At 45.2% G+C, this 69,608-nt stretch overlaps 3 protein-coding genes and 2 long non-coding RNA genes across 14 annotated transcripts; 2 read left to right on the forward strand and 3 right to left on the reverse strand.

Moving 5' to 3' along the window:
• Window positions 1-2,435: 2,435 nt before the first annotated feature.
• Window positions 2,436-16,568, reverse strand: LOC115529271 (H-2 class I histocompatibility antigen, Q9 alpha chain-like). Its single transcript, XM_030337874.1, has 8 exons — window positions 16,412-16,568; window positions 14,960-15,229; window positions 6,536-6,814; window positions 5,825-6,124; window positions 4,464-4,574; window positions 4,186-4,212; window positions 3,171-3,238; window positions 2,436-2,960 (listed from the first exon to the last, which is right to left on the reverse strand). The coding sequence occupies exons 1-8, from the start codon at window positions 16,464-16,466 to the stop codon at window positions 2,949-2,951; spliced, it is 1,122 nt and encodes a 373-aa protein (XP_030193734.1). The 5' UTR covers window positions 16,467-16,568; the 3' UTR covers window positions 2,436-2,948.
• A 1,346-nt stretch (window positions 16,569-17,914) lies between these two features.
• LOC115529279 (uncharacterized) lies at window positions 17,915-19,057 on the forward strand. Its single transcript, XR_003973504.1, has 2 exons — window positions 17,915-18,079; window positions 18,263-19,057. It is a non-coding gene; the product is annotated as an uncharacterized LOC115529279 (long non-coding RNA).
• On the reverse strand, window positions 18,789-19,914 carry LOC115529276 (BRD4-interacting chromatin-remodeling complex-associated protein-like). Its single transcript, XM_030337886.1, has 2 exons — window positions 19,592-19,914; window positions 18,789-19,504 (listed from the first exon to the last, which is right to left on the reverse strand). The coding sequence occupies exons 1-2, from the start codon at window positions 19,677-19,679 to the stop codon at window positions 19,092-19,094; spliced, it is 501 nt and encodes a 166-aa protein (XP_030193746.1). The 5' UTR covers window positions 19,680-19,914; the 3' UTR covers window positions 18,789-19,091.
• Window positions 19,915-24,148: 4,234 nt separating this feature from the next.
• LOC115529275 (major histocompatibility complex class I-related gene protein) lies at window positions 24,149-60,202 on the reverse strand. 10 transcript variants are annotated; one of them, XM_030337882.1, is made up of 8 exons: window positions 60,022-60,195; window positions 35,525-35,794; window positions 27,644-27,922; window positions 26,981-27,280; window positions 25,667-25,765; window positions 25,389-25,405; window positions 24,791-24,858; window positions 24,149-24,552 (listed from the first exon to the last, which is right to left on the reverse strand). In XM_030337882.1, exons 1-7 carry the CDS (start codon window positions 60,074-60,076, stop codon window positions 24,796-24,798), a joined length of 1,083 nt encoding a protein of 360 aa, XP_030193742.1. In that variant the 5' UTR covers window positions 60,077-60,195; the 3' UTR covers window positions 24,149-24,552; window positions 24,791-24,795. The 10 variants fall into 10 exon arrangements, 7 of the variants coding, with proteins under 7 accessions (XP_030193742.1, XP_030193741.1, XP_030193738.1 ...); XM_030337881.1 differs by having other exon boundaries at window positions 25,389-25,409; XM_030337878.1 differs by having other exon boundaries at window positions 25,389-25,415.
• Window positions 41,463-42,538, forward strand: LOC115529280 (uncharacterized). The gene is made up of 2 exons (XR_003973505.1): window positions 41,463-41,559; window positions 41,744-42,538. It is a non-coding gene; the product is annotated as an uncharacterized LOC115529280 (long non-coding RNA).
• Window positions 60,203-69,608: the final 9,406 nt, after the last annotated feature.

The following is a 69,608-nucleotide window of genomic DNA, read 5'->3' on the forward strand; positions in this document are numbered from 1 at the left end:
TCATAGATTCAAAAAGGAACACATATCAGCTCAATCATAGAAAACACATCAAATAATTGTTACTATGTGTGACACAAAGTGTTACACTTTCAGCATGCATTGAAAGGAAACACCACAAAAATAAGTGACATAAGAATACATTTTAGATTAAAAAAGTCCCTTCAGATATGCATAGATTTTGAATGATTCAGGTGATCTTCATGTATTGGTGCGCTGTATGTATGTTTGGGGTTTTGGACATTGTTGGAGTCGTTGCTCCTGTTTGCTGTCATCAGGTCCTGTAGTTTATGAATTCAATGTTCGTCCCTTTCTTGTCAAGGGCGTGGCTCACATGTAGAGGTTACTAGCACGACCACATGTGAGCCTCCTCCTGGCGTCCAATCGTCAACTCGCCCGTACCAGAAGTTAGGAACATGTTCCCAACCGTCCAACCGGATCAGCTCGGGGCCCCTCTGGTGGATCCTCGTCTGTGTTCACGGGTTCACACTTGATCTCCATGTAAGCTTGGATGGCACCTGGTGCTCCTGGAGCGCTCACCACAAACAGGTCCTGAAAGCGTCATTATTCCCGAGTTCTCTGCCATCTCTAATCTGAGGGACTGTAACCCTGCCAGCGCCCTGGCCACCAACCCATCCGAAGCTGTGTTGTTGGGGATAAAAGTACCACATGTCGTCCCTATCATCCACACACCCCTCCTCGCTCTGCCAATAACATGTCCACGGCTCATCTAATTGTTCTGATAGTCCTTTTACTGCGCCCGTGGTAAAATTCACAATCCGTTGTTGATTATAGTATCTATAATTGATCCAATCAACATTTCTGTTAATGGTGGACCTTCAGAACAGAACCGATTCAAACCCTGCCACTATTTGATTGCATGGTGTGGCTGTTGCTCCTGGCGCGGCCGGGTCTGGTCCTGGGTAGTTAGTGGCTCCGGGCGTGTCTGCATCTGGCTCCTCTGGCTCTGGAACTTTGTGTTTCTCTTGTTGGAATATAAACTCATGGATAGCAGTTTCTTAATTCTGTTTCTAATTGCTCTAATGGAAGTCCCTTATGGGGCCCTGAAATGTAGGTGAAGGCATGGGTCGACCTGTAAGCCTTTCATGCGGGGTTAGATGAGTCCTTCTGTTAGCTTGCATGTGATAACTCATTAGTGCGACTGGTAGTGCATCTACACAAGTCAATTGAGTCAAAAGTTTGATTTATTTTCACTACTTCCCTCCTTGCGCATAGCCAATGCAATGCACATTAAATGATAAGCTTAGTTTGATTAAATAAAGAATAATTATATAATTTCATTGGTTATGATCTTCATTTGATCATACTGCATATCACTTATTTTAGTTTACTGTATACGAAGTTGTTGTGGTTGGAATTTAAATATTATGTTTGTTTTTTGAGGCTTGTGGTGGCGTATATAGTTTTGGTTTGGTTCCTTTAATCAATGAATACATTTATGATGTCATCAAAAAGGACTTCAGCCTGCATGCGCACACGCACGCACACATTCAGAAGAAGATTAATCTGTGTTGCTTGTCAAATATGGAAACTGGAGCTAATCTCAATTGTAAAAATAAACATGTTTACCAATTCTGCTTCTTTCTCATTACCACACATATTAAAACAATAGGCCTAGCCTACCTACAGGACTAGACCAACACTCATGTCACTCAGCACATTTATGGCACAAATCCAAAGTAACCGCCACGCTACCACCACTTTACAGAGAGGCTGGCCCTCTAGTCACCACACACTGAGCAGACGGCGCTGCCATAGTGAAAACAAATATATATATTGGTTCTTCTAAATAATCTTTTTCTTTTGTAACATCCTGAAAAAAGGATGTTACACCCCTGCTATGCAGTGACCATAGCCGCCATTCTGCTGTTCTTTTGACTTCAGGAGACAAGATGGGGGACGGTGTGGTGGCAGTTTGTGCAGTTGGTGTTGTGGTGCTCTTGGTCTCTGGCGGGAAGCCAGGCCTCAGCTACCAGGCTTTCCAGAGCCAAAGATTCATTATACCATGTGACCCAGGCAGCCAATCAGGTCGCCCAGGCAGACTGTCTCCAAACCAGTCAGATCAGCCCTGGGCCTGAATCACCCGGCAGCCATCTTGGTTCTACACGCTAGCTGGGTGGGGAACTGAATAAGGATTTATACATTCTATTATTTGATCTGCAGAAAGAATTTATCTGTTTGCATGATGTTAAAGCTATTTACATTTGTATAATTGTGTTCATATTGTATATCATATTATCAAATACTGAATAAATGAAAGGCTAAAAATACCTATCTAAATAACCTAAAATCATAAATGCCGTTTAATGTTTTTGTGAATGTATATCTATCACATCGCTTCTCAGTTTTTTATAACTTAATCTAATAATTGTTAGGTAAGGTTTACATACAACAATAAGCATATTAAATAGGCAAAACGGTTTTTATGTATTTTATTGACAGAATAACCCAAGTATATACCATCCAATTCCCCAAATAACGCAGAAAATACAGCAAAGAGAATCAAGGCTAAAGCAGGCTAGCACGATTGTGGTAGACTATGCAGCAATGCAATTCTCTAGCTAGCAGAACTCTCAAATAATATATTTTGAGGAAACACATTAAATTAATCGATTATTGTATTGAAACTCGACCGAATCTCACCGTCCAAAATCTTGATTCAGAATCTTTTAACATTATTTGAAACTCAAATATTACTAAACATTACAATATAAGATAATTAAAAGGTTATAACGTTGAGAGATAATCAAATCCTTCACAAATAGAGATATGGAATTGATTTACACTTCTTACAGATCGATGATTGTTATCAAAATAGAGTTAAGTATGCAGTTAGCTGATGTCCAAAGCCTGATTGTAAGGATTATAAATGAACCGCGATCCACTCCATCGTGGTTTAGGAAGCTGAACGTGAGAAGCCTCTTCATGATTTAACTTTGAACCTAAACAGCAAGGCAGCACAAGTCAGGATTAAACATCAAACACACTATCACTTTGATGATGTACTGTTAACATATTACTGTGATGAAGTATTGTTAAACTATTACTGTGATGAAGTAGTGTTAAAATATTACTATCACTATTGCTGTGATAAATAAATATAACTGTAAATATATTACAGAATAAGTATTGTAAAGTGATGAAATACTGACTGTGGTCAGAGGTTGGTACTCAGGAGCCAGCTTCTGCCCCTCAGTGTTCTCAGAGCTGGTGTCAGAATCTGGGAAGTAGCAGAATGGGAGAAGGTGAAGTCATGACTGAGCTAGATGTACCTAGATCTATAGAGCTGTATAGTCCAGTGAGCTAGATTTATCTAGATCTATAGAGCTGTATAGTCCAGTGAGCTAGATGTATCTAGATCTACAGAGCTGTATAGTCCAGTGAGCTAGATGTATCTAGATCTATAGAGCTGTATAGTCCAGTGAGCTAGATGTATCTAGATCTACAGAGCTGTATAGTCCAGTGAGCTATTCTAGATCTACAGAGCTGTATAGTCCAGTGACCTAGATGTATCTAGATCTATAGAGCTGTATAGTCAAGTGAGCTAGATGTATCTAGATCTATAGAGCTGTATAGTCCAGTGAGATTGATGTATCTAGATCTACAGAGCTGTATAGTCCACTGAGCTAGATGCATCTAGATCTACAGATCTGTATAGTCCACTGAGCTAGATGTTTCTAGATCTATAGAGCTGTATTGTCCAGTGAGCAAGATGAATAGATGTAACTAAACATACAGAGCTGAATAGTCCAGTGAGCTAGATGTATCTAGATCTACAGAGTTCTATAGTCCAGTGAGCTAGATGTATCTAGATCTATAGAGCTGTATGGACCAATGAGCTAGATGTATCTAGATCTATAGAGCTGTATAGTCCAGTGAGCTAGATGTATCTAGATCTACAGAGCTGTATAGTCCAGTGAGCTAGATGTATCTAGATCTATAGAGCTGTATAGTCCAGTGAGCTAGATGTATCTAGATCTATAGAGCTGTATAGTCCAGTGAGCTAGATGTATCTAGATCTATAGAGCTGTATAGTCCAGTGAGCTAGATGTATCTAGATCTATAGAGCTGTATAGTCCAGTGAGCTAGACAAGTCACCAAGATCTCTATGTTGGTGGTGGCGTTAATCATAAGAGAAGAACTGCAGTAAAAATACATTTTACTCACCAACTGGTTTGTGACGCTTGTCTGAATCTAAGGATCAAGAGAAATGATTAGTGTTGTAACGGTGGTGAATATCCTCATGTTATTAGACTTTCATATTCTTAATGCCACAACATCTCTATGGACACGACATTGGAGGAGGTTTATCATTCAGAGGTGGAGGTTTATACAACCAGACCTCCAGTGTGTGAAGACAACCAATCAGAGTCTAGGAAGGGGACAGGAAGTAGAAACAGGTGGAAATCAGGTGTCAGTCCTCCTGGAGAGTTTGATTCACTCACCGTTCCTCTTCCGGTAATAATAATGCAGAAAGACTCCAACAACAACAGCAGCAACAACAACTGCAAGAACAGCAACTCCAGTGCGGATAAAAGCAAGGGTGTGACTGTCCTCTGAAAGAAAATCAAGAAAATAAAATCAGGTGTGTAATAATAGATGATCAATCCATCATTGAACCACATGTCTATGGTCACGTGATGCTACAATCAAAACTAACACAGCCTCAGTGTAACTATTCCTCTAGAACCTGTTCTGGAGCTCAGGGTCACTCAGGGACTGGTCTGAGCTTTAGCCCCATTCATAGAACTAATTTACCCACAATCCACCGTGTTCTGCTGCACTGAGCTAATCCGGAGTGCTGTGTGTTTACCCAGTAGTTTCAGCAGTGTCCAGGTAGAACCAGGCACTCTAGGAATACTCAAATCTACTAACTTTAATGCCTACGTTGACAGTTTGTGAGTGTTGCGTGTGTTGAGGGAGTGAGAGGTTGCAGTTGCACAGCTCAGGCTCAAGGAACTTTTATAAACGCAATATTGATATCCCGCAGTAATCAGCCCGGCGGCTCCGGAACGTGTGTGTGTGTGTGTGTGTGTGTGTGTGTGTGTGTGTGTGTGTGTGTGTGTGTGTGTGTGTGTGTGTGTGTGTGTGTGTGTGTGTGTGTGTGTGTGTGTGTGTGTGTGTGTGTGTGTGTGTTATTCGATTGCCTGGTCAACATGTACGGTAATATTCATACTGGTTTCAATAATACATTTGATAGTATTTCCCATCTTTGCAGTGCAAGAGTTTTGTCCGAAAGTTCAGTGATTGAAACTAATAAATCCCGGGCTGTTGAAGTTTTACGGTACCACTGTCATGCACCTACCCGATGTCAAGTGGACCGGGTTGAATTCACTGCGGGTCTCTCTTCTTATATCCATCTAAGCAAAGATGTTTTATAAATGTCCTTCTCAACACTCTCTGATCTCAATAAAAGGCTAGCAGCACGAAACAGCAATATCGACGATATGCGCTGTACAGAGAAGAAAGAATCCTGACGTTGAATTTGCAACATTTTGCAACAAATAATTCTAAATCTGCCCATAGATGGACGCGTCAGAAATTTCCGGTTTTCACTGGCTACAATGTTGCATCTGCGTCTGCTGGTAATGCAACCACAAAGAAGTAAACTCTACGGGGGTATTTTCATCATTATTATGTTTTTTTATTTTACATTTGACGGCACAGCGATCCGGGGCTATAGCCTTGAATGCCCCGGCCTACCAACGCGCCTGGGTAGAGGCCCCTGGCAGTGGTTGGGATGAGGTCAGGTGGAGGTGGTGAGACATGTGTTCCCAACCTCCATCCCGTCCAACACCAGTCTTACCCCGGTTGGTCATGATGTCGGCGGGGTCCAGGGTTGTGGAGATGTCCTCGATGCCTTTCAGCTGGACCACACACTCGTACCTCCCCCAGTCCTCCTGTGGGACGGCCGTGAGGTCCAGGTCCACGCTGACCTGGAAGGTCCCGTCGTGGTTGGGGAGGACCTCCCCGGGGTCCACCTGCTCATGGAGCTCCTGTCCGTCTCTCCTCCAGAACACCACCACCCTGTTAGGGTAGAAGCCTGTAGCATGGCACACCACTGGGGAGGAGGGGCTCCTCTGGAGCAGAGACACCCGCGGACGCTCTGGAGAGAGAGAGGGAGGGGGGGGGGAGAGAGAGAGGGGGGGAGAGAGAGAGATAGAGAGGGGGGGGGGGGGAGAGAGAGAGAGAGAGCGAGAATTTTATAATGTAAAGCACGTGTTCTTGTCATCTTAGTCTCGTTTGTTTATTATATATCAGATGTCTTATGCTGACGGAGAGGGGATGGGAGGGGGGGAGAGGGATAGAGGGGTTGGGAGAGGGGGGGAGGGAGGGAGAGGGGATGGGAGGGGGGGAGAGGGATAGAGGGGTTGGGAGAGGGGGGGAGGGAGGGAGAGGGGATGGGAGGGGGGGGGAGAGGGATAGAGGGGTTGGGAGAGGGGGGGAGGGAGGGAGAGAGAGAACAGGGACTCAGAGACATGAGTCTGTCAACGCCCACCAGGTCATGTGACTCTACCTGTTCTCTGCAGAGTGCTCCTCCCATAGGCCAGGTACTTCTTCAGCCAATCAACACACTCCTTGGTGTAGAAGTACTTCTTCTGTTCCATTAAAGCTCTATTCTGTTCCCATTTGTGTTTGGTGGTGAGAGCCTGATGCACTGGAGCGACCCAGGTCAGGGTCTTCAGGTCCAACGATATGAAGTCCTCTCCATCATAACCATACTGGTTATAACCCTCAGTAGTACCATCCTCATCATCCCACTCACAACCATACATCCTCTGAATAATGTGGGCACCTGAGAGAGAGAGAGAGAGAGAGAGAGAGAGAGAGAGAGAGAGAGAGAGAGAGAGAGAGAGAGAGAGAGAGAGAGAGAGAGAGAGAGAGAGAGAGAGAGAGAGAGAGAGAGAGAGAGAGAGAGAGAGAGAGAGAGAGAGAGGTTAACAGGATAATAATTAGTTTAAAATTATACTGAACTAATTAATGAGTCTCAAACTGCACCGCCCTCCACTGCACTACACCACCCTACAGCCCCTATACCACCCTACAGCCCCTACACCACCCTACACCGCCCTAGAGGCCCTACACCACCCTACACCCCCTACACCACCCTACAGCCCCTACACCACCCTACAGCCCCTACACCACCCTCCACCACTCTACACCCCCTACACCACCCTACACCCCCTACACCACCCTACAGCCCCTACACCACCCTACAGCCCCTACACCACCCTACACCCCCCTACACCACCCTACACCCCCTACACCACCCTACAGCCCCTACACCCCCTACACCACCCTACACCACCCTACAGCCCCTACACCCCCCTACACCACCCTACAGCCCCTACACCCCCTACACCACCCTACAGCCCCTACTCCACCCTACAGCCCCCTACACCACCCTACACCCCCTACACCACCCTACAGCCCCTACACCACCCTACAGCCCCTACACCACCCTACACCCCCTACGCCACCCTACACCCCCCTACACCACCCTACACCCCCTACACCACCCTACTCCACCCTACACCCCCCTACAGCCCCTACACCGCCCTACACCACCCTACTCCACCCTACACCCCCTACCCGTGGATATATAGAGGAGGCTTCCCTCAGCAGTTCAGAGGTTATCTTTAACGGATCACCAGACAGTCCCAATCACCTCCAGGGTTAAAGACATGTCTGCTGAACTGTAGGAAGACGCGTTACTGATCTGGGGGAAAACGTACGGCACCAGGAAACTGCTGCACTGAAAGGAGCATCGCTGTTCAGAGGAGCTGAGGGCAGAGACAGGGACCCCGCTGAATCAGGAAGACTGAAGACGGGCTACTGTGCCCTGGGGTCTCATTTATAAAACTGTGCGTGGGATCGTTACTAAAAATGTGCGTACGCCCAGAAGCCAAGTTTTGCGTGCGCCAAAAAATATTCGGATTTATAAAACACTGCGTACGCACACCTGTACGCAATCTTTGCTTTATAAATCACATACTGACTACAATTGTGCGCAGCTGAATCAGCTTCACGTTCCGCCCTCTAAACGCCCCTTTTTAACCATAAATGGTCAATGCAAATGACCTCATGAATGCGATCTGCATATAAAACAGACTCAGATGCTTGAAGTGGAGACACTTGTGGGTGAGATGGAGGCCCGAAAGGTAGTTTTGTTCGGCGGTCACGGGATTGGGATCGCCAACAACAAAAAGCAGAGTGAGTGGCAACATGTTGCTGCAGCAGTGAACTCTGTCAGTAGCACGGAGCGCACTGTCCCATAATTAAAAAAAGAAGTGGTCTGACATAGAGTTACATATTTTTATCTAGCCTAGCAATAAATCGTTATGGTCCCTAAATACCCTCTCCCTCCGATTCCTGCCATTTGCATGGTCCGCCAGAAGTGCCATATGGTGCAGCATTACCACGGCGCTCACCTCTGTATTTATAGGGTTACGGTAATAAGACTGACGAGAACGCCTAGGATAATCAGTTTGTAATCACCCACGTAAAATGTTCTTGAACATAACCCCTTTTTAATGGCTGATTTGTCATGAAAAGCATCAAGAGTAACGGACAACGATTGTGATGAGGAGTGTGGCTTGGTTTTTCACACTTGGGATTTAATTGACATTTGATTATGTGTTTACAGTCTCATCTCATCTCATTTTCGTCCGCTTATCCGGGGTCGGGTCGCGGGGGGGGCAGCTCAAGCAGGGGGCCCCAGACTTCCCCTTCCCGGGCCACATTGACAAGCTCTGACGGGGGGATCCCGAGGCGTTCCCAAGCCAGTGTTGAGATACTCTCCACCTAGTCCTCTTCCCCGAGGTCTCCTCCCCACTGGACGTGCCTGAAACACCTCCCAAGGAAGGCGCCCAGTGGGCATCCTTACCAGATGCCCGAACCACCTCAGCTGACTCCTTTCTAAGTAAAGGAGCAGCGGCTCTAATCCGAGTTCCTCACGGATGGCTGAGCTTCTCACCCTATCCCTAAGGGAGACGCCAGCCACCCTTCTGAGAGAACTCATCTCGGCCGCTTGTACCCGCGATCTCGTCCTTTCGGTCATCACCCAGCCCTCATGAGTCATGACCATAGGTGAGGATAGGAACGAAGATCGACCGGTAGATCGAGAGCTTTGCCTTGCGGCTCAGCTCTCTTTTCGTTACAACGGTGCGGTAAAGCGAACGCAATACCGCCCCGGCTGCTCCGATTCTCCGGCCCATCTCACGCTCCATACCCTCACTCCCGAACAAGACCCCGAGGTAGCCTACTTGAACTCCTTCACTTGGGCTAAGGATTACAGGTGTTTACAGTGTCACATAAAAATATTATGTTATTGACACATGTTGGACAGATGCTTTATTCCATGCAGTCGCGCCGTTAGTGGACAGTATGGAGTGACGGGATTAAATATAGAGAATTTCTTTTTATTTCTATTCTAAGGAGATACTTCTGGAGTTATAACTGAGAAATAACGCAGTGGATTTAAATTATTCAGATTAGGATTTAACGCATTATACGGGTTGAAATTAAATTTATGAAGGGCGATGATAAAACATAAGCGTTCTTCTCACTCTGCAATTCTTCGGTCTGACTTCAGTTCACCACCACACCGTCTGTGTCGCCAATTCTCCTTTTCCTCCAAACCATGCGTACGCATGGGTCAGAGTTTGCTTAGGGCTGCGCACATTTTCCCGTCAAGTTGGTTTTTTATAGATCACAACCTTGGCGTGAAAAGTCACGTACGCAACTTTCAGCCCCGTTTTGTGCGTACGCAACGGTTATAAATGAGACCCCTGGGGCCTCATGTACTAAGACTTGCGTGGATTTCATACTGAAACTTGGCGTACGCCAAAACCCAGAAACTGTCTTACGCACAAATAAATTCAGATGTATCAAAGTGTGCGAACGCATGGATCCAAGCACGTTTCTTTCGTACATCTCGATCAACGTGGAATTGAGCGCACATGCCGAGGTGCCAAACTCCTCCCTGTCCACGCCCTCATTTAAATATGCAATTTCATTTAAATAGGCCTCTGGACCTGAGATTCACCTCTTAATCCGATCACCTGGCACCATGAACAGACGCAAAAAACGAAACATCACGGAGTCTGAGCTCGAGATTTTGCTCCACGAGGTAGAAATGCGCAAGCATATGCTATTGGAACCCTGTCAACAGGGATAAATGCAAAACAAAAGAGAAGTGAGTGGGAGTGTGTTTGCGAGGCCGTCAATGCAGTGGGGTCTCAGCAGCGCACACACTCTGAAATTAAAAAAAAGTGGTCAGACCTCAAGGTGGAGGTGAAGCGGAGGGTTTCTGCCCACCGCCGAAGCGTGACCGCAACAGGTGGGGGGACGGGAGTGGGGGAACTCTCCCCCTTCGATTTGAGAGTGGCCGCTTTGATCGGTGACACAGCTCTCACCGGAGTGGTGGGAGCCCATGAAGGGGACGCCGATCATCCCCAAGGTAAATATGCTGAAGTCATAAATGCTGTAATTATACTGGTCATACAATTGGCTGCTTGCAATACACATAAGTCGCGCGTAAAGATGCCAGGATATTAAAGACTTTGACTCGTGTTTATTAACTTAATTTTTTTATTTTTGAATAGACAAGCAAGGAGAGGGCACGGATTCGGATTTGACCATTTGCGATGTCCTCTAACAACGCTAACGCAGCCATTTTTAAAACAATTTTCTTCATCCATTGCGCATGCTTTTATAGCCACCCATATAATTGCAAGGTGTGTTAATTGTTCATTAGTGTGTCTCTGATGTGCAAATCACTCTGAGTCATTGTTTTCACCTTTTTTCCCAGTTTCCCAGCGTCACCTCTAAGTGTCGCCAAAGGAACAATAGCTGTAGAAACGTGCGTACGACAGCTCTGGAGCTGGCGTGGGGACCGCACATTTTTACGTTCATTTCACGTTTTGTACATCTGAACGTGAGCCTGGAAAAGGACGTACGCCACGTTTTTGTGCGTACGCAACCTTAGTACATGAGGCCCCTGGTCATTCAATACATTTGAACACAGATGAGATGCTTGTGTGTGCGTGCTTGTGTGTGTATGTGTATATATAAACTGCTCAAAAAAATAAAGGGAACACTTAAACAACACAATGTAACTCCAAGTCAATCACACTTCTGTGAAATCTAACTGTCCACTTAGGAAGCTACACTGATTGACAATCAATTCAACATGCTGTTGTGCAACTGGAATAGACAACAGGTGGAAATGATAGGCAATTAGCAAGACACCCCCAATAAAGGAGTGGTTCTGCAGGTGGTGACCACAGACCACCTCTCAGTTCCTATGCTTTCTGGCTGATGTTTTGGTCACTTTTGAATGCTGGCGGTGCTTTCACTCTAGTGGTAGCATGAGACGGAGTCTACAACCCACACAAGTGGCTCAGATAGTGCAGCTCATCCAGGATGGCACATCAATACGAGCTGTGGCAAGAAGGTTTGCTGTGTCTGTCAGCGTAGTGTCCAGAGCATGGAGGCGCTACCAGGAGACAGGCCAGTACATCAGGAGACGTGGAGGAGGCCGTAGGAGGGCAACAACCCAGCAGCAGGACCGCTACCTCCACCTTTGTGCAAGGAGGAACAGGAGGAGCACTGCCAGAGCCCTGCAAAATGACCTCCAGCAGGCCACAAATGTGCATGTGTCTGCTCAAACGGTCAGAAACAGACTCCATGAGGGTGGTATGAGGGCCCGACGTCCACAGGTTGGGGTTGTGCTTACAGCCCAACACCGTGCAGGACGTTTGGCATTTGCCAGAGAACACCAAGATTGGCAAATTCGCCACTGGCGCCCTGTGCTCTTCACAGATGAAAGCAGGTTCACACTGAGCACATGTGACAGACGCGACAGAGTCTGGAGACGCCGTGGAGAACGTTCTAGTGCCTGCAACATCCTCCAGCATGACCGGTTTGGCGGTGGGTCAGTAATGGTGTGGGGTGGCATTTCTTAGTGTTCCCTTTATTTTTTTGAGCAGAGTATATATATACAGGTGCTGGTCATATTATTAGAATATCATGAAAAAGTTGATTTATTTCATTAATTCCATTTAGAAAGTCAAACCTGTAGAATGTATACATTCATTCCAAACAGACTGATACATTATAAGTGTTTTTTGCCAAAAAGAAGATGATTATAGCTGACAACCAATGAAAACCCTAAATTCAACATCTCAGAAAATTAGAATATGGTGAAAAGGTCAGATATTGAAGACACCTGGTGCCACACTCTAAATAGCTAACTAACTCAAAACACCTGGAAAAGCCTTTAAATGGTCTCTCGTTTTGATTCTGTATGACACACAATCATGGGGAAGACTGCTGACTTGACAACTGTCCAAAAGATGACCATTGATACTTTAAAGAAGGAGGGCAAGACACAAAAGGTCATTGCCAAAGAGGTTGGATGTTCCCAGAGCTCTGTGTCCAAGCACATTAATAGAGAGGCGAAGGGAAGAAAAAGATGTGGTAGAAAAGAGTGTACAAGCAAGAGGGATAAACGCGCCCTGGAGTGGATTGTCAAACAAAACCGATTCAAAAATGTGGGGGAGATCCACAAAGAGTGGACTGTAGCTGGAGTCAGTGCTTCAAGAAGCACCACACACCGACGTATGCAAGATATGGGCTTCAGCTGTCGCATTCCTCGTGTAAAGCCACTCTTGAATAAGAGACAACGTCAAAAGCGTCTCGCCTGGGCTCAAGACAAAAAGGACTGGACTGCTGCTGAGTGGTCCAAAGTTATGTTTTCAGATGAAAGTAAATTTTGTATCTCCTTTGGAAATCAAGGTCCCAGAGTCTGGAGGAAGACAGGAGAGGCACAGAATCCACGTTGCCTGAAGTCCAGTGTAAAATTTCCACAGTCAGTAATGGTCTGGGTTTCCATGTCATCTGCTGCTGTTGGTCCACTGTGTTTCCTGAGGTCCAGGGTCAATGCAGCAGTCTACCAGGAAGTTTTAGAACACTTTATGCTGCCTGCCGCGGACCAACTTTATGGAGGTGACGATTTCATTTTCCAACATGACTTGGCACCTGCACACAGTGCCAAATCTACCAGTACCTGGTTTAAGGACCATGGTATCCCTCTTCTTGATTGGCCTGCAAACTCACCTGACCTTAACCCCATAGAAAACCTATTGGGTATTGTGAAGCGGAAGATGCGAGATGCCAGACCCAACAATGCTGCAGAGCTGAAGGCCACTATTAAAGCAACCTGGGCTCTCATAACACCTGAGGAGTGCAACAGACTGGTCGACTCCATGCCACGCCGTATTGCTGCAGCAATTCAGGCAAAAGGAGCTGCAACTAAGTATTGATTGCCATACATGCTGAAACTTTCCATGTTCATACTTTTCAGTTGGCCCACATTTCTAAAAAATCATTTTTTGTACTAGTCGTAACTAATATTCTAATTTTCTGAGATACTGAATTTGGGATTTTCAGTAATTGTCAGTACTAATCATCCAAATTAAAAGAAATAAACATTTCAAATATATCACTCTGTGTGTAATGAATTGATTCACGTTCTGAATATAATTACTGAAATAAATCAACTTTTTCATGATATTCTAATAATTTGACCAGCACCTGTATATGTGTGTGTGTGTGTGTGTGTGTGTGTGTGTGTGTGTGTGTGTGTGTGTGTGTGTGTGTGTGTGTGTGTGTGTGTGTGTGTGTGTGTGTGTGTGTGTGTGTTTTGTGTGTGTGTGTGTGTGTGTGTATATATATATATATATATATATATATATATATATATATATATACGTACTTCTGGACATGTGTGTGTGTGTGTGTGTTCGTATTGGGGAATGAAGAACCAACGGAGTGCAACAAATATTCTGTTTAGAAACACGGCAGCACAGCAGCACCACCTGCTGGTTACATGCCGGTATTTGCAGCCGGTAGACCCGCGAAACGTGTCCTTGATTAAAGAAGATGTGACTTTATTAATCACTCCGGGGGCATTTTATAATATTAGTAGACGTTCACTGCTTTAACTAAATGTCATGTGACATTTTTTGTGCATTTAATTTTATTTGTATTTTGGAGTTGGCCATTTTGTCCTTTTGAATGTAATATTTTAGAATAATTTTCATTAATTTAGATGAGACATATCTAGCAGTAGATTATACTGTGATTATATAGTATTAATTAATATCGGGATTTTGGACACTCACTCAAGATCACACATAGCAGGCCTTGGTCTCGTCAATTAATAAACACATAATTCTACACAGAGTACTTCTACACTGAGTAGGCTACTACCAGACTGCACTTCTACACTGAGTACTACTACGCTGAGTGCTGCTACTCTGAGTACTGCTACACTGCTTAGACCAGGGGTCACCAACCTTTTTGAACCTGAGAGCTACTTCATGGGCACTGAGTCATACGAAGGGGACCCAGTTCTATATACTCTTCTGAAATAACAAATTTGCTCAGTTTGCCTTTAGTTATATATTACTTGTAATGATTATTGATTAATGATACTCATCTATGTGAAGACATTTTGATTCAATCAAGACTTAAAAAAGGTGGGAAAGAATTGTTCAGGAATGAGTAGTGCTGTTTTCAGAACCGGCCTGCGGGCGCCTCATGTGGTCCTTGGGGGCGCCCTGGTGCCCGCGGGCACGGTGTTGGTGACCCCTGGCTTAGAACCTACATGAATACGAGTGTGTGGGGGTGTGTGTGGGTGTGTGGGTGGGGGTGTGGGGGTGGGGGTGGGGGGGTGGGGGTGGGGGTGGTGGGGGTGGGGGTGGGGGGGTGTGGGTGGGTGTGGGGGTGGGGGTGTGGGTGTGTGTGTGTGGGTGTGGGGGTGTGTGTGTGTGTGTGTGTGTGTGTGTGTGTTTAGGGGTATGGTTAAACTTTATTCTGGGGTTAAATGATGTCCATCTCCATGTGAGAGGTCAGACATTAGATATAAACGTACCTCCTGTCTGGTTAAAGCGCTGCTTCAGAATCCCCATGCCGGCTTTGAAGACCTGCTGGTTACCCTTTCTGTTTTCAGTTTCCCTCTCCAGGTAGTCTGGGTCTTTGTCTCTGTTGGCCTGGTCCACCCAGTCCTGTTCGGGTACGAGTCTCTGGGTGTTGCTGTCAAAGTACTCAACCTGAACCTCATCCACCATCTCAACAGTCACAAACTCTGGGAAGGTTGAGAGTCCAGACGACGCCGTGTAGAAGAACCGCCGAGAGTGAATCACTGTAGACAGACAGACAGACAGGTTAATACAGTACATCACTGTAGTTTGTTTCCCCCAGTAAATGTCTCAGTCAAGGTGGTCAAGGAGCGGGGGGGGGGGGGGGGGGGGGGGGGGGCTCCGTTTCAATTCCATTCAAAAAGCTTTATGGCACGACCATTGTTCAGTATTACTGATGCATTATTGATCTTTATTTTTTACACCTGCCTGAAGTATGTTTTCTTTCCCTACGAGAGTTTTCTACTTTGTTAATGCATAATAATGATGCATTTATAATAAAAAAAAGAAGCTTTTTTTCTTTATATACATTGGTAGTCAAGGCGGGGCCCTATTGTCGTTAATGCGGCCGCCTTAACAACACAGTACTGGGGGAAACACTGGGTTAATACAGTACATCACTGTAGACGGACGGACAGGTTAATACAGTACAGGACAGTCAGAGAGACAGACAGGTTAATACTATCCATTATATAATAATAAACGATTATTTAAATAACTATTCCAATGTTTTTATAATTATAAGTATATTGGTGAATTTCTGTATTCAATGACGGCATTTTAACTATCTTCAGATTGCTATCATTGGAATGATAATAATTAATATAACAAAATAATTATTATATTTCATAATATATTGATAGCAACGATAATAATTATATTGTTGCGTCGTGTGTGTGTGTGTGTGTGTGTGTGTGTGTGTGTGTGTGTGTGTGTGTGTGTGTGTGTGTGTGTGTGTGTGTGTGTGTGTGTGTGTGTGTGTTTGTTGTTTACGCGCGCGCGCGATGATTCTCCAAGAAAGTTAATAATAAGATTGTTAAGAGTGGTAATATAATACTTAGGAGTACACTTAAAGTACACATTAGTAGACTAAAAGTACACATTGGATTCCCTCCTAACTGAAGTTTAATGTTTGGATCTGATAATAGATTTTACATTCAGGAACGACGTCATCAACCCAGTGCGTTGGTTTCGTTTTCACAGTTGAACCCAAAATAAATGCTCTTATATTAGTTTAAATATTCATTGTAAAAGATGAATTATGCTGTGGATTAATTGAATTTATTAGAGAGGATAATCAAATGCTTTTCAACCAAATTAGGGAATCTAAGCGTCGACTCTTCAGCTACTAGAAACGAAGCTTTGGAAAGATCATTTCGAAAATTTAAAACTGTAATCAGTCTTACCTGAGGACACATCGTGACCAAAGACCAACAGCAGCAGCCCTATTAGCGCCTTCATATCGATGTAATCAGAAGAAAAGCACGATGCGATTATCCACAGAGAGGCGAATCCGACTCCAGCATCAGACGGACTGACCAGGAAACCTGCGAACAAGAGACGGCGCGAGAGGGAGAGGCTGGTCTGGACCAATAGGAATTCAATACGGCTTTGACGTCATTAGTTACCAGGAGAACCTAAAGTGAAACTAACTTAAAACACATACACACGCACACGCGCACGCACGCACGCGCACTGTAACTGCGTTCAAGTTTCATGTAACCCTGAAATAATTATTCTTACAATATCATGTTCATCTTCACTTATAAATAATGGCCAGAGAAATATAATGTTTAGACATACCTTATGTTCATCATAATGTTTAACTATATCTATCCTCACCTATATGATGTTTATATATTTACAGTTCAGCTAAATGTGTGTCGAGTGTATGTGCGTAGAATGATAGTTGTGTGTGTGTGAGTGTGTGCGTGTATGTGTGTGTGTATTTGTGTGTGTATTTTGTCCGTCAGCAAAAGACATCTGATATCAGGACGCTAGTGGAGGAAGATCATTAGAAATATGAACTCTAGTCACAGCAACGCTGGTCAGGGCGGTGGACTACACACACACACACACACACACACACACACACACACACACACACACACACACACACACACACACACACACACACACACACTTTTCAGTCAATGATTTATTTGCTTGTTGTTGTGTCACTTCTTGTCTGTCGTACTTCGTTCTCTTGTCATATTTTTTATTATTCCGATGTTTCATCATCAACACTAGGCCTATCTTAGCCTGGCACATGGGGTCATTCCCGTTATCGGGCTGGCAGCAGACCAGTTCAAAGAAGGGATGGATTTGGAAGCATTGCTTTTTTGGAATAACGATGCAACAGACTAACAATGCATGCAGTGATGATATGATACACTGATCGTTTAAAACAGCCTTTGTGGAATCTGACTGCATCTTTCCTTCCTTTCTGTCTCCTGACCCGAGTTTCCCAGCATTCAAGTCTCAAGTTGGTCAAGTCCAGAACAGTCTCACAGCAGGGAGTCAGAGTCCAGTCTCACAGCAGGGAGTCAGAGTCCAGTCAATAAGCAGGGAGTCAGAGTCCATTCAAATTGACTTTTTATCGCTCATGAACGCTTGAAATTTGCATGTCATTGGAGAACCCAACCATGTGGGCGTCTCATTAATAGGTCTTGACCAATAGACTATAAATGTAGTTTGTTTATTTTCTAGGTCATCAGTAGTGATATCAAATAAATCACGTGGTCTTCTGAAAGAGAAGTGACTCTCCTCCGCGTGGGCGCAGCCTACTACAGCCCTGGTACTGATTGATCATTCTCAATTCTTAGATACGTTTTTAATGAACTGCAATAAATGTTCGCTCCAGCCGCATGCACAGTGATTCCATCCCAGTGTCTGTCTTTTCTTATTTCTACAGGATGCCCTCTCTAAAACATCTACGGTGGCCTACGTGGACACACTGGCGGGAGACAGTGAAGGACACATCCGCTTCAAGACCCCCGAGGAAGCCCAGGCCGTCGTCAACGACCGCTCGGCCGTCGCCAAGGAACACGGCTGGACGCTGGATCTGCTCTCCGGTGAGAACCGCTTCCTCAGAGATACAAAGATCTATCGGTTCCTTCAAAGACTCATCACTTGCATTACATTTAGGGCATTTAGCAGACGCTTTTATCCAAAACTACTTACAATAAGTACATTTGTAAGTAATAAGTACTCGCATGTTTATGTTTTGGCGTTGTTGTTTTTTGTAATTTCTTTAGGTGATCATGAGTAAAGGTATTGGCAGAAGATTTTGGTGGACCGCCAAGTGAAGTTGAAGGAAACGAGGAACAGAAAAGGTGGGAGAAAAATACAAATATGAACTCCATGTCTGGTTGGAAATACATGCAGGGGATATCTCCTTTAACACTCTCTATTGTTGTTGTGTGTGGGTTATACGGTGGGCAATGGGATTGTACGGTGGGCAAATGGGATTCACCAATATGGCGGCTTGGAATGTGCGTTTTCTTAAAGGGGTACATCCGGCAAAAGTCTAGGTGGACACGCCCACTTGTGATGTCACTTAGTGATGGGTCGTTTGCGACCGAATCAGTTTGAAGGAACGACTCTTTAACAAGAACGAACCGACTTGATTCCACGTTTCATTTCTCTCTTGTTCGTCTCTATAGTTCGTTCTCCCAGACTCGACTCCCACTCACTGACTCGCTGTTCACAAAAGAAAAGTATAGCAATAAATGTCAAACATCAGTTGTCTTATTTTGGCAGTGACTGGTTTATTAAAAAGTCTATTTAAATACGTTCTTTGAACTTATTTTAACAGTTAGTGCAAGTTGTGCCATTATGTGCATTTTAAGAATAATTCTTAATGTCAGCTTAAACACAATATTTGAATAGTTTGGTGTTAATAATTTAAAAAACAAATGACAATGTTCATTAGTGTGGTCTATAATACAAACTGTTTTCTTTCTTCTACAACACAGTGCAGTTGAAACGTCATTTTATTTGACCTTTGCACCCCGTCGTGTGCGGAGGCATAAACACGGGGTCAAAGGTCAGCAGCTGCAGTGACCCCCTAAGCTGGTTCATTACTTATTGGTCCCTGAACTCTGTGGTGCTGGCGAAGGAGGTGGGGCTCCTCCCCCAGGCCCCCGCGGGCTCTAAGGACCGGGCCGTCCCGGAGGGCTGGCCCCTGAAGTCTGTGTGGCTGGTGTGGACCCCCGTCAGAGGGGGCCCGGGGGGGTGGCTGGCGGGCCGGGCCGGGGGCCTCCGGGGCCGGACCGCGGGGGGCCGGTACTGGGAGCTGTGGTCGGCGGTGCCGTCGAAGGGCGGGGCTCCCCGTGGCGTCGGGGCGGGTCTGCAGCTCTCCCTCCCCGTCACCGGGGGGCCGGGGGGGCAGACGCTGTCCCTGCTGGTCGTGGCGAACAGCGCTCTGTTGACTCTGAGGTTGTCACGTGGGCGCAGAGGGTGGACCCTCTCAGGGCTGTCCCACGCCTGGAGGTCTTCTGTTGGAAGGACAATGGCGTCGTTCGTGAGTTGATGTACAAACCACACGGCGCTACGCTGCACACGACGTGGCCGGGCGCCCCCACCTGGGTACCCCGAGTGAGACGCCATTCCTGCCTTCAGAGGAGGCCGTTCGTCTGTCCAGGATCTTGTCTTATGCATTTTCTGTTCCATTGAGTCCAGCAGTTGGTTTGATTCGACCTCTGATCCTGAATCGGGCTCAGGGAACCAAGCGGGTTCTGCCTCTATCTGGTGGTTAACTCTCTAATTAGGCTAATTGACTACAGAGTGGGATCGAAAAAACAATAAATTATTTTTCTGTCGTGTTGTTTTTGGCCTACAACAAAAGTCATTAAGGCATATTGTATTTGGGGGCTAAACGCCCATTGGCTGCCTATTGGACCCCCATCCTACTCCGGACCACCTCGGGTGCATTCGGGAAAGCCCCCTAACCGTCCCTGGGAGGGGGACCCCTCTTCTGCGTTCCTCACACTGGACACTTTGGACCGTTTATTTGTGAGGAATTAGTCTCCAAATATATAATATTATAACAAGTCTGTAAGGGTGTCCACATGTGCTACTAGGAACAGGGTTAGCTTCAGGGTGCTTAGGGTTAGCGTCAGTACTGACATCCCCCAGAGGGGGCGGTGTTGAGGGGCTCATCACTGCTAAGTATCAGCAGCTGAGTGGGCGAGGGGGGCTCAGAGTTTGAGGCTGAGCGGAGAGTCCCTGGGTCAGCAGGTGAGATTCGGTGAGTTAAAGTAACCCGATGGACAAACGCTGCTGGGCGTCTTCGAGGAGAGGACCTTTTGTATTCGTGTGTACACGGTGGAGTTGAAAGGCTGGACTTAAGGCGGGGGCGGGTCGCCTGGAGACGAGGTGCCGGTGCGGCGGGACACGGAGCGGTTGGCCTACGGCGGCTGAGGACTTGTGGTGAGTACCGCTCTGTTCTTTGGGAAAAGGTCGCTGAGTCAGGATCGCTTGTCATTCACTTTAATTGGTGAAGGTTTGGTATGATATCTGTGAAGCTAAAGGAGGGGGATTGTATCGGCACGCCTGGAGGCTTAGCTTCTCTAGGCTCCAAGGACGTATGTGGCCTGTCAGTATGAGTGTGTGAATGTATGTCACAATTCCCTCCTTGGTCATCACAGATGACCTTTCTACAAGCCATATAAAAGTATAAAATGTATAAAAGTATAGTCACATGGAATACACAGTGGGCTGCAAGCCTCACTCAACAACAAAGCAGTAGACATACATCACCAAGTCAATCAATCATCACTAAATCAGTGGTCAAAAAATAATTTTGTCATCCATCATCAATCATAGATTCAAAAAGGCACACATATCAGCTCAATCAAAGAAAACACATCAAATAATTGTTACTATGTGTGACACAAAGTGTTACATTTTCAGCATGCATTGAAAGGAAACACCACAAAAATAAGTGACTTAAGAGTACATTTTGGATTAAAAAAATCCTTTCAGATATGCATAGATTTTGAATGATTCAGGTGATCTTCATGTATTGGTGCGCTGTATGTATGTTTGGGGTTTTGGACATTGTTGTAGTCGTTGCTCCGGTTTGCTGTCATCAGGTGCTGTCGTTTATGAGTCCAATGTTCGTCCCTTTCTTGTCAAGGGCGTGGATCACATGTAGAGGTCACTAGCACGATCACATGTGAGCCTCCTCCTGGCGTCCAATCGTCAACTCGCCCGTACCAGAAGTTAGGAACATGTTCCCAACCGTCCAACCGGATCAGCTCGGGGCCCCTCTGGTGGATCCTCGTCTGTGTTCACGGGTTCACACTTGATCTCCATGTAAGCTTGGATGGCACCTGGTGCTCCTGGAGCGCTCACCGCAAACAGGTTCCCCATCGTCCGGTGAAAGGGTCATTAATGCCCGAGTTCTCTGCCATCTCTAATCTGAGGGACTGTAACCCTGCCAGCGTCCTGGCCACCAACCCATCTGGAGCTGTGTTGTTGGGGATAAAAGTACCACAGGTCGTCCCTATCATCCACACACCCCTCCTCGCTCTGCCAATAACATGTCCACGGCTCATCTAATTGTTCTGATAGTCCTTTTACTGCGTCCGTGGTAAAATTCACAAACCGTTGTTGATTTTATTATCTATAATTGATCCAATCAACATTTCTGTTAATGGTGGACCTTCAGAACAGAACTGATTCAAACCCTGCCGCTATTTGATTGCATGGTGTGGCTGTTGCTCCTGGCGTGGCCGGGTCTGGTCCTGGGTAGTTAGTGGCTCCGGGCGTGTCTGCATCTGGCTCCTCTGGCTCTGGAACTTTGTGTTTCTCTTGTTGGAATATAAACTCATGGATAGCAGTCTCTTAATTCTGTTTCTAATTGCTCTAATGGAAGCCCCTTATGGGGCCCTGAAATGTCGGTGAAGGCATGGGTCGACCTGTAAGCCTTTCATGTGGGGTTAGATGAGTCCTTCCGTTAGCTGGCATGTGATAACTCATTAGTGCTAGTGGTAGTGCATCTACACAATTCAATTGAGTCAAAAGTCTGATAACATTATCCACACTTTCATTTTATTTCTCACTACTTCCCTCCCTGCGCATGGCCAATGCCATGCACATTAAAGGATAAGCTTAATTTCATTAACTAAAGAATAATTAAATTAATTAATTTGTTATGATCTTCAATTGATCATATTGTATGTTACTTATTTGAGTTTACTGTAAACAAAGTTGTGGTTGTATGTATAGTTGGAATTTAAATATCATGTTCGTTTACTGAGGTTTGTGGTGGCGAAACCTTTAGAATACTGTCTTTCCTTGCTCTGAAGAGGACTTTGTGTCAGGAGTTTTTGTTTTTGGTTTGGTTCCTTTATTCAATGAATAAATGTATGACGTCATCAAAAAGGAATCCCGCCTGCACGCACACACGCACGCACATTCAGGAGAAAATTGAGCTGTGTAATTTGTCATACATGGAAAATGGAGCTAATCTCAATTGTAAAAATCGACATGTTTACAATGCTGCATCTTTCTCGTTACCCCACATATTAAAACAATAGGCCTACCTACAGTTCTAGACAAACACTCATGTCACTCAACACATTGATGGAGCAAATCCAAAGTAACCAGAGCTCCTGACATCACCACGCTACCACCACTTCACAGAGAGGCTGGGCCTGCAGTCACCACACACTGAGCAGACGGCACTGCCATAGTGAAAACAAATATATATATCATTTTTTTAAATATATATATATATTTTTTTTGTAACATGCTGAAAAAGCAAAGCCGCCATTCTGCATTTCTTTTGACGTCAGGAGACAAGATGGAGGCCGTGTGGTGGCAGTTTGTACAGTTGGTGTTGTGGTGCTCCTGGTCTCTGGTGGGAAGCCAGGCTGCAGCTACCGGGGCTTTCCACAGCCAACACTCAGCACACCATGTGACCCAGGCAGCCAATCAGGTCGCCCAGGCAGACTGTCTCCAAACCAGTCAGATCAGTCCTGGGCCTTTTGTTGCATTAACATCGCTGGGAATTATGGGGAAAACATTTTCGCGACATCGGAAAGTTCTCGTGAACGACACTTCAAGACCCTCTTATGATTCTACTTCTGTTCGGCAACTGGGGCCAGATTTTGATAACAGTTGCCCAGTTGGTGACATATGGTTTACTAGTGACGCATATGACCATGGCGGAACATGAACGTTTTACTTAATATAAAATAGCCTAATGAACCATCATATCACATACTTTACTATTGATTGACGTCGTAACCATCTGTTGGCATCGAGCACTGGTAAACCATCTAAGGGCATGTGTAGCCTTTCATACAGTGGCAATACAATGTGCTTCTCATAAAGAAAAGCAAAAGGATAGTAGCTGGTAGGCTACAAGGAAATAAAGACCTTCGAACTTGAAACTGATCCTACTAAGTTCTGATTAGTTTTGACTTTTTTTTGTATCTGACAAAAAAACCCTGCTGTTGAGATCTTTTAGGTTCCCAACGCAGTGCACGTGAACGGTCGCTGTCGGGAACACGTGTCAGCGTGAGCGTCATCAGTGGCGAGCCGTCGCGTTATCACCAGGACCGTGAACGCACCTTAAATCACTCGGCAGCCATCTTGGTCCTACACGATAGCTGGGCGGGTAACTGAATAAGGGTTTATAAATTCTATTATTTGATCTGCAGAAAGATTATATCTCTGTTTTCATGATGTTGAAGCTAACTACATTTAGTATAGGCCTAATTGTGTTCATATTGAATATCATAGGATATTATCAAATACTGAATAAATGAAAGGCTAAATACCTATCTAAATAACCTAAAATCATAATTGCCATTCAATGTTTTTGTGAACGTATATGTAACACATCGCTTCGCATATTTTTTTAACTTTAGATAATAATTCAGCATAATTATTTTTTGTATTTTTTAATTCAACTTCATATTCAATCAATTAGTTCATATTTGTCCTAACGATAAGTATATTAAATATATATATAGGCTAAAACAATTTTTATGTATTTTATTGACAGAATAACCCAAGTATACCATCCAATTCCCCAAAGAACACAGAAAATACAACAAAGAGATTTAAGGCTAAAGCGGCCTAGCACGATTGTGGTAGCCTATAACAATGCAGTTCTCAAGCTACCAGAAGGCTCAAATAATATATTTTAATGAAACAAATTAAATTAATCGATTATTGTATTGAAACTTGACAAAATCTCACTGTCCAAAATCTTGATTCAGAATCTTTGAACATTATTTGAAACTTAAATATTACTAAACAATATAACATAATTAAAAGGTTTTAACGTGAAGCAGCAGAGTTAATCAAATCTATCACAAATAGAGATGTAATTGATTTACACTTCTTACAGATTGATGATTGTTATCAAAATAGAGTCAAGTATGAATATTGTAATGTAGCAAATGCAGACCCTGCAGTTAGATGAAGTCCCAAGCCTGATTGTTAGGATTATAAATGAACTGCGATGCACTCCATCCTGGTTTAGGAAGCTGAACGTGAGAAGCCTCTTCATGATTTAACTTTGAACCTAAACACCAAGGAAGCACAAGTCAGGATTAAACATTAAACACACTATCACTGTGATGATGTACTGTTAACATATTACTGCGATGAAGTACCGTTAAAATATGAATGTTAATCTATTACTGTCATGAAGTACTGTTCATATACTAGTATTACTATCGCTGTGAAGAAGTAGGCTGCTAATAAATATAACTGTAAATATATTACTCAGAATAAGTATTGTAAATTGATGAAATACTGACTGTGGTCAGAGGTTGGGCCTCAGGAGCCAGCTTCTGCCCCTCAGTGTTCTCAGAGCTGGTGTCAGAACCTGGGAAGTAGCAGAATGGGAGGAGGTGAATGACTGACCTAGATGTACCTAGCTCTATAGAGCTGTATAGTCCAGTGAGCTAGATGTATCTAGATCTATAGAGCGGTGTAGTCCAGTGAGCAAGATGTATCTAGATCTATAGAGCTGTATAGTCCAGTGAGCTAGATGTATCTAGATCTATAGAGCTGTATAGTCCAGGGAGCTAGATGTATCGAGATCTATAGAGTGGTGTAGTCCAGTGAGCAAGATGTATCTAGATCTATAGAGCTGTATAGTCCAGTGAGCTAGATGTTTCTAGATCTATAGAGCGGTGTAGTCCAGTGAGCTAGATGTATCTAGATCTATAGAGCTGTATAGTCCAGTGAGCTAGATGTATCTAGATCTATAGAGCTGTATAGTCCAGTGAGCTAGATGTATCTAGATCTATAGAGCTGTATAGTCCAGTGAGCTAGACAAGTCACCAAGATCTCTATGTTGGTAGTGGCGTTAATCATAAGAGCAGAACTGCAGTAAAAACACATTTTACTCACCAACTGGTTTGTGACGCCTGTCTGAATCTAAGGATCAAGAGAAATGATTAGTGTTGTAACCGTGGTGAATATCCTCATGTTATTAGACTTTCATATTCTTAATGCCACAACATCTCTATGGACACGACATCAGAGGAGGTTCATCATTCAGAGGTGGAGGTTTCTACAACCAGACCACCAATGTGTGAAGACAACCAATCAGAGTCTAGGAAGGGGACAGGAAGTAGGAGCAGGTGGAGATCAGGTGTCAGTCCTCCTGGAGAGTTTGATTCACTCACCGTTCCTCTTCTGGTACAGAAAGACTCCAACAACAGCAGCAACAACAACAGCAAGAACAGCAACTCCAGTGAGGATGAAAGCAAGGATGTGATTGTCCTCTGAAAGAAAATCAAGAAAATAAAATCAGGTGTGTAAGAATAGATGATCCCTCCATCATTGAACTGCACATGTCTATGGTCACGTGATGCTGCAATCAAAACTAACACAGCCTCAGTGTAACTATTCCTCTAGAACCTGTTCTGGAGCTCAGGGTCACTCAGGGACTGATCTGAGCTTAGCCCCATTCATAGAACTCATTTACCCACAATCCACCGTGTTCTGCTGCACTGAGCTACTCCGGAGTGCTGTGTGTTTACCCAGCAGCTTCAGCAGTGTCCAGGTAGACCCAGGCACTCTAGGAATACTCAAATCTCCTAACTTGTATGCCTCCGTTGACAGTTTGTGAGTGTTGCGTGTGTTAGTGAGTGAGAGGTTGCGGTTGCACAGCTCAGGCTGCCGGACGGCGTTGCAAGGAACTTTTATGAACGCAATATTGATATCCCGCAGTAATCAGCCCGGCGGCCCCGGAACGTTAACGGCCCACCGGGAAGTGTGTGTGTGTGTGTGTGTGTGGGTGTGTGTGTGTGTGTGTGTGGGCGGGCGCTATTCGATTGCCTGGTCAACATGTACGGTAATATTCATGCTGGTTTCAATAATACATTTGATAACATTTCCCATCTTTGCTGAACAACAGTTTTGTTCGAAAGTTCAGTGATTGAAACAAATAAATCCCGGGCTGTTGAAGTTTTACGGTACCACTGTCATGCACCTACCCGATGTCAGGTGGACCGGGTTGAATTCACTGCGGGTCTCTCTTCTTATATCCATCTAAGCAAAGATGTTTTATAAATGTCCTTCTCAACACTCTCTGATCTCAATAAAAGGCTAGCAGCACGAAACAGCAATATCGACGATATGCGCTGTACAGAGAAGAAAGAATCCTGACGTTGAATTTGCAACATTTTGCAACAAATAATTCTAAATCTGCCCATAGATGGACGCGTCAGAAATTTCCGGTTTTCACTGGCTACAATGTTGCATCTGCGTCTGCTGGTAATGCAACCACAAAGAAGTAAACTCTACGGGGCTATTTTCATCATTATTATGTTTTTTTATTTTATATTTGACGGCACAGCGATCCGGGGCTATAGCCTCGAATGCCCCGGTCTACCGACGCGCCTGGGTAGAGGCCCCTGGCAGTGGTTGGGATGAGGTCAGGTGGAGGTGGTGAGACATGTGTTCCCAACCTCCATCCCGTCCAACACCAGTCTTACCCCGGTTGGTCATGATGTCGGCGGGGTCCAGGGTTGTGGAGATGTCCTCGATGCCTTTCAGCTGGACCACACACTCGTACCTCCCCCAGTCCTCCTGTGGGACGGCCGTGAGGTCCAGGTCCACGCTGACCTGGAAGGTCCCGTCGTGGTTGGGGAGGACCTCCCCGGGGTCCACCTGCTCATGGAGCTCCTGGCCGTCTCTCCTCCAGAACACCACCACCCTGTTAGGGAAGAAGCCTGTAGCATGGCACACCACTGGGGAGGAGGGGCTCCTCTGGAGCAGAGACAACCGCGGACGCTCTGGAGAGAGAGAGGGGGGGAGAGAGGGAGAGGGAGAGAGGGAGAGGGAGAGAGAGAGAGGGAGAGAGGGAGAGAGGGAGAGAGGGAGAGAGAGAGAGGGGGGGAGAGGGGGGGAGAGAGAGAGAGAGAGAGAGAGAGAGAGAGAGAGATTATTTTATAATGCAAATCATGTGTTCTTGTCATGTAAGACATGTTGGTTTATTTCAAGACATTTGGACTTTGTTTAAATATTTTGGTCGGAGGGGGAGGGGGGGAGAGGGGAGAGGGAGGGGGGAGAGAGAGATGGAGGGAGGGGGGGAGAGAGAGAGAGAACAGGGACTCAAGAGACATGAGTCCGTCAACCACCAGGTCATGTGACTCTACCTGTTCTCTGCAGAGTTCTCTTCCCATAGACCAGGTACTTCTTCAGCCAATCAACACACTCCTTGGTGTAGAAGTACTTCTTCTGTTCCATTAAAGCTCTATTCTGTTCCCATTTGTGTTTGGTGGTGAGAGCCTGATGCACTGGAGCGACCCAGGTCATGGTCTTCAGGTCCCACGATATGAAGTCCTCTCCATCATAACCATACTGGTCATAACCCTCAGTAGTACCATCCTCATCATCCCACTCACAACCATACATGTTCTGAATAATGTGGGCACCTGAGAGAGAGAGAGAGAGAGAGAGAGAGAGAGAGAGAGAGAGAGAGAGAGAGAGAGAGAGAGAGAGAGAGAGAGAGAGAGAGAGAGAGAGAGAGAGAGAGAGAGAGAGAGAGAGAGAGAGAGAGAGAGAGAGAGAGAGAGAGAGAGAGAGAGAGGATAATAATTAGTTTAAAATTATACTGAACTAATTAATGAGTCTCAAACTGCACCGCCCTCCACTGCACTACACCACCCTACAGCCCCTACACCACCCTACACCACTCTACACCACCCTACACCACCCTACAGCCCCTACACCACCCTACACCACCCTACAGCCCCTACACCCCCTACACCACCCTACAGCCCCTACACCACCCTACAGCCCCTACACCACCCTACACCACTCTACACCACCCTACAGCCCCTACTCCACCCTACACCACCCTACAGCCCCTACACCACCCTACACCACCCTACACCCCCTACACCACTCTACAGCCCCTACACCACCCTACACACCCTACACCACCCTACACCCCCTACACCACCCTACACCCCCTACACCACCCTACAGCCCCTACAGCCCCTACAGCCCCTACACCACCCTACACCCCCTACACCACCCTACAGCCCCTACACCCCCCTACACCACCCTACAGCCCCTACACCACCCTACACCACCCTACAGCCCCTACACCACCCTACACCACCCTACTCCACCCTACAGCCCCTACACCACCCTACTCCACCCTACAGCCCCTACACCCCCCTACACCACCCTACACCCCCTACACCACCCTACAGCCCCTACACCCCCTACACCACCCTACACCCCCTACACCACCCTACAGCCCCTACACCACCCTACACCACCCTACAGCCCCAACACCCCCTACACCGCCCTACACCCCCCTACACCACCCTACACCCCCTACACCCCCTACACCACCCTACACCACCCTACACCCCCTACACCCCCTACACCACCCTACACCCCCTACACCACCCTACACCCCCTACTCCACCCTACACCCCCTACACCACCCTACACCCCCTACAGCCCCTACAGCCCCTACACCACCCTACACCCCCTACACCACCCTACACCCCCTACACCACCCTACACCCCCTACTCCACCCTACACCCCCTACACCACCCTACACCCCCTACAGCCCCTACACCCCCTACACCCCCTACACCACCCTACAGCCCCTACACCACCCTACACCGCCCTACACCACCCTACACCCCCTACACCACCCTACACCGCCCTACACCCCCTACCCGTGGATATATAGAGGAGGCTTCCCTCAGCAGCTCAGAGGTTATCTTTAACGGATCACCAGACAGTCCCAATCACCTCCAGGGTTAAAGACATGTCTGCTGAACTGTAGGAAGACGCGTTACTGATCTGGAGGAAAACGTACGGCACCAGGAAACTGCTGCACTGAAAGGAGCATCGCTGTTCAGAGGAGCTGAGGGCAGGGACAGGGACCCCGCTGAATCAGGAGGACTGAAGACAGGCTACTGTGCCCTGGTCATTCAATACATTTGAACACAGATGAGAAGCTTGTGTGTGCCGTGTGCGTGCTTGTATGTTTAAGTATGTGTCTATATATTTAAGCAATAGATCACGCCGGGCTGTGGTATGTGCTCATTATACCACTGTTAAGGGGCGTTGTCCGGCCCCGACGCGCAGCGGAGGGCCGGCGACGCGACTTTCCGTCTCGTAAACGGTCGTTGCCATTTGAAACGGTCGATGCCATTTCCGACCATGTCCGATTGCGTCCGCTCTCCGATCTTGAATTCCGAATGCTTCGTGAAACGGTCGATGCCATTTCCGACCATGTCCGATTGCGTCCGTAGAGGAGCCAGGACCTGCAGCAGGTCACTTGGAGTCAGTTAAAAACAGCACAGGGTGGAATGTTTTTTTTCCGCTCAGTTGCCGTGAGTAATTATGAAACTATCTATGCCAGTCATACATAATGATTGATTGAATAGAGGAGACCTGGGACAGTTGCAACACTTTTTGCTATAATGGCTCTTTTGCTTAGCAACCATTTGAATTTAAGGGATGATATTTGAATAAAATAAACTTACATCTGTCAGCTATTCATCAATACAATTTAAGGATGATTACCTTAAGTACATTATTCACAGTTGGCCTTTGAATGTAAGATGCCAACAGCAACTGTCCCCGTAAAGACACCCATGATAAAAACTGATATGCTCGGATATAAATAACAATAATCGGGTTAAATAACTTCACATGGTGTGTCTGGTGTGTTTCCAGCATTCGTAGTGTTGATCAGCAGATATATAGTCCGCCAAGACGTTGAGGTTGCTTAGTAACCAGAGACTCTGTCCATGCAAGTGAACGGAGCGTTCCCTCTTCGTCATAACTATCAAACCAAACATCCTTCACATTCACCGAGCAAACATTATGAAAGTAAAATGCACATTTCTCGCTAAAAATGTTTCCATAAAAGCATTTAATGGCGTAACTATGTTACTATTTCCACACAGAATAAAGAAAGATGTCTATGAAGGTATTATTGTAGCAAAAGTCTTTAGCACCTGTAACTGCAGAATTTGAATGCGTACACTAAAGTCACAGTAAATTTGAAGTCGTATATATTTATTTTGCATGTGTACTCTAAAGTCACAAATGTGTAACAGTACATTTGTAGTCGTAAAAAAAAAAAATATTTGTTTAATACCATTGTAAACACAAAATAGGGTCTACGAGTACGCTAATCTGTGTTACTGGTGCACAAATCCTTTTGCTACAATTATTGCAGCGCAGTTGGTGCAAAACACATTCGCACACCCGTGTTTCACAATCTGAGAACATGCCCAAAAGGTGTGCATTCGTAAACCCAAATTTGAACAAATGCATCAGAAGTTGCACATCTGTGAACGCTATGTTAATTCAGCATTTTAATGAGCGAGCACAAAACCATTTTACAACTGCTCGAATCTGCTCCTGCAAGTCTCAGCTGTGGGGTTTTTTGCAGGTTGTTTTGCAACACCCCTAGGTGGTAAATGTGTAGCAAAAGTATTCGTATCCGTAGATGACAGAGCGTCCGTGAGCGGGACAAAATAGTCCCGCCCATAATTTCCTAATCCAATGAAAATCGCCGGCAGGGATGCATTTCTCAAATTACAGTGACGGCTGGTGGTGATTTTGGGTGGGTGGGCTAAAGAATGCATTACATTTATCAATACTTCACAGGGCTCCAGACGCCATGAGGTCACCTTTATATCTCTGTTCATAACTTTCATATAATGTGAATGATTTTTAAACAAGATTAAGGTGTAGAGAAAGGCATGTCTTTATTTGAAGCACAATTATAAATAGAAGAAAAATAAGGTGTTTAAAGTGCTTCACTGAGCTGAAATTGAACATTTCGAACTAAACCATTAAGCAAAATAAAACTTTTCTTTTGCTTAAAGTATTACACAATTAAAATGTTGACCGGTCTCCCTTTGCGCAAAATGCGGCTGTAGACGATCACACACTCTTTGGTAGAGACGTCTGTGTCGCCGTCAATCATGAAGGACATGTAGGCCTATGTGGCGTTTCCGACGTCCGCAGCTGTCTTTTGCTTTAAGGTGTCGCGTCGCCCATGGCCTACTGCAATGAATTGTGCACATGCCATCTCATTGCTATACGTCGGGTTGATCTTTAATCCATTTCTCTTCGTGAGAATAATTTCGGATTTAAATTGAGAATGGCAACTCCTCTTTGGCAATGTTGTATGCAACATTAAATTAGATCATTTCCGATTCCTTAGAGAACCTTATTGTTACTGCCTGTCGCTGAAATGCAGCTTGGAGAGGGGCCACTTTCTCTACACACTTGTCACGTCATGTTGGGTTATTTAGACAGCTTTTTAAATGTTTCGATACAAAACGTAGTTGACCCGCTTACAAATGCACTATTACCGGCCATATTCTGACCGCACTCCTGACATTAATTCTGTACATCGTTTGGTTGATGTGTCCCCAATCTTTTCACTTCCAATTTTTCCTCCAAAGACATTAAACAAAACCGATTAGAAAGTAAATAATCCACTTCATTCATTTTCATGCTAACGCCCGCCATACTGCACTTGCGCTACTGACTGTGCTGTGATTAGTCGAAGGTCACTGTACTGTAGCTACCTACTGTGCTAGGTCAGCCTTTGGGCTAAACTAATTTAGCCCAAATGGGAAGCATATGAAGAGGGCGTGTCAGGGCACCTGTCAATCAAACGTCAATGGAAGCTTACGCTACTGCGCTTGGGCTGAATACATTTAGCCCATTCACAGGAAAAAAACGAAGATATATATATCCTGGGTTTTTCTGTCACTTTTTGGTGCTGTTGCTCCTTTAGGTTCTACCAACATTTAAAACAATATGTTCTAAGTTTTTAATAATATTTTTTTTATTTTCACTGTAAGAGGGCTTAGCCCTGTTAGCCCATTTATACCAGCCGTCCCTGACTGGGACCCATCGCGTGCCAGCCATGGAGCTATAAAGATCGCAGCATTCTCAGCGCGGGTACGTTTCTTTCTGGAGAAGTGAAGAGGGCGTCCTACTGAACGGAGGTGGGTATCCTATATTATGTAAAATGAAATGACTTAGTTCAAGTGAATTCTCCCCAAAGTATTGCATTAACATTTCTGAATTTATGTTATGGCGACCATTAAAATACATTCAAGGACATTTGCGGCATGTTAATGAAATACTTTGGGGGGAATTCACTTGAACTAAGTCATTTCATTTAACATAATGTAGGATACCCATCTCCGTTCAGTAGGACGCCCTCTTCACTTCTCCAGAAAGAAACGTATCCCGCGCTGGGTATGCTGCGATCTTTATAGCTCCATGACTGGCACACAGTGGGTCCCAGTGTAATTTGAGAAATGCATCCCTGCCGGCGATTTTCATTGGATTAGGAAATTATGGGCGGGACTATTTTGTCCCGCTCATGGACGCTCTGTCATCTACGGATACGAATACTTTTGCTACACATTTACCACCTAGGGGTGTTGAAAAACAACCTGCAAAAAACCCCACAGCTGAGACTTGCAGGAGCAGATTCGAGCAGTTGTAAAATGGTTTTGTGCTCGCTCATTAAAATGCTGAATTAACATAGCGTTCACAGATGTGCAACTTCTGATGCATTTGTTCAAATTTGGGTTTACGAATGCACACCTTTTGGGCATGGTCTCAGATTATGAAACACGGGTGTGCGAATGTGTTTTGCACCAACTGCGCTGCAATAATTGTAGCAAAAGGATTTATGCACCTGTAACACAGATTAGCGTACTCGTAGACCCTATTTTGTGTTTACAATGGTATAAAAAAAATAAAAATAAAAATTTTACGGCTACAAATGTACTGTTACACATTTGTGACTTTAGAGTACACATGCAAAATAAATAAATACGACTTCAAATTTACTGTGACTTTAGTGTACGCATTCAAATTCTGCAGTTACAGGTGCTAAAGACTTTTGCTACAATAATACCTTCATAGATGTCGGCCGTATGCTTCTGTCCAAGCTCACTTCTCTCTGCCAGTGACGTCGGGTCAAGCTCAACGCTGATTGGGCAACGCGGCTAATCAATTCAAGATCGGAGAGCGGACGCAATCGGACATGGTCGGAAATGGCATCGACCGTTTCAAATGGCAACGACCGTTTACGAGACGGAAAGTCGCGCCGGCGACCCCCTTCACAGTGGTATAATGAGCACATGCCACTGACTGAAGTGATCTATTGCTTTTATACAACGGTTACTATTATGGCGAAACGAAAGTCATAGACACACTACATTTAAAAAGAAACCAAGAAAGTCAAAATAGCCGTTTAATTAAAGAATACAAAAAAGTAGTCCCTCCTGGCTGCCGCTATGCATCGACGGTCGCTATGCAACACACTTTAGCGTCCCTCCGAGAGAAGGCTCCGTTAGAGCGGTTCGCCGGCAATTTATCCCATGGAGCAGTTCACTCGCCGTGTGCCTAAGCTTTCGTTAGTCTCTCCATCGCCTTGCTCACTCCCGGAGTAACAACATTTACACGCTCTCCATCATCCAACATATGTTTTACTTTGTAACTGTTTCTACTTCCAGGCGCGGAGTGATATGCAAACTTTCACAAAATGATCGGGCGTCATAGCAGTTATGTATACGCTCATTATACAACAGTTGGGAACCAATCAGATCGCTGGATTTAGGTCCCCCGTTGTATAAATATATATATATCTATATATATATAGATACGTACTTCTGGACGTGTGTGTGTGTGTGTGTGTGTGTGTGTGTGTGTGTGTGTGTGTGTGTGTGTGTGTGTGTGTGTGTGTGTGTGTGTGTGTGTGTGTGTGTGTGTGTGTGTGTGTGTTCGTATTGGGGAATGAAGAACTAACGGAGTGCAACAAATATTCTGCTTAGAAACACGGCAGTAAAGCACCACCACCTGCTGGTTACATGACGGTAATGCAGCCAGTAGACCCGCGAAACATGTCCTTGATTAAAGAAGATGTGACTTTATTAATCACTCCGGGGGCATTTTATAATATTAGTACACGTTCACTGCTTTAACTAAATGTCATGTAACATTTTCTGTGCACTTAATTTTATTTGTATTTTGGAGTTGGCCATTTTGTCCTTTTGAATACAATATTTTAGAACAATTTTCATTAATTTAGATGAGACATATCTAGCAGTAGATTATACTGTGATTATATAATATTCATTTAATATTTGGATTTTGGACACTCAAGAACACACATAGCAGGCCTTGGTCTTGTCAATTAATAAACACATAATTCTACACAGAGTACTTCTACACTGAGTAGGCTACTACCACACTGCACTTCTACACTGAGTACTACTACGCTGAGTGCTGCTACTCTGAGTACTGCTACACTGCTTAGACCAGGGGTCACCAACCTCTTTGAACCTGAGAGCTACTTCATGGGCACTGAGTCATACGAAGGGGACCCAATACACTCTTCTGAAATAACAAATTTGCTCAGTTTGCCTTTAGTTATATATTACTTGTAATGATTATTGATTAATGATACTCATCTATGTGAAAACATTTTGATTAAATCAAGACTTAAAAAAGCTGGGAAAGAGTTGTTCAGGAATGAGTAGTGCTGTTTTCAGAACCGGCCTGCGGGCGCCTCATGTGGTCCTTGGGGGCGCCCTGGTGCCCGCGGGCACGGTGTTGGTGACCCCTGGCTTAGAACCTACGTGAATACGAGTGTGTGGGTGTGTGTGTGTGTGTGTGTGTGTGTGTGTGTGGGGGTGGGGGGGTGTGGGGGTGTGGGTGGGTGTGGGGGTGTGGGTGTGTGTGGGGGTGTGGGTGTGGGTGGGGGTGTGTGTGTGTGTGTGTGTGTGTGTGTGTGTGTGTGTGGGGGTGGGTGTGGGGGTGGGGTTGGGTGTCGGTGTGTGGGGGTGTGTGTGTGTGTGTGTGTGTGTGTGTGTGTGTGTGTGTGTGTGTGTGTGTGTGTGTGTGTGTGTGTGTGTGTGTGTGTGTGTGTGTTTAGGGGTATGGTTAAACTTTATTCGGGGGTTAAATGATGGCTATCTCCATGTGAGAGGTCAGACATTAGATATAAACGTACCTCCTGTCTGGTTAAAGCGCTGCTTCAGAGTCCCCATGCCGGCTTTGAAGACCTGCTGGATACCCTTAGTGTTTTCAGTTGCCCTCTCCAGGTAGTCTGGGACTTTGTCTCTGTTGGCCTGGTCCACCCAGTCCTGTTTGGGTATGATTCTCTGGGTGTTGCTGTCGTAGTACTCAACCTGAACCTCATCCACCATCTGAACAATCACAAACTCTGGGAAGGTTGAGAGTCCAGACGACGCCGTGAAGAAAAACTGCAGAGAGTGAATCACTGCAGACAGACAGAGAGATAGACAGGTTAATACAATACATCACTGTAGACAGACAGACAGACAGACAGACAGGTTAATACAGTACATCACTGTAGACGGACAGACAGACAGACAGGTTAATACAGTACATCACGTAGACAGACAGACAGACAGACAGGTTAATACAGTACATCACTGTAGACGGACAAACAGACAGGTTAGTACAGTGCATCACTGTAGACAGACAGACAGACAGACAGGTTAATACAGTACATCACTGTAGACAGACAGACAGAGACAGACAGACAGGTTAATACAGTACATCACTAGTTAGGTAGGTTAATCAGTGTTTCCCCCAGTAAATGTCTCAGTCAAGGTGGTCAAGGAGCGGGGGGGGGGGGGGGGGGGGCTCCGTTTCAATTCCATTCAAAAAGCTTTATGGCACGACCATTGTTCAGTATTACTGATGCATTATTGATCTTTATTTTTTACACCTGAGGGAAGTATGTTTTCTTTCTCTACGAGAGGTTTCTACTTTGTTAATGCATAATAATTAAAAAATATTTATAAAAAATATATATATATTTATATACATTGGTAGTCAAGGCGGGGCCCTATTGTTGTTAAGCGGCCGCCTTAACAACACAGTACTGGGGGAAACACTGGGTTAATACAGTACATCACTCTAGACGGACGGACAGGTTAATACAGTACAGGACAGTCAGAGAGACAGACAGGTTAATACTATCCATTTTATAGTAATAAACGATTATTTAAATAACTATTCCAATGTTTTTATAATTATAAGTATATTGGTGAATTTCTGTATTCAATGACGGCATTTTAACTATCTTCAGATTGCTATCATTGGAATGATAATAATTAATATAACAAAATAATTATTATATTTCATAATATATTGATAGCAACGATAATAATTATATTGTTGCGTCGTGTGTGTGTGTGTGTGTGTGTGTGTGTGTGTGTGTGTGTGTGTGTGTGTGTGTGTGTGTGTGTGTGTGTGTGTGTGTGTGTGTGTGTGTGTGTGTGTTTTTGTTGTTTACGCGCGCGCGCGATGTTTCTCCAAGAACGTTGACGCCGAGTTAATAATAAGATTGTTAAGAGTGGTAATATAATACTTAGGAGTACACTTAAAGTACACATTAGTAGACTAAAAGTACACATTGGATTCCCTCCTAACTGAAGTTTAATGTTTGGATCTGATAATAGATTTTACATTTAGGAACGACGTCATCAATCCAGTGCGCTGGTTTCGTTTTCACAGTTGAACCCAAAATAAATGCTCTTATATTAGTTTAAATATTCATAGTAAAAGATGAATTATGCTGTGGATTAATTGAATTTATTAGAGAGGATAATCAAATGCTTTTCAACCAAATTAGGGAATCTAAGCGTCGTCTCTTCAGCAACCAGAAACGAAACTTTGGAAAGATCATTTCGAAAATTTAAAACTGTAAACAGTCTTACCTGAGGACACATCGTGACCAAAGACCAACAGTAGCAGCCCTATTAGCGCCTTCATATCGATGTAATCAGAAGAATAGCACGATGCGATTATCCACAGAGAGGCGAATCCGACTCCAGCATCAGACGGACTGACCAGGAAACCTGCGAACAAGAGACGGCGCGAGAGGGAGAGGCTGGTCTGGACCAATAGGAATTCAATACGGCTTTGACGTCATTAGTTACCAGGAGAACCTAAAGTGAAACCAGCTTAAAAACACACACACACGCACGCACACGCACGCGCACTGTAACTGCGATCAAGTTTCATGTAACCCTGAAATAATTATTCTTACAATATCATGTTCATCTTCACTTATAAATAATGGCCAGAGAAATATAATGTTTAGACATACCTTATGTTCATCATAATGTTTAACTATATCTATCCTCATCTATATGATGTTTATATATTTACAGTTCAGCTAAATGTGTGTCGAGTGTATGTGCGTAGAATGATAGTTGTGTTTGTGTGAGTGTGTGCGTGTATGTGTGTGTGTATTTGTGTGTGTATTTTGTCCGTCAGCATAAGACATCTGATATCAGGACGCTAGTGGAGGAAGATCATTAGAAATATGAACTCTAGTCACAGCAACGCTGGTCAGGGTGGTGGACTACACACACACACACACACACACACACACACACACACACACACACACACACACACACACACACACACACACACACACACACACACACACACACACACACACACACACACACACACTCTCTCTCTCTTACTTCCCGGACACTTTTCAGTCAATGATTTATTTGCTTGTTGTTGTGTCACTTCTTGTCTGTCGTGCTTCGTTCTCTTGTCATATTTTTTATTATTCCGATGTTCGATTCATCATCAACACTAGGCCTATCTTAGCCTGGCACATGGGGTCATTCCCGTTATCGGGCTGGCAGCAGACCAGTTCAAAGAAGGGATGGATTTGGAAGCATTGCTTTTTTGGAATAACGATGCAACAGACTAACGATGCATGCAGTGATGATATGATACACTGATCGTTTAAAACAGCCTTTGTGGATTCTGACCGCATCTTTCCTTTCTGTCTCCAGAGAGAGAGACCCGAGTTTCCCAGCATTCAAGTCTCAAGTTGGTCAAGTCCAGAACAGTCTCACAGCAGGGAGTCAGAGTCCAGTCTCACAGCAGGGAGTCAGAGTCCAGTCTCACAGCAGGGAGTCAGAGTCCAGTCTCACAGCAGGGAGTCAGAGTCCAGTCTCACAGCAGGGAGTCAGAGTCCAGTCTCACAGCAGGGAGTCAGAGTCCAGTCTCACAGCAGGGAGTCAGAGTCCAGTCTCACAGCTGGGAGTCAGAGTCCAGTCTCACAGCAGGGAGTCTGAGTCCAGTCTCACAGCAGGGAGTCTGAGTCTAGTCTCACAGCAGGGAGTCTGAGTCCAGTCTCACAGCAGGCAGTCAGAGTCCAGTCTCACAGGTCAAGTCAACTCAGCTCAGTGCTCAGGGTGGTTTGCCGAATTCTGCACTGTTGACAAGTGATTGATGAGGACGCATCGATTCTGTGGGCAGCTATGCGATTAAAACATTTATTACCCAGCATACATTTGGAGGCAATACGCCTGCGTCTGTATGTTTTAACGTTAACTGTTAGTGTGCAAATAAAACAACTTTTCATTCAACACAAAGTTTTACAATACTTCATTGATTAATTGTTTGGTCCAATCACAATATCCACCTAAAACAGCAACAGCTGCTTTAGGTATAACTGTAATGTGTTCGTAACGTTGGTTATTTTACAAACCAACTGTAGATTTAGATTACATAGAGAATTATCCACCCGAAACAGCAAAATCTGGATAATAACATCAGTAACTATCAGTAACAGTGGCATTATAAAGCATCATCTTAAACAGCAACATTTATTCATACTGGTCACCAGTTGTAGGCCCACCCCACCCCGTCTTCCTCTGCTCTCATTTCATCCACTAGAGGGCAGTCACGGCCTGTGGATGAAGAGTGACAGTGCGAGGGGTTATCTCCTCTGAGTCGTAAAGTGGGACGGCTTACCTCCTTTGAATCATAAAGTAGGAGGGCTTACCTCCTCTGAGTCATAAAGTGGGAGGGGTTATCTCATCTGAGTCATAAAGTGGGAGGGCTTATCTAATCTGAGCCATAGTGGCTCATGTTACACTGGGGCGGCTTTATGAGATATTATTTTGTGGGATGTTATCGCTCATGAACGCTTCAAATTCGCATGTCATTGGAGAACCCAACCATGTAGGCGTCTCATTAATATGTATTGACCAATTGTCTATAAATGTAGTTTGTTTATTTTCTAGGTCAGCAGTAGTGATATCAAATAAATCACGTGGTCTTCTGAAAGAGAAGTGACTCTCCTCCGCGTGGGTTCAGACGAGGCGACGCGGGCGGGATATCGGTTTACTGCGCCTGAACATTTATCAATTACTGCTTAAGACTCATTTGACAAGATATATACACACTTTGGGTCCTGTTTTATCAGGAAACAACGTAGATGTGGAGCGTGTGTGTGTGTGTGTGTGTGTGTGTGTGTGTGTGTGTGTGTGTGTGTGTGTGTGTGTGTGTGTGTGTGTGTGTGTGTGTGTGTGTGTGTGTGTGTGTGTGTGTGCCCGCGAAGTGCTGTCTTTTCCTGTGTTCAAAAGGAAGCACCTATTAATCTCTCCTTGACCCGATGCCGTTTTCCACAAAGGTTAAGTAAAGGAGGCATACAGTTTAGGAGATTTGACTATTCGTAGAGAACTTCCTGCTCTATAAACAGCTTGTGATTCACACACAGGCCTTCTTATTCCAAGTTTGTATACCAGTTTCAAACTATACTGGGCGGACTGGTCTGCCCATCTCATATGATTCGTTAGTTTAACTTTGTGACACCAGCGCGTTTTTGAAAGGTCGAGATGTTTTCAACCAGAAGCTGGGAGCGGCCGCACAGAAGGAAAGCAGACGCTGGAACAAGACGCTGGAACAAGACGCTTTTTGGACACAGACCATTACAGGTCAAACTCATTGGACGCCATTTAGTGTGTTGGCAGTTTAGGAGAATGTAGCTGGTGATGGTGTTGTCTCTTCACCCTGCTCCACCTGGAGAACACAACACAACACAATGATGATCTCACTTTAGTACACAACAACACAACACAACGATGATCCCACTTTAGTACACAACAACACAACACAACGATGATCTCACTTGTGCAACACAATGATGATCTCACTTTAGTACACAACACAACGATGATCTCAATTTAGTACGCAACACACCACAATACGACAACCTGAATTTTAGTACACAACACAATAATCTCACCTTTAGTACACAATGAAACACAATGATCTGACTTCAATGACAAACCAAATTTAAAGTTAGAGCCAGGGTTAAAGGTTTGTTAACCTTTACAATGCAGTTCATTACACCGCAACGCAACACAACATTGTAAAATAATCTTGATAAACTATGGCCAAATGCATGTTTTTTATTGTCGTTAAATCAAACACCCTATGCAGCAGTGGTGTAGAGGGGATTTCTTTATTGGGGGGGGGGACTGTGTATGACGTCATCAAAAAGGAATCCCGTGTTCACGCACATTCAGAGTTGTTCAGTGAGTTCAGTGTTGTAACTTGCCAAGTATGGAAACTTGAGTTAATCTCAATTGTAAAAATCAACATGTTTAATAATACTGCTTCTTCCTCATTACCCCACGTATTAAGACAATAGGCCGCCTACCTACAGGACTAGACAAACACTCATGTCACTCAACACATTGATGGAGCAAATCCAAAGTAACCAAAGCTCCTGACATCATCACGCTACCACCACTTTACAGAGAGGCTGGGCCTGCAGTCACCACACACTGAGCAGACGGCGCTGCCAAAGTGAAAACAAATGTATATATTATTTAATATATTCCTTTTTTTTTATAACATGCTGAAAACAGTGTGTGGACGGCGTCCCCCCGTGTGCCCCGCCCACTACAGCCCTGGTAATGACTGATCATTCTCAATTCTCAGATACGTTTTTAATGAACTGCAATAAATGTTCGCTCCAGCCACATGCACGGTGATTCCATCCCAGTGTCTGTCTTTTCTTATTTCTACAGGACGCCATCTGTAAAACATCTACGGTGGCCTGTGTGGACACACTGGAGGGAGACAGTGAAGGACTTATCCGCTTCAAGACCCCCGAGGAAGCCCAGGCCGTCGTTAACGACCGCTCGGCCGTCGCCAAGGAACACGGCTGGACGCTGGATCTGCTCTCCGGTGAGAACCGCTTCCTCAGAGATATAAAGATCTATCGGTTCCTTCAAAGACTCATCACTTGCATTACATTTAGGGCATTTAGCAGACGCTTTTATCCAAAACTACTTACAATAAGTACATTTGTAAGTAATAAGTACTCGCATGTTTATGTTTTGGCGTTGATGTTTTTTTGTAATTTCTTTAGGTGATCATGAGTAAAGGTATTGGCAGAAGATTTTGGTGGACCGCCAAGTGAAGTTGAAAGAAACGAGGAACAGAAAAGGTGGGAGAAAAATACAAATATGAACTCCATGTCTGGTTGGAAATACATGCAGGGGATATCTCCTTTAACACTCTCTATTGTTGTTGTGTGTGGGTTATACGGTGGGCAATGGGATTGTACGGTGGGCAAATGGGATTCACCAATATGGCGGCTTGGAATGTGCGTTTTCTTAAAGGGGTACATCCAGCAAAAGTCTAGGTGGACACGCCCACTTGTGATGTCACTTAGTGATGGGTCGTTTGCGACCGAATCAGTTTGAAGGAACGACTCTTTAACAAGAACGAACCGACTTGATTCCACGTTTCAGTTCTCTCTTGTTCGTCTCTATAGTTCGTTCTCCCAGACTCGACTCCCACTCACTGACTCGCTGTTCACAAAAAAAAAGTATAGCAATAAACGTCAAACATCAGTTGTCTTATTTTGGCAGTGACTGGTTTATTAAAAAGTGTATTTAAATACGTTCTTTGAACTTATTTTAACAGTTAGTGCAAGTTGTGCCATTATGTGCATTTTAAGAATAATTCTTAATGTCAGCTTAAACACAATATTTGAATAGTTTGGTGTTAATAATTTAAAAAAAAAATGACAATGTTCATTAGTGTGGTCTATAATACAAACTGTTTTCTTTCTTCTACAACACAGTGCAGTTGAAACATCATTTTATTTGACCTTTGCACCCCGTCGTGTGAGGAGGTCTAAACACGGGGTCAAAGGTCAGCAGCTGCAGTGACCCCCTAAGCTGGTTCATTACTTATTGCATCAGCAGAGCGGCGGTCCCTGAGCCTGACCTCCATGACCCCACCGTGACCCCTCGACCTCCTCCTCCGCCCGACGGCGACGCCTCCTCGTCCGGGCCGCGCCCCGCCCCGGCCACGCCCCTCTCCGCGGGCGCCGTCCTGTACACCCCCCCCCCCCCGGGGTCCCCCGAGTGGAACCTGAACCCCGGGGGGGGGGGGGTGGCGGCGCCGTCCCTCACGGGGCCCCGTGGGGCCGTGAAGCTGGCCCTGTAGACGGAGGCCTTCTCCATGGGGGGCCCGGTGTTCAGGGGCCGGGGGCGGGGCTTACAGCTCAGCGAGCGCTGGGCCGCCTTGGGCGTGTACGAGGCGGCGCGCCGTGGTGGTCCGGGCGTGGTGGCAAATTGTGTTTGGGGCTAAACGCAATAGGCTGCCTGTTGGACCCCCCATCCCACTCCGGACCACCTCGGGTGCATTCGGGAAAGCCCCCTAACTGTCTCTGGGGGGGACCCCTCTCCTGCGTTCCTCACACTGGACACTTTGGACTGTTTGTTTGTGAGGAATTAGTCTCCAAATATATAATATTATAACACGTCTGTAAGGGTGTCCACATGTGCTACTAGGAACAGGGTTAGCTTCAGGGTGCTTAGGGTTAGCGTCAGTACTGACATCCCCCAGAGGGGGCGGTGTTGAGGGGCTCATCACTGCTAAGTATCAGCAGCTGAGTGGGCGAGGGGGGCTCAGAGTTTGAGGCTGAGCGGAGAGTCCCTGGGTCAGCAGGTGAGATTCGGTGAGTTAAAGTAACCCGATGGACAAACGCTGCTGGGCGTCTTCGAGGAGAGGACCTTTGGTATTCGTGTGTACACGGTGGAGTTGAAAGGCTGGACTTAAGGCGCGGTCTGGTCGCCTGGAGACGAGGTGCCGGTGCGGCGGGACACGGAGCGGTTGGCCTACGGCGGCTGAGGACCTGTGGTGAGTACCGCTCTGTTCTTTGGGAAAGGTCGCTGAGTCAGGATCGCTTGTAACTCACTTTAATTGGTGAAGGTTCGGTATGATATCTATGAAGCTAAAGGAGGGGAATTGTATCGGCACGCCTGGAGGCTTAGCTGGGCATCTGTGGATGCCCTGCCTGGAGCTTTCTGGTCCCTTGTGCTTTGGGTTGTGACTGTAATACTTGGTGTTGGTCCCTTGTGGCTATGTGTGGGCATTGCAACTTGGTTTGTGGCTTGGTGCTGACCCTTTTCTGGCTATGTGCGGGAATTACACTTTTTTTTGTGGCCTCGAGCGTCACCTGGCCTGCTGGTATCTCCAGAATTGATGCATGAATGAATGGCTCCTTGCATGAGTCGGACGCCTCTCTAGGCTCCAAGGACGTGTGTGGCCTGTTAGTGTGTGAATGTATGTCACAATTCCCTCCTTGGTCATCACAGATGACCATTCTACAAGCCATATAAAAGTATAAAATATGTAAAAGTATAGTCACATGGAATACACAGTGGGCTGCAAGCCTCACTCAACAACAAAGCAGTAGACATACAATCACCATGTCACAATCATCACTAAGTCAGTGGTCAAAAAATAATTATGTCATCAATCATAGATTCAAAAAGGCAAACATATCAGTTCAATCATAGAAAACACATCAAATAATTCTAACTATGTGTGATGCAAAGTGTTACACTTTCAGCATGCATTGAAAGGAAACACCACAAAAATAAGTGACATAAGAATACATTTTAGATTAAAAAAATCCTTTCAGATATGCATAGATTTTGAATGATTCAGGTGATCTTCATGTATTGGTGCGCTGTATGTATGTTTGGGGTTTTGGACATTGTTGTAGTCGTTGCTCCGGTTTGCAGTCATCAGGTGCTGTCGTTTATGAGTCCAATGTTCGTCCCTTTCTTGTCAAGGGCGCTGCTCACTTGTAGAGGTTATTAGCACGACCACATGTGAGCCTCCTCCTGGCGTCCAATCGTCAACTCGCCCGTACCAGAAGTTAGGAACATGTTCCCAACCGTACAGCCGGATCAGCTCGGGCCCCTCTGGTGGATCCTCGTCTGTGTTCACGGGTTCATACTTGATCTCCATGTAAGCTTGGATGGCACTTGGTGCTCCTGGAGTGCTCACCGCAAACAGGTTCCCCATCGTCCGGTGAAAGGGTCATTAATGCCGGAGTTCTCTGCCATCTCTAATCTGAGGGACTGTAACCCTGCCAGCGCCCTGGCCACCAACCCATCCGAAGCTGTGTTGTTGGGGATAAAAGTACCACAGGTCGTCCCTATCATCTCGCACACCCCTCCTCGCTCTGCCAATAACATGTCCACGGCTCATCTAATTGTTCTGATAGTCCTTTTACTGCGCCCGTGGTAAAATTCACAATCCGTTGTTGATTATAGTATCTATAATTGATCCAATCAACATTTCTGTTAATGGTGAACCTTCAGAACAGAACTGATTCAAACCCTGCCACTATTTGATTGCATGGTGTGGCTGTTGCTCCTGGCGTGGCCGGGTCTGGTCCTGGGTAGTTAGTGGCTCCAGGCGTGTCTGCATCTGGCTCCTCTGGCTCTGGAACTTTGTGTTTCTCTTGTTGGAATATAAACTCATGTATGGCAGTTTCTTAATTCTGTTTCTAATTGCTCTGATTGAAGTCCCTTATGGGGCCCTGAAATGTAGGTGAAGGCATGGGTCGACCTGTAAGCCTTTCATGCGGGGTTAGATGAGTCCTTCTGTTAGCTTGCATGTGATAACTCATTAGTGCGACTGGTAGTGCATCTACACAAGTCAATTGAGTCAAAAGTTTGATTTATTTTCACTACTTCCCTCCCTTGCGCATAGCCAATGCAATGCACATTAAATGATAAGCTTAGTTTGATTAAATAAAGAATAATTATATAATTTCATTGGTTATGATCTTCATTTGATCATACTGCATATCACTTATTTTAGTTTACTGCATACAAAGTTGTTGTGGTTGGAATTTAAATATTATGTTTGTTTTTTGAGGCTTGTGGTGGCGTATATATAGTTTTGGTTTGGTTCCTTTAATCAATGAATACATTTATGATGTCATCAAAAAGGACTTCAGCCTGCATGCGCACACGCACGCACACATTCAGAAGAAGATTAATCTGTGTTGCTTGTCAAATATGGAAACTGGAGCTAATCTCAATTGTAAAAATAAACATGTTTACCAATTCTGCTTCTTTCTCATTACCACACATATTAAAACAATAGGCCTAGCCTACCTACAGGACTAGACCAACACTCATGTCACTCAGCACATTTATGGCACAAATCCAAAGTAACCGCCACGCTACCACCACTTTACAGAGAGGCTGGCCCTCTAGTCACCACACACTGAGCAGACGGCGCTGCCATAGTGAAAACAAATATATATATTGGTTTTTCTAAATAATCTTTTTCTTTTGTAACATCCTGAAAAAAGGATGTTACACCCCTGCTATGCAGTGACCATAGCCGCCATTCTGCTGTTCTTTTGACTTCAGGAGACAAGATGGGGGACGGTGTGGTGGCAGTTTGTGCAGTTGGTGTTGTGGTGCTCTTGGTCTCTGGCGGGAAGCCAGGCTGCAGCTACCAGGCTTTCCAGAGCCAAAGATTCATTATACCATGTGACCCAGGCAGCCAATCAGGTCGCCCAGGCAGACTGTCTCCAAACCAGTCAGATCAGCCCTGGGCCTGAATCACCCGGCAGCCATCTTGGTTCTACACGCTAGCTGGGTGGGGAACTGAATAAGGATTTATACATTCTATTATTTGATCTGCAGAAAGAATTTATCTGTTTGCATGATGTTAAAGCTATTTACATTTGTATAATTGTGTTCATATTGTATATCATATTATCAAATACTGAATAAATGAAAGGCTAAAAATACCTATCTAAATAACCTAAAATCATAAATGCCGTTTAATGTTTTTGTGAATGTATATCTATCACATCGCTTCTCAGTTTTTTATAACTTAATCTAATAATTGTTAGGTAAGGTTTACATACAACAATAAGCATATTAAATAGGCAAAACGGTTTTTATGTATTTTATTGACAGAATAACCCAAGTATATACCATCCAATTCCCCAAATAACGCAGAAAATACAGCAAAGAGAATCAAGGCTAAAGCAGGCTAGCACGATTGTGGTAGACTTTGCAGCAATGCAATTCTCTAGCTAGCAGAACTCTCAAATAATATATTTTGAGGAAACACATTAAATTAATCGATTATTGTATTGAAACTCGACCGAATCTCACCGTCCAAAATCTTGATTCAGAATCTTTTAACATTATTTGAAACTCAAATATTACTAAACATTACAATATAAGATAATTAAAAGGTTATAACGTTAAGAGATAATCAAATCCTTCACAAATAGAGATATGGAATTGATTTACACTTCTTACAGATCGATGATTGTTATCAAAATAGAGTTAAGTATGCAGTTAGCTGATGTCCAAAGCCTGATTGTAAGGATTATAAATGAACCGCGATCCACTCCATCGTGGTTTAGGAAGCTGAACGTGAGAAGCCTCTTCATGATTTAACTTTGAACCTAAACAGCAAGGCAGCACAAGTCAGGATTAAACATCAAACACACTATCACTTTGATGATGTACTGTTAACATATTACTGTGATGAAGTATTGTTAAACTATTACTGTGATGAAGTAGTGTTAAAATATTACTATCACTATTGCTGTGATAAATAAATATAACTGTAAATATATTACAGAATAAGTATTGTAAAGTGATGAAATACTGACTGTGGACAGAGGTTGGTACTCAGGAGCCAGCTTCTGCCCCTCAGTGTTCTCAGAGCTGGTGTCAGAATCTGGGAAGTAGCAGAATGGGAGGAGGGGAAGTCATGACTGAGCTAGATGTACCTAGATCTATAGAGCTGTATAGTCCAGTGAGCTAGATGTATCTAGATCTATAGAGCTGTATAGTCCAGTGAGCTAGATGTATCTAGATCTATAGAGCTGTAAGGTCCAGTGAGCTAGATGTATCTAGATCTATAGAGCGGTGTAGTCCAGTGAGCAAGATGTATCTAGATCTATAGAGCTGTATAGTCCAGTGAGCTAGATGTATCTAGATCTATAGAGCTGTATAGTCCAGTGAGCAAGATGTATCTAGATAATAGAGCTGTATAGTCCAGTGAGCTAGACAAGGCACTAAGGTCTCGGTGTTGGTAGTGGCGTTAATCATAAGAGCAGTAAAAACTAATTATACTCACCATCTGGTTTGTGACGCTTTTTCGTAATCTAAGGATCAAGAGAAATGATTAGTGTTGTAACCGTGGTGAATATCCTCATGTTATTAGACTTTCATATTCTTAATGCCACAACATCTCTATGGACACGGCATTGGAGGAGGTTCATCATTCAGAGGTGGAGGTTTAACCAGACCACCAGTGTGTGAAGACAACCAATCAGAGTCCAGGAAGGGGACAGGAAGTAGGAGCAGGTGGAGATCAGGTGTCAGTCCTCCTGGAGAGTTTGATTCACTCACCGTTCCTCTTCTGGTACAGAAAGACTCCAACAACAGCAGCAGCAACAACGGCAAGAACAGCAACTCCAGTGAGGATGAAAGCAAGGATGTGACTGCCCTCTGAAAGAAAATCAAGAAAATCAAATCAGGTGTGTAATAATAGATGATCCCTCCATCATTGAACCACATGTCTATGGTCACGTGATGCTACAATCAAAACTAACACAGCCTCAGTGTAACTATTCCTCTAGAACCTGTTCTGGAGCTCAGGGCCACTCAGGGAATAGTCTTGCAAAGCCAGACCAAACTACAGCAAGTAGAATGGTCTGGAACCACGCTATTTAGAGCCGTCTATCCGGGGGGAAACTGTGTTTGCCTGTTTTTATTTATTTGAACCAATCACAATCGTCTAGGGCGGGGCTAACCCCGGGGAGCAGCAGCGGTGTCCATCCGGAATAGTTCAAGAACATCTTTCTTCCTCAGCAAATGCTGCAAGCAAATCTTTTGAAGTTCTTTAAAATTTTCGACAGAAAGAGCCAAACATGCTAGCTTTACAGCGCCTTCAAAGTCCTCTTCAAAACCTTCCATACTGCCTAGTTTCCGAGTTTGATGGGGAGCACAATACGGGAAAGCCAGCAACAGGAAGAGGAGGAGTAGCGGGGGAATCCGACGCTAGCGCGACGCTGTCCATTTCCTCTTAGCCAGACTACTCAGGGACTGATCTGAGCTTAGCCCTATTCATAGAACTCATTTACCCACAATCCACCGTGTTCTGCTGCACTGAGCTACTCTGCACTGAGTGCTGTGTGTTTACCCAGTAGCTTCAGCAGCGTCCAGGTAGACCCAGGCACTCTAGGAATAGTCAAATATCCTAACTTTTATGCCTCCGTTGACAGTTTGTGAGTGTTGCGTGTGTTTAGTGAGTGAGAGGTTGCGGTTGCACAGCTCAGGCTGCCGGACGGCGCTGCAAGAAACTTTTATAAACACAATATTGATATCCCGCAGTAATCAGCCCGGCAGCCCGGAACGTGTGTGTGTGTGTGTGTGTGTGTGTGTGTGTGTGTGTGTGTGTGTGTGTGTGTGTGTGTGTGTGTGTGTGTGTGTGTGTGTGTGTGTGTGTGTGTGTGTGTGTGTGTGTGTGTGTGTGTGTGGGCGGACGCTATTCGATTGCCTGGTCAACATGTACGGTAATATTCATGCTGGTTTCAATAATACATTTGATAACATTTTCCATCTTTGCTGAACAACTGTTTTGTTCGAAAGTTCAGTGATTGAAACAAATACAATCCCGGGCTGTTGAAGGTTTACGGTACCACTGTCATGCACCTCCCCGATGTCAAGTGGACCGGGTTGAATTCACTGCGGGTCTCTCTTCTCATATCCATCTTACCAAAGATATTGTATTACTGTCCTTCTCAACACTCTCTGCTCTCACTAAAAGGCTGGCAGGACGAAACAGCAATATCGACAAGCTGCGCTGTGCATAGAGAAGAAAGAATACCTATGTTGAATTTGCAACATTTTGCAACAAATTATTCTAAATCTGCCCATATATGGACATGACAGAATCTTTCGGTTTTCACTGGCTACGATGTTGCATCTGCATCTGCTGGTAATGCAACCACAAAGAAGTTATTTATTTTATTTTTGACGGCAAAGAACCGGGGCTATAGCCTCGAATGCCCCGGTATACCGACGCGCCTGGATAGAGGCCCCTGGCAGTGGTTGGGATGAGGTCAGATGGAGGTGTCGAGACATGTGTTCCCAACCTCCATCCCCTCCAACACCAGTCTTCCCCCTGTTGGTCCTGATGAGGGCGGGGTCCAGGGGGGTGAAGATGTCCTCGATGCCTTTCAGCTGGACCACACACTCGTACCTCCCCCAGTCCTCCTGTGGGACGGCCGTGAGGTCCAGGTCCACGCTGACCTGGAAGGTCCCGTCGTGGTTGGGGAGGACCTCCCCGGGGTCCACCTGCTCATGGAGCTCCTGGCCGTCTCTCCTCCAGAACACCACCACCCTGTTAGGGTAGAAGCCTGTAGCATGGCACACCACTGGGGAGGAGGGGCTCCTCTGGAGCAGAGACACCCGCGGACGCTCTGGAGAGAGAGAGAGAGAGAGAGGGAGAGAGAGAGGGAGAGAGGGAGGGAGAGAGAGAGGGGGGGAGAGAGAGAGAGAGAGAGGGGGGGGGGGGGGGGGGAGAGGGAGAGAGAGGGGGGGGGGGGGGAGAGCGAGAGAGTAGAGAGAGAGAGAGAGAGAGAATTTTATAATGTAAAGCACGTGTTCTTGTCATGTTAGTCTCGTTTGTTTATTATATATCAGATGTCTTATGCTGACGGAGAGGGAGAGGGGATGGGAGGGGGGGGGAGAGGGATAGAGGGGTTGGGAGAGGGGGGGAGGGAGGGAGAGAGGGAACAGGGACTCAGAGACATGAGTCTGTCAACGCCCACCAGGTCATGTGACTCTACCTGTTCTCTGCAGAGTGCTCTTCCCGTAGGCCAGGTACTTCTTCAGCCAATCAACACACTCCTTGGCGTAGTAGTTCTTCAAGTATTGATTCCGACCTCTTAACCCTTCCCATTTGTGTTTGGTGGTGAGAGCCTGATGCACTGGAGCGACCCAGGTCAGGGTCTTCAGGTCCCACGATATGAAGTCCTCTCCATCATAACCATACTGATGATAACCCTCAGTAGTACCATCCTCATCATCCCACTCACAACCATCCATCCTCTGATATACGTGGACACCTGGGAGAGAGAGAGAGAGAGAGAGAGAGAGAGAGAGAGAGAGAGAGAGAGAGAGATAGAGAGAGAGAGAGAGAGAGAGAGAGAGAGAGAGAGAGAGAGAGAGAGAGAGAGAGAGAGAGAGAGAGAGAGAGAGAGAGAGAGAGAGAGGTTAACAGGATAATAATTAGTTTAAAATTATACTGAACTGAGTCTCAAACTGCACCGCCCTCCACTGCACTACACCACCCTACAGCCCCTACACCACCCTACACCACCCTACAGCCCCTACTCCACCCTACACCACCCTACAGCCCCTACTCCACCCTACACCCCCTACTCCACCCTACAGCCCCTACACCACCCTACAGCCCCTACACCACCCTACACCACTCTACAGCCCCTACACCACCCTACACCCCCTACACCACCCTACAGCCCCTACACCACCCTACACCCCCTACACTCCCCTACAGCCCCTACACCACCCTACAGCCCCTACACCACCCTACACCACCCTACACCCTACACCACCCTACAGCCCCTACTCCACCCTACAGCCCCTACACCACCCTACACCACCCTACAGCCCCTACACCACCCTACAGCCCCTACAGCCCCTACACCACCCTACAGCCCCTACACCACCCTACAGCCCCTACACCCCCTACACCACCCTACAGCCCCTACACCCCCTACAGCCCCTACACCACCCTACACCACCCTACACCCCCTACAGCCCCTACACCACCCTACACCACCCTACACCCCCTACAGCCCCTACACCACCCTACACCCCCTACACCACCCTACAGCCCCTACACCCCCTACACCACCCTACAGCCCCTACACCACCCTACACCACCCTACACCCCCTACAGCCCCTACACCACCCTACACCACCCTACACCGCCCTACACCACCCTACACCACCCTACACCCCCCTACAGCCCCTACACCACCCTACACCCCCTACAGCCCCTACACCACCCTACACCACCCTACACCCCCTACAGCCCCTACACCACCCTACACCCCCTACACCACCCTACAGCCCCTACACCCCCTGCACCACCCTACAGCCCCTACACCGCCCTACAGCCCCTACACCCCCTACACCACCCTACAGCCCCTACACCCCCTACACCACCCTACAGCCCCTACACCACCCTACACCACCCTACACCCCCTACAGCCCCTACACCACCCTACACCACCCTACACCCCCTACAGCCCCTACACCACCCTACACCCCCTACACCCCCCTACACCACCCTACACCACCCTACAGCCCCTACACCCCCTACACCACCCTACACCCCCTACACCCCCCTACACCACCCTACACCACCCTACACCGCCCTACACCCCCTACCCGTGGATATATAGAGGAGGCTTCCCTCAGCAGTTCAGAGGTTATCTTTAACGGATCACCAGACAGTCCCAATCACCTCCAGGGTTAAAGACATGTCTGCTGAACTGTAGGAAGACGCGTTACTGATCTGGAGGAAAACGTACGGCACCAGGAAACTGCTGCACTGAAAGGAGCATCGCTGTTCAGAGGAGCTGAGGGCAGGGACAGGGACCCCGCTGAATCAGGAGGACTGAAGACAGGCTACTGTGCCCTGGTCATTCATTTGAATACAGATGAGAAGCTTGTGTGTGCCGTGTGCGTGCTTGTATGTTTAAGTATGTGTCTATATATTTAAGCAATAGATCACGCCGGGCTGTGGTATGTGCTCATTATACCACTGTTAAGGGGCGTTGTCCGGCCCCGACGCGCAGCGGAGGGCCGGCGACGCGACTTTCCGTCTCGTAAACGGTCGTTGCCATTTGAAACGGTCGATGCCATTTCCGACCATGTCCGATTGCGTCCGCTCTCCGATCTTGAATTCCGAATGCTTCGTGAAACGGTCGATGCCATTTCCAACCATGTCCGATTGCGTCCGTAGAGGAGCCAGGACCTGCAGCAGGTCACTTGGAGTCAGTTAAAAACAGCACAGGGTGGAATGTTTTTTTCCGCTCAGTTGCCGTGAGTAATTATGAAACTATCTATGCCAGTCATACATAATGATTGATTGAATAGAGGAGACCTGGGACAGTTGCAACACTTTTTGCTATAATGGCTCTTTTGCTTAGCAACCATTTGAATTTAAGGGATGATATTTGAATAAAATAAACTTACATCTGTCAGCTATTCATCAATACAATTTAAGGATGATTACCTTAAGTACATTATTCACAGTTGGCCTTTGAATGTAAGATGCCAACAGCAACTGTCCCCGTAAAGACACCCATGATAAAAACTGATATGCTCGGATATAAATAACAATAATCGGGTTAAATAACTTCACATGGTGTGTCTGGTGTGTTTCCAGCATTCGTAGTGTTGATCAGCAGATATATAGTCCGCCAAGACGTTGAGGTTGCTTAGTAACCAGAGACTCTGTCCATGCAAGTGAACGGAGCGTTCCCTCTTCGTCATAACTATCAAACCAAACATCCTTCACATTCACCGAGCGAACATTATGAAAGTAAAATGCACATTTCTCGCTAAAAATGTTTCCATAAAAGCATTTAATGGCGTAACTATGTTACTATTTCCACACAGAATAAAGAAAGATGTCTATGAAGGTATTATTGTAGCAAAAGTCTTTAGCACCTGTAACTGCAGAATTTGAATGCGTACACTAAAGTCACAGTAAATTTGAAGTCGTATATATTTATTTTGCATGTGTACTCTAAAGTCACAAATGTGTAACAGTACATTTGTAGTCGTAAAAAAAAAAAAAAATTGTTTAATACCATTGTAAACACAAAATAGGGTCTACGAGTACGCTAATCTGTGTTACTGGTGCACAAATCCTTTTGCTACAATTATTGCAGCGCAGTTGGTGCAAAACACATTCGCACACCCGTGTTTCACAATCTGAGAACATGCCCAAAAGGTGTGCATTCGTAAACCCAAATTTGAACAAATGCATCAGAAGTTGCACATCTGTGAACGCTATGTTAATTCAGCATTTTAATGAGCGAGCACAAAACCATTTTACAACTGCTCGAATCTGCTCCTGCAAGTCTCAGCTGTGGGGTTTTTTGCAGGTTGTTTTGCAACACCCCTAGGTGGTAAATGTGTAGCAAAAGTATTCGTATCCGTAGATGACAGAGCGTCCGTGAGCGGGACAAAATAGTCCCGCCCATAATTTCCTAATCCAATGAAAATCGCCGGCAGGGATGCATTTCTCAAATTACAGTGACGGCTGGTGGTGATTTTGGGTGGGTGGGCTAAAGAATGCATTACATTTATCAATACTTCACAGGGCTCCAGACGCCATGAGGTCACCTTTATATCTCTGTTCATAACTTTCATATAATGTGAATGATTTTTAAACAAGATTAAGGTGTAGAGAAAGGCATGTCTTTATTTGAAGCACAATTATAAATAGAAGAAAAATAAGGTGTTTAAAGTGCTTCACTGAGCTGAAATTGAACATTTCGAACTAAACCATTAAGCAAAATAAAACTTTTCTTTTGCTTAAAGTATTACACAATTAAAATGTTGACCGGTCGCCCTTTGCGCAAAATGCGGCTGTAGACGATCACACTCTTTGGTAGAGACGTCTGTGTCGCCGTCAATCATGAAGGACATGTAGGCCTATGTGGCGTTTCCGACGTCCGCAGCTGTCTTTTGCTTTAAGGTGTCGCGTCGCCCATGGCCTACTGCAATGAATTGTGCACATGCCATCTCATTGCTATACGTCGGGTTGATCTTTAATCCATTTCTCTTCATGAGAATAATTTCGGATTTAAATTGAGAATGGCAACTCCTCTTTGGCAATGTTGTATGCAACATTAAATGAGATCATTTCCGATTCCTTAGAGAACCTTATTGTTACTGCCTGTCGCTGAAATGCAGCTTGGAGAGGGGCCACTTTCTCTACACACTTGTCACGTCATGTTGGGTTATTTAGACAGCTTTTTAAATGTTTCGATACGAAACGTAGTTGACCCGCTTACAAATGCACTATTACCGGCCATATTCTGACCGCACTCCTGACATTAATTCTGTACATCGTTTGGTTGATGTGTCCCCAATCTTTTCACTTCCAATTTTTCCTCCAAAGACATTAAACAAAACCGATTAGAAAGTAAATAATCCACTTCATTCATTTTCATGCTAACGCCCGCCATACTGCACTTGCGCTACTGACTGTGCTGTGATTAGTCGAAGGTCACTGTACTGTAGCTACCTACTGTGCTAGGTCAGCCTTTGGGCTAAACTAATTTAGCCCAAATGGGAAGCATATGAAGAGGGCGTGTCAGGGCACCTGTCAATCAAACGTCAATGGAAGCTTACGCTACTGCGCTTGGGCTGAATACATTTAGCCCATTCACAGGAAAAAAACGAAGATATATATATCCTGGGTTTTTCTGTCACTTTTTGGTGCTGTTGCTTCTTTAGGTTCTACCAACATTTAAAACAATATGTTCTAAGTTTTTAATAATATTTTTTTTATTTTCACTGTAAGAGGGCTTAGCCCTGTTAGCCCATTTATACCAGCCGTCCCTGACTGGGACCCATCGCGTGCCAGCCATGGAGCTATAAAGATCGCAGCATTCTCAGCGCGGGTACGTTTCTTTCTGGAGAAGTGAAGAGGGCGTCCTACTGAACGGAGGTGGGTATCCTATATTATGTAAAATGAAATGACTTAGTTCAAGTGAATTCTCCCCAAAGTATTGCATTAACATTTCTGAATTTATGTTATGGCGACCATTAAAATACATTCAAGGACATTTGCGGCATGTTAATGAAATACTTTGGGGGGAATTCACTTGAACTAAGTCATTTCATTTAACATAATGTAGGATACCCATCTCCGTTCAGTAGGACGCCCTCTTCACTTCTCCAGAAAGAAACGTATCCCGCGCTGGGTATGCTGCGATCTTTATAGCTCCATGTGTTTTGCACCAACTGCGCTGCAATAATTGTAGCAAAAGGATTTATGCACCTGTAACACAGATTAGCGTACTCGTAGACCCTATTTTGTGTTTACAATGGTATAAAAAAAAAAAAAAAAAATTTTTTACGGCTACAAATGTACTGTTACACATTTGTGACTTTAGAGTACACATGCAAAATAAATATATACGACTTCAAATTTACTGTGACTTTAGTGTACGCATTCAAATTCTGCAGTTACAGGTGCTAAAGACTTTTGCTACAATAATACCTTCATAGATGTCGGCCGTATGCTTCTGTCCAACCTCACTACTCTCTGCCAGTGACGTCGGGTCAAGCTCAACGCTGATTGGGCAACGCGGCTAATCAATTCAAGATCGGAGAGCGGACGCAATCGGACATGGTCGGAAATGGCATCGACCGTTTCAAATGGCAACGACCGTTTACGAGACGGAAAGTCGCGCCGGCGACCCCCTTCACAGTGGTATAATGAGCACATGCCACTGACTGAAGTGATCTATTGCTTTTATACAACGGTTACTATTATGGCGAAACGAAAGTCATAGACACACTACATTTAAAAAGAAACCAAGAAAGTCAAAATAGCCGTTTAATTAAAGAATACAAAAAAGTAGTCCCTCCTGGCTGCCGCTATGCATCGACGGTCGCTATGCAACACACTTTAGCGTCCCTCCGAGAGAAGGCTCCGTTAGAGCGGTTCGCCGGCAATTTATCCCATGGAGCAGTTCACTCGCCGTGTGCCTAAGCTTTCGTTAGTCTCTCCATCGCCTTGCTCACTCCCGGAGTAACAACATTTACACGCTCTCCATCATCCAACATATGTTTACTTTGTAACTGTTTCTACTTCCAGGCGCGGAGTGATATGCAAACTTTCACAAAATGATCGGGCGTCATAGCAGTTATGTATACGCTCATTATACAACAGTTGGGAACCAATTAGATCGCTGGATTTAGGTCCCCCTTTGTATAAATATATATATATATATACGTACTTCTGGACGTGTGTGTGTGTGTGTGTGTGTGTGTGTGTGTGTGTGTGTGTGTGTGTGTGTGTGTGTGTGTGTGTGTGTGTGTGTGTGTGTGTGTGTGTGTGTGTGTGTGTGTTCGTATTGGGGAATGAAGAACTAACGGAGTGCAACAAATATTCTGCTTAGAAACACGGCAGCAAAGCACCACCACCTGCTGGTTACATGACGGTAATGCAGCCAGTAGACCCGCGAAACATGTCCTTGATTAAAGAAGATGTGACTTTATTAATCACTCCGGGGGCATTTTATAATATTAGTACACGTTCACTGCTTTAACTAAATGTCATGTAACATTTTCTGTGCATTTAATTTTATTTGTATTTTGGAGTTGGCCATTTTGTCCTTTTGAATACAATATTTTAGAATAATTTTCATTGATTTAGATGAGACATATCTAGCAGTAGATTATACTGTGATTATATAATATTCATTTAATATTTGGATTTTGGACACTCAAGAACACACATAGCAGGCCTTGGTCTCGTCAATTAATAAACACATTTTTCTACACAGAGTACTTCTACACTGAGTACTACCACACTGCACTTCTACACTGAGTACTACTACGCTGAGTGCTGCTACTCTGAGTACTGCTACACTGCTTAGACCAGGGGTCACCAACCTTTTTGAACCTGAGAGCTACTTCATGGGCACTGAGTCATACGAAGGGGACCCAGTTCTATATACTCTTCTGAAATAACAAATTTGCTCAGTTTGCCTTAAGTTATATATTACTATTAATGATACTCATCTATGTGAAGACATGTTAATTAAGTCAAGACTTAAAAAAGCTGGGAAAGAGTTGTTCAGGAATGAGTAGTGCTGTTTTCAGAACCGGCCTGCGGGCGCCTCATGTGGTCCTTGGGGGCGCCCTGGTGCCCGCGGGCACGGTGTTGGTGACCCCTGGCTTAGAACCTACATGAATACGAGTGTGTGGGTGTGTGTGTGTGTGTGTGTGTGTGTGTGGGGGTGGGGGGGTGGGGGTGTGGGGGTGGGGGTGTGGGTGTGGGTGTGGGTGGGTTGGTGTGTGGGTGGGTGTGGGGGTGTGGGTGGGGGTGTGGGGGTGTGTGTGTGGGGGTGTGTGTGTGGGGGTGTGTGTGTGGGGGTGGGGGTGTGGGGGTGTGGGTGGGGGTGTGGGTGGGTGGGTGTGTGGGTGGGGGTGTGGGTGGGTGGGTGTGTGGGTGGGTGTGGGGGTGTGTGTGTGGGGGTGTGTGTGTGGGGGTGGGGGTGTGGGGGTGGGGGTGGGGGTGTGTGTGTGGGGGTGGGGGGGTGGGTGTGTGTGTGTGTGTGTGTGTGTGTGTGTGTGTGTGTGTGTGTGTGTGTGTGTGTGTGTGTGTGTGTGTGTGTGTGTGTGTGTGTGTGTGTGTGTGTGTGTGTGTTTAGGGGTATGGTTCAACTTTATTCGGGGGTTAAATGATGGCTATCTCCATGTGAGAGGTCAGACATTAGATATAAACGTACCTCCTGTCTGGTTAAAGCGCTGCTTCAGAATCCCCATGTTGGCTTTGAAGACCTGCTGGTTACCCTTTCTGTTTTCAGTGTCCCTCTCCAGGTAGTCTGGGTCTGTGTCTCTGTTGGCCTGCTCCGCCCAGTCCTGTTTGGTTATGATTCTCTGGGTGTTGCTGTCGTAGTACCCAATCTGAACCTCATCCACCATCTGAACAATCACAAACTCTGGGAAGGTTGAGAGTCCAGACGACGCCGTGTAGAAAAACAGCTTAGAGTGAATCACTGCAGACAGACAGAGAGATAGACAGGTTAATACAATACATCACTGTAGACAGACAGACAGACAGACAGACAGACAGACAGGTTAATACAGTACATCACTGTAGACAGACAGACAGACAGACAGACAGGTTAATACAGTACATCACGTAGACAGACAGACAGACAGACAGGTTAATACAGTACATCACTGTAGACGGACAAACAGACAGGTTAGTACAGTGCATCACTGTAGACAGACAGACAGACAGACAGGTTAATACAGTACATCACTGTAGACAGACAGACAGAGACAGACAGACAGGTTAATACAGTACATCACTAGTTAGGTAGGTTAATCAGTGTTTCCCCCAGTAAATGTCTCAGTCAAGGTGGTCAAGGAGCGGGGGGGGGGGGGGGGGGGTCTCCGTTTCAATTCCATTAAAAAAGCTTTATGGCACGACCATTGTTCAGTATTGCTGATGCATTATTGATCTTTATTTTTTACACCTGACTGAAGTATGTTTTCTTTCTCTACGAGAGGTTTCTACTTTGTTAATGCATAATAATTAAAAAATATTTATAAAAAATATATATATATTTATATACATTGGTAGTCAAGGCGGGGCCCTATTGTTGTTAAGCGGCCGCCTTAACAACACAGTACTGGGGGAAACACTGGGTTAATACAGTACATCACTCTAGACGGACGGACAGGTTAATACAGTACAGGACAGTCAGAGAGACAGACAGGTTAATACTATCCATTATATAGTAATAAACGATTATTTAAATAACTATTCCAATGTTTTTATAATTATAAGTATATTGGTGAATTTCTGTATTCAATGCCGGCATTTTAACTATCTTCAGATTGCTATCATTGGAATGATAATAATTAATATAACAAAATAATTATTATATTTCATAATATATTGATAGCAACGATAATAATTATATTGTTGCGTCGTGTGTGTGTGTGTGTGTGTGTGTGTGTGTGTGTGTGTGTGTGTGTGTGTGTGTGTGTGTGTGTGTGTGTGTGTGTGTGTGTGTGTGTGTGTGTGTGTGTGTGTGTGTGTGTGTGTGTGTTTTTGTTGTTTACGCGCGCGCGCGATGATTCTCCAAGAACGTTGACGCCGAGTTAATAATAAGATTGTTAAGAGTGGTAATATAATACTTAGGAGTACACTTAAAGTACACATTAGTAGACTAAAAGTACACATTGGATTCCCTCCTAACTGAAGTTTAATGTTTGGATCTGATAATAGATTTTACATTTAGGAACGACGTCATCAATCCAGTGCGCTGGTTTCGTTTTCACAGTTGAACCCAAAATAAATGCCCTTATATTAGTTTAAATGTTCATAGTAAAAGATGAATTATGCTGTGGATTAATTGAATTTATTAGAGAGGATAATCAAATGCTTTTCAACCAAATTAGGGAATCTAAGCGTCGTCTCTTCAGCAACCAGAAACGAAACTTTGGAAAGATCATTTCGAAAATTTAAAACTGTAATCAGTCTTACCTGAGGACACATCGTGACCAAAGACCAACAGCAGCAGCCCTATTAGCGCCTTCATATCGATGTAATCAGAAGAATAGCACGATGCGATTATCCACGGAGAGGCGAATCCGACTCAAGCATCAGACGGACTGACCAGGAAACCTGCGAACAAGAGACGGCGCGAGAGGGAGAGGCTGGTCTGGACCAATAGGAATTCAATACGGCTTTGACGTCATTAGTTACCAGGAGAACCTAAAGTGAAACTAACTTAAAAACACACACACGCGCACGCACACGCACGCGCACTGTAACTGCGATCAAGTTTCATGTAACCCTGAAATAATTATTCTTACAATATCATGTTCATCTTCACTTATAAATAATGGCCAGAGAAATATAATGTTTAGACATACCTTATGTTCATCATAATGTTTAACTATATCTATCCTCATCTATATGATGCTTATATATTTACAGTTCAGCTAAATGTGTGTCGAGTGTATGTGCGTAGAATGATAGTTGTGTTTGTGTGAGTGTGTGCGTGTATGTGTGTGTGTATTTGTGTGTGTATTTTGTCCGTCAGCATAAGACATCTGATATCAGGACGCTAGTGGAGGAAGATCATTAGAAATATGAACTCTAGTCACAGCAACGCTGGTCAGGGCGGTGGACTACACACACACACACACACACACACACACACACACACACACACACACACACACTTACTTCCCGGACACTTTTCAGTCAATGATTTATTTGCTTGTTGTTGTGTCACTTCTTGTCTGTCGTACTTCGTTCTCTTGTCATATTTTTTATTATTCCGATGTTTCATCATCAACACTAGGCCTATCTTAGCCTGGCACATGGGGTCATTCCCGTTATCGGGCTGGCAGCAGACCAGTTCAAAGAAGGGATGGATTTGGAAGCATTGCTTTTTTGGAATAACGATGCAACAGACTAACAATGCATGCAGTGATGATATGATACACTGATCGTTTAAAACAGCCTTTGTGGATTCTGACCGCATCTTTCCTTTCTGTCTCCAGAGAGAGAGACCCGAGTTTCCCGGCATTCAAGTCTCAAGTTGGTCAAGTCCAGAACAGTCTCACAGCAGGGAGTCAGAGTCCAGTCTCACAGCAGGGAGTCAGAGTCCAGTCTCACAGCAGGGAGTCAGAGTCCAGTCTCACAGCAGGGAGTCAGAGTCCAGTCTCACAGCAGGGAGTCAGAGTCCAGTCTCACAGCAGGGAGTCAGAGTCCAGTCTCACAGCAGGGAGTCAGAGTCCAGTCTCACAGCAGGGAGTCAGAGTCCAGTCTCACAGCAGGGAGTCAGAGTCCAGTCTCACAGCAGGGAGTCTGAGTCCAGTCTCACAGCAGGCAGTCAGAGTCCAGTCTCACAGGTCAAGTCAACTCAGCTCAGTGCTCAGGGTGGTTTGCCGAATTCTGCACTGTTGACAAGTGATTGATGAGGACGCATCGATTCTGTGGGCAGCTATGCGATTAAAACATTTATTACCCAGCATACATTTGGAGGCAATACGCCTGCGTCTGTATGTTTTAACGTTAACTGTTAGTGTGCAAATAAAACAACTTTTCATTCAACACAAAGTTTTACAATACTTCATTGATTTAATTGTTTGGTGCAATCACAATATCCACCTAAAACAGCAACAGCTGCTTTAGGTATAACTGTAATGTGTTCGTAACATTGGTTATTTTACAAACCAACTGTAGATTTAGATTACATAGAGAATTATCCACCCGAAACAGCAAAATCTGGATAATAACATCAGTAACTATCAGTAACAGTGGCATTATAAAGCATTATCTTAAACAGCAACATTTATTCATACTGGTCACCAGTTGTAGGCCCACCCCACCCCGTCTTCCTCTGCTCTCATTTCATCCACTAGAGGGCAGTCACGGCCTGTGGATGAAGAGTGACAGTGCGAGGGGTTATCTCCTCTGAGTCGTAAAGTGGGACGGCTTACCTCCTTTGAATCATAAAGTAGGAGGGCTTACCTCCTCTGAGTCATAAAGTGGGAGGGCTTATTTCATCTGAGTCAAAAAGTGGGAGGGCTTATCTAATCTGAGCCATAGTGGCTCATGTTACACTGGGGCGGCTTTATGAGATAGCCTATTATTTTGTGGGATGTTATCGCTCATGAACGCTTCAAATTCGCATGTCATTGGAAAACCCAACCATGTAGGCGTCTCATTAATATGTATTGACCAATTGTCTATAAATGTAGTTTGTTTATTTTCTAGGTCATTAGTAGTGATATCAAATAAATCACGTGGTCTTCTGAAAGAGAAGTGACTCTCCTCCGCGTGGGTTCAGACGAGGCGACGCGGGCGGGATATCGGTTTACTGCGCCTGAACATTTATCAATTACTGCTTAAGACTCATTTGACAAGATATATACACACTTTGGGTCCTCTTTTACCAGGAAACAACGTAGATGTGTGTGTGTGTGTGTGTGTGTGTGTGTGTGTGTGTGTGTGTGTGTGTGTGTGTGTGTGTGTGTGTGTGTGTGTGTGTGTGTGTGTGCCCGCGCAGTGCTGTCTTTTCCTGTGTTCAAAAGGAAGCACCTATTAATCTCTCCTTGACCCGATGCCGTTTTCCACAAAGGTTAAGTAAAGGAGGCATACAGTTTAGGAGATTTGACTATTCGTAGAGAACTTCCTGCTCTATAAACAGCTTGTGATTCACACAGAGGCCTTCTTATTCCAAGTTTGTATACCAGTTTCAAACTATACTGGGCGGACTGGTCTGCCCATCTCATATGATTCGTTAGTTTAACTTTGTGACACCAGCGCGTTTTTGAAAGGTCGAGATGTTTTCAACCAGAAGCTGGGAGCGGCCGCACAGAAGGAAAGCAGACGCTGGAACAAGACGCTGGAACAAGACGCTTTTTGGACACAGACCATTACAGGTCAAACTCATTGGACGCCATTTAGTGTGTTGGCAGTTTAGGAGAATGTAGCTGGTGATGGTGTTGTCTCTTCACCCTGCTCCACCTGGAGAACATAACACAACACAATGATGATCTCACTTTAGTACACAACAACACAACACAACGATGATCCCACCTTAGTACACAACCACACAACACAACGATGATCTCACTTTGTGCAACACAATGATGATATCACTGTAGTACACAACACAAAGATGATCTCACTTTAGTACACAACACACCACAATACAACAACCTGAATTTTAGTACACAACACAATAATCTCACCTTTAGTACACAATGAAACGCAACGATCGGACTTCAATGACAAACCAAATTTAAAGTTAGAGCCAGGGTCAAAGGTTTGTTGTTAACCTTTGCAATACAGTTAATTACACCACAACGCAACACAGCATTGTAAAATAATCTTGATAAACTACGGCCAATGCATGTTTTTTATTGTCGTTAAATCAAACACCCTATGCAGCAGTGGTGTAGTGGGGATTTTTTTAGTGGGGGGGGGGACTGTGTATGACGTCATCAAAAAGGAATCCCGTGTTCACGCACATTCAGAGTTGTTCAGTGTTCAGTGAGTTCAGTGTTGTAACTTGCCAAATATGGAAACTTGAGTTAATCTCAATTGTAAAAATCAACATGTTTAATAATACTGCTTCTTCCTCATTCCCCCACGTATTAAAACAATAGGCCTACCAACAGGTCTAGAGACCAACACCCATTTCACTCAACACATTGATGGAGCAAATCCAAAGTAACCAAAGCTCCAGGCATCGCCACGCTACCACCACTTTACAGAGAGGCTGGGCCTGCAGTCACCACACACTGAGCAGATGGCGCTGCCGTAGTAAAACAAATATATATATCATTTTTAATATATAAAAAAAATTTTGTAACATGCTGAAAAAAGTGTGTGGCCGGCGTCCCCCCGCGTGCCCCGCCCACTACAGCCCTGGTAACGACTGATCATTCTCAATTATTATATCTATTTTTAATGAACTGCAATAAATGTTTGCTCCAGCCACATGCACGGTGATTCCATCCCAGTGTCTGTCTGTTCTTATTTCTACAGGACGCCCTCTCTAAAACATCTACGGTGGCCTGTGTGGACACACTGGAGGGAGACAGTGAAGGACACGTCCGCTTCAAGACCCCCGAGGAAGCCCAGGCCGTCGTCAACGACCGCTCGGCCGTCGCCAAGGAACACGGCTGGACGCTGGATCTGCTCTCCGGTGAGAACCGGTTCCTCAGAGATACAAAGATCTATCGGTTCCTTCAAAGGCTCACCGCTCGCATGTTTACGTTTTGGCGTTGATGTTTTTTGTCATTTCTTTAGGTGATCATGAGTAAAGGTATTGGCAGAAGATTTTGGTGGACCGCCAAGTGAAGTTGAACCGTCCGAGGGAAAAGAAACAAGGTACAGAAAAGGTGGGAGAAAAATACAAATATGAACTCCATGTCTGGTTGTAAATACATGCAGGTGATATCTCCTTTAACACTCTCTATTGTCGTTATGTGTGTGTGTTATACGGTGGGCAATGGGATTGTATGGTGGGCAAATGGGATTCACCAATATGGCGGCTTGGAATGTGCGTTCAAGGGGTTCATCCAGCAAAAGTCTAGGTGGACACGCCCACTTGTGATTTCACTTAGTGATGGGTCGTTTGCACAATAATCAGTTTGAAGGAACGACTCTTTATGAAGAACGAACCGACTTGATTCCACGTTTCAGTTCTCTCGTTCGTCTCTATCGTTCGTTCTCCCAGACTCGACTCCCACTCGCTGACTCACTGGTCACTGTGTTAAGTTAGCAGAGCGGTGAAGAGGGACTGACCTGGGCAACAACATCCCGATTCTGAACATGATGCGCTCCTCAGCTGAAGGGAACTTAATTGTAACGTTGTGTGTTGATTGAGGACCGTTGAGGATTGACGATTCACGATTGTTTGAGAACGAGGGAGAGGAGCTGAGTCTGAATCAGCTGAGAACCGTGCATTCCATGGTTGACTGCTTCCGGAAACGCGACTGAACCAACGATTCTGAACGATTCTTCTTGGCGAACTGACCGACGTGGACTGAATCAAGGAAAATAATCACGAAATCCATCACTAATGTCCCTAAGACACAGGCAACGGCCGGTCTTCAAACGGCTTGTCATGGCTAATCACACTCACACCTGGTGGCACAATACCACCCCTTTACCTGTTCACGGCATCTTAATATTAATACCTGTGCTTTAAATACTTGACATGTTAGCCATGTTCTTGTAACATCGTTTCATATTTCAACACAAACGTTTGACTTTTCTCCACACTAACATACATAACTTCTAACATAACTTCCCGTGCTGTCAATCGTAGCTCATCTCGAAGGCGGAGAAGATCATCATGGCCCGAGCCTTTTTGTCAAATGTTATCCCAGTCGTACATGTTGTGTGTATATATAAGGTACAAGGCTGCCTTTGTTGAGAAAGCATCCAATTTCTTGGTCGCTGAAAAGTCGATTTTTTTTATAGCAATAAACGTCAAACATCAGATGTATCATTTTGGCAGTGACTGGTTTAACACATTTTTTATTTAAATACGTTCTTCGAACTTATTTTAACAGTTAGTGCAAGTTGTGACAATATGTGCATTTTAAGAATAATTCTTAATGTCAGCTTAAACACAATATTTGAATAGTTTGGTGTTAATAATTTAAAAAACAAATGACAATGTTCATTAGTGTGGTCTATAATACAAACTGTTATCTTTCTTCTACAACACAGTGCAGTTGAAACGTCATTTTATTTGACCTTTGCACCCCGTCGTGTGCGGAGGTATAAACATGGGGTCAAAGGTCAGCAGCTGCAGTGACCCCCTAAGCTGGTTCATTACTTATTGCATCAGCAGAGCGGCGGTCCCTGAGCCTGACCTCCATGACCCCACCGTGACCCCTGGGGGGTGCGCCGTCCCTCACGGGGCCCCGTGGGGCCGTGAAGCTGGCCCTGTAGACAGAGGCCTTCTCCATGGGGGGCCCGGTGTTCAGGGGCCGGGGGCGGGGCTTACAGCTCAGTGAGCGCTGGGCCGTCTTGGGCGTGTACGAGGCGCGCGCCGTGGTGGTCCGGGCGTGGTGGTTTCTGTCGTGTTGTTTTTGGCCGACAACAAAAGCCATGGAGGCAAATTGTGTTTGGGGCTAAACGCAATAGGCTGCCTGTTGGACCCCCCATCCCAATCCTGACCACCTCGGGTGCGTTCGGGAAAGCCCCCTAACTGTCTCTGGGGGGGGACCCCTCTCCTGCGTTCCTCACACTGGACTCTTTGGACCGTTTATTTGTGTGGAATTAGTCTCCAAATATGTGATATTATAACAAGTCTGTAAGGGTGTCCACATGTGCTACTAGGAACAGGGTTAGCTTCAGGGTGCTTAGGGTTAGCGTCAGTACTGACATCCCCCAGAGGGGGCGGTGTTGAGGGGCTCATCACTGCTAAGTATCAGCAGCTGAGTGGGCGAGGGGGGCTCAGAGTTTGAGGCTGAGCGGAGAGTCCCTGGGTCAGCAGGTGAGATTCGGTGAGTTAAAGTAACCCGATGGACAAACGCTGCTGGGCGTCTTCGAGGAGAGGACCTTTGGTATTCGTGTGTACACGGTGGAGTTGAAAGGCTGGACTTAAGGTGCGGTCTGGTCGCCTGGAGACGAGGCGCCGGTGCGGCGGGACACGGAGCGGTTGGCCTACGGTGGCTGTGGACCTGTGGTGAGTACCGCTCTGTTCTTTGGGAAAAGGTCGCTGAGTCAGGATCGCTTGTAACTCACTTTAATTGGTGAAGGTTCGGTATGATATCTATGAAGCTAAAAGAGGGGAATTGTATCGGCACGCCTGGAGGCTTAGCTGGGCATCTGTGGATGCCCTGCCTGGAGCGTTCTGGTCCCTTGGGCTATGGGTTGTGACTTTACTGTAATACTTGGTGTTGGTCCCTTGTGGCTATGTGTGGGCATTGCAACTTGGTTTGTGGCTTGGTGCTGACCCTTTTCTGGCTATGTGCGGGAATTACAATTTTTTTTGTGGCCTCGAGCATCACCTGGCCTGCTGGTATCTCCAGAATTGATGCATGAATGAATGGCTCCTTGCATGAGTCGGACGCCTCTCTAGGCTCCAAGGACGTGTGTGGCCTGTTAGTGTGTGAATGTATGTCACAATTCCCTCCTTGGTCATCACAGAGGACCATTCTACAAGCTATATAAAAGTATAAAATATGTAAAAGTATAGTCACATGGAATACACAGTGGGCTGCAAGCCTCACTCAACAACAAAGCAGTAGACATACAATCACCATGTCACAATCATCACTAAGTCAGTGGTCAAAAAATAATTATGTCATCAATCATAGATTAAAAAAGGTAAACATATCAGTTCAATCATTGAAAACACATCAAATAATTCTAACTATGTGTGATGCAAAGTGTTACACTTTCAGCATGCATTGAAAGGAAACACCACAAAAATAAGTGACATAAGAATACATTTTAGATTAAAAAAATCCTTTCAGATATGCATAGATTTTGAATGATTCAGGTGATCTTCTTGTATTGGTGCGCTGTATGTATGTTTGGGGTTTTGGACATTGTTGTAGTCGTTGCTCCGGTTTGCAGTCATCAGGTGCTGTCGTTTATGAGTCCAATGTTCGTCCCTTTCTTGTCAAGGGCGCTGCTCACTTGTAGAGGTTACTAGCACGACCACATGTGAGCCTCCTCCTGGCGTCCAATCGTCAACTCGCCCGTACCAGAAGTTAGGAACATGTTCCCAACCGTCCAACCGGATCAGCTCGGGCCCCTCTGGTGGATCCTCGTCTGTGTTCACGGGTTCACACTTGATCTCCATGTAAGCTTGGATGGCACATGGTGCTCCTGGAGCGCTCACCGCAAACAGGTTCCCCATCGTCCGGTGAAAGCGTCATTAATGCCCGAGTTCTCTGCCATCTCTAATCTGAGGGACTGTAACCCTGCCAGCGCCCTGGCCACCAACCCATCCGGAGCTGTGTTGTTGGGGATAAAAGTACATGTCGTCCCTATCATCCACACACCCCTCCTCGCTCTGCCAATTACATGTCCAAGGCTAGCTTATTCTGAAAGGTCATTCGGGGAGTTGGCATCTAATTGTTCTGATAGTTTTCTGACTGCATCCGTGGTAAAATTGACAAACCGTTGTTGATTATAGTATCTATAATTGATCCAATCAACATTTCTGTTAATGGTGGACCTTCAGAACAGAACCGATTCAAACCCTGCCGCTATTTGATTGCATGGTGTGGCTGTTGCTCCTGGCGTGGCCGGGTCTGGTCCTGGGTAGTTAGTGGCTCCAGGCGTGTCTGAATCTGGCTCCTCTGGCTCTGGAACTTTGTGTTTCTCTTGTTGGAATATAAACTCATGGATAGCAGTTTCTTAATTCTGTTTCTAATTGCTCTGATTGAAGTCCCTTATGGGGCCCTGAAATGTAGGTGAAGGCATGGGTCGACCTGTAAGCCTTTCATGTGGGGTTAGATGAGTCCTTCTGTTAGCTTGCATGTGATAACTCATTAGTGCGACTGGTAGTGCATCTATACAATTCAATTGAGTCAAAAGTCTTAAAAAAACATTATCCACACTTTCATTTTATTTCTCACTACTTCCCTCCCTGCGCATGGCCAATGCCATGCACATTAAATGATAAGCTTAATTTCATTAACTAAAGAATAATTAAATTAATTAATTTGTTATGATCTTCAATTGATCATATTGCATGTTACTTATTTGAGTTTACTGTAAACAAAGTTGTTGTTGTATGTATAGTTGGAATTTAAATATCATGTTCGTTTACTGAGCTTTGTGGTGGCGAAACCTTTAGAATACTGTCTTTCCTTGCTCTGAAGAGGACTTTGTGTTGGGTGTTTTTGTTTTTGGTTTGGTTCCTTTATTCAATGAATAAATGTATGACGTCATCAAAAAGGAATCCCGCCTGCACGCACACACGCACGCACATTCAGGAGAAAATTGAGCTGTGTAATTTGTCATACATGGAAACTGGAGCTAATCTCAATTGTAAAAATCGACATGTTTACAATGCTGCATCTTTCTCGTTACCCCACATATTAAAACAATAGGCCTACCTACAGTTCTAGACAAACACTCATTTCACTCAACACATTTATGGCGCAAATCCAAAGTAACCAGAGGTCCTGACATCACCACGCTACCACCACTTCACAGAGAGGCTGGGCCTGCAGTCACCACACACTGAGCAGACGGCGCTGCCATAGTGAAAACAAATATATATATCATTTTTTTAAATATATATATTTTTTTTTTTTGTAACATGCTGAAAAAGCAAAGCCGCCATTCTGCGTTTCTTTTGACGTCAGGAGACAAGATGGAGGCCGTGTGGTGGCAGTTTGTACAGTTGGTGTTGTGGTGCTCCTGGTCTCTGGTGGGAAGCCAGGCTGCAGCTACCGGGGCTTTCCACAGCCAACACTCAGCACACCATGTGACCCAGGCAGCCAATCAGGTCGCCCAGGCAGACTGTCTCCAAACCAGTCAGATCAGTCCTGGGCCTTTTGTTGCATTAACATCGCTGGGAATTATGGGGAAAACATTTTCGCGACATCGGAAAGTTCTCGTGAACG

This window comes from Gadus morhua, chromosome 17 (genome assembly GCF_902167405.1).
Source record: "Gadus morhua chromosome 17, gadMor3.0, whole genome shotgun sequence".
Classification (NCBI taxonomy): domain Eukaryota; kingdom Metazoa; phylum Chordata; class Actinopteri; order Gadiformes; family Gadidae; genus Gadus; species Gadus morhua.

Bases quoted from the DNA above. Each gene is read 5' to 3' on its own strand.
- LOC115529276 (XM_030337886.1), bottom strand. From the start codon at position 19,679: ATGGAACAGAAAATGCATAAGACAAGATCCTGGACAGACGAACGGCCT. The intron at 19,505-19,591 runs GTGGGGGCGCCC...TCCTTCCAACAG, and splicing joins GTCTCACTCGGGGTACCCAG to AAGACCTCCAGGCGTGGGAC.
- LOC115529275 (XM_030337878.1), bottom strand. From the start codon at position 60,076: ATGAAGGCGCTAATAGGGCTGCTGCTGTTGGTCTTTGGTCACGATGTG. The intron at 27,281-27,643 runs GTAGAGTCACAT...CTCTCTCTCCAG, and splicing joins GAGAACTCTGCAGAGAACAG to AGCGTCCGCGGTTGTCTCTG. The intron at 25,766-26,980 runs GTAAGACTGGTG...ATTTTCTTTCAG, and splicing joins CGACATCATGACCAACCGGG to AGGACAATCACATCCTTGCT.
- LOC115529271 (XM_030337874.1), bottom strand. From the start codon at position 16,466: ATGAAGGCGCTAATAGGGCTGCTGCTGTTGGTCTTTGGTCACGATGTG. The intron at 15,230-16,411 runs GTAAGACTGATT...GTCTGTCTACAG, and splicing joins TGGTCACGATGTGTCCTCAG to TGATTCACTCTCGGCGGTTC. The intron at 4,213-4,463 runs GTGAGTGAATCA...CTTGATCCTTAG, and splicing joins TTATTACCGGAAGAGGAACG to ATTCAGACAAGCGTCACAAA.